Raw genomic sequence first — 72,089 nt, forward strand, 5'->3', positions numbered from 1 at the left:
CATTATTCACTATAGACACTTGGCTCATATTCCTTCTTAAAATATTGATGCCCAGCACCTCTTTGGGTTACTAAATGCCTTGTAGTTAGGTTGCTCTTGATAGTGGACTTTCAGCTGATGATCTCGGGTTAGTTAACCCAAGTCACCAAGTGTTGATGCACTCCAAAGAGCTTAATAATCCAAGCAGATCCTAGTACAAAGACACCACAGGCATATATTCTAAGGTTCAAGCTATTGGTGTCTAGCTTTGTTTCTTTTTGTTTTTCTTTTGTTCTGTTGCCCTTTTTGGCTTTTTCTTTTCTCTTTTTTTTTCTTTTTCTTTTTTAACCAAGGACTTTTATTTGATTGAGATTCATAGACAGTAGGCCACTTTCTACTTAAGAGGAGACATCCTAGTTCTCTTATTCATTAAAAGTGAGCTATTATACGATCACACATTCATACCACCACTTACTTTTATTGTACTTCTATCTAACAAAGAACTATCTCACTCCATATTCCAAACATTTCTTTTATTGAATTAAAGATGCAGGGGACAAAGCATGCTTTTTGTTCAGTGAAAGTAAACACACAAGCACACACATAGGCTAGCTTACTTATTTTAAGAGAAACAAACATAATGCAAAGACTACTAATTATAATAACTACTTAAGGATGCAAAGACAACTTAAAACAGATACAATGCATGCTTTTTCTTTGTAGTGATGAACAAGGAGCAAGTCCACCTTTCATTTGTCATGCTTTTTCTTTCTTCTTTCATACACCTGGTTGCTGGTGTTCCCTGTGTCCATGTCTGTTGTCTGTTGACCCCGCCAGAACCCAGCTTTATTCATCGCCTCCTCTACTCTATCTTCAAGTCTCATAGCATTGCTTACTTCTATCTCACTTCTCTTTTTGAAGAATTCATCGAAAGTTGGAAATGCTGGATCCATGTTGGGCAGATGTTCTCCAATATAGTTCAGTTTGATTTGTCCATTTATGTTGTAATCGGCTTGGACTTCATATCTTGCATCTTGGAGAGTTGTAAACTCTTTGAGAGCCCTCATGGTTTCGGCTTGAATTTGTGCTAACTTTCCAAATGATTCGTGAGATTGAAAAGCATGCTCTTCTTGCATCACAAGGAATTTTGACTCAAACTCACTTTGTTGGTTCATCATTTTCAGCTGCCTTTCCTCTTGCTCTTGTTGGTGTTTCATATACTGTGAATGGTATTCCTCTTGCCTTTCTTGAATTCTCATGTACTGTTGTGATAATCTTCCAATTGCTTCCTGCATTTGAGTCATATCCAGGTTGTTATGTGGGGGAATGTACTACTGTTCCTCCTCCTCTTGTGGCTCTTCTTTCTCTTGTAACTCTTCTTCCTCCATTGGTTCTTCTCTTTGCCTTCTTCCGTGTGGTCTTTGGCCTTGATGTGCTTCAGGAACCATCATCATTCTTTCAATGGTTATAGGCATGCCCTGGCTCAACCACGTTGGGTTCTCCTCCTCCATTGGTACTTTAGCTTTTGCACACAACCTCCAAATGGTACTTGGGTAGTATAACCAAGACCCGGCCGAGTTCTTCTCTGCAAGTTTTTGAATGTCTTTTGCAAGGATTTCATGAACCTTTACCTCTCCTCCCACAATGATGCAATGCAACATAACAGCTCTCTTCCTGTTGACTTCTGAGGTGTTTACTGTGCCCAGGATTGATCTTTTCAATATCTCATACCATCCCTTTGCTTCCGGGGTAAGGTTACCTCTCTTAAGATACTTGTATTTGTTCTTGGCATCTCCTTCCCATTCTGAGTTATCCATACAAATATCTCTAGAAATTCTATCATAATCCGGATCTCCATTTATCCTTTGGTGGTATCCCGGTTCACTAAAGCGGACTGATTTTAGTCCCAAGACTTTCTTGATGGCCTCCGAGCTAAAGTCTACTTCCACTCCCCACACATAGCTCTTGTATGTTGGAGCTTCACTCATGTCAAGCCTTGAGACATTGGCATAGAACTCTCTTATGATGTTAACATTGATCCGGGTGATTGGTGATATGAGTTCTTCCCACCTTCTCTTTCTAATCTTGTCCTTCATTTCTTGGCATCCATCATCCGGCAGCAAGAGTGGAACTTCTGGATATATCTTCTTCTCATTCATCCATTCAATTTGTAATTGATGGTACCAAGATTTGAATCTCCATTGGTCATATTCAGGGGTGCTCTCCTCCACCATGGGATCTTTCCCTTTTCTTCGTTTGGTTCTTGAGGAAGAGGCCATGATCACTTGGTTGTTTGATCTCTCTGGGGTTAAAGAGAGTGTGAAGAAAGTTGGAGATTTTGATGTGCGTTTGGAGCAAGAAGAGGTTTGAGGCTGAGCTTATTATGATGAGAAGTGATGAAGGGAATGGAGTTTAAATGGTTGGAGTGCAAGGATTCGGTCATATGCATGGCTTGAAGGTGGTGTGTTATTTAAATGAACAATGAAGGGCTATGATGCAATTAGATACTATGTGAATCAAAGGTGTGCATGTAAGGATGAATGAAGACAAAGCTTGCTTCTTCAATTGTCTTTGCCGTGATCCTCTCAAGGAGTGGCAGATTCTCCTTTTGAGGCATGTGATGAGATTTTGTCCTCATGCTATGCTTTCCTTTGTCTTGTCTTTTTCATTGAGTGTTCTTTGACCACCTAGTCATCACAACAAGACAACAAACATTAGTTTTATCAAACTGTGGCAAGAGTGCTTCTTTCATTAACACTATATGAATAATCATTCCTTATATCCATTTGAACCGTGACTTTTCTTGGAGGGCACCAAACATAATGTTTGGTCATATAGTTAAAAAAAATGTGTTTCTTCCTCCAACTAGTGAAATTGAAATCCCAATGTCACTCTTGGTTAAATGTTTATAAGAAATGTTTTCATCATAATTTTCCTTTTTCTCTTTTTTTTCATAAAGGATCAATTGTGTCCCTAAATCAGTGCATCAAGGTTTGATGAACACCAAACTTGTCTCTTGCTTAAGGGGTAAATGTGAGATGCTAGTAGTAAATCACAATTGATGCCTTCGTCACAGAATATGATTTCTTTTTAATTGAAAAGTCTCAGTAAGAGATAATGTATGATCATTGATGCATGATTTTTAATTTTCATGAGAAGAGAAACACCAAACTTAGTGTTTGGTCATATGCTAGGCATATAGTATGAAAATGTTTGTAACACTGGTTTGGTGTGCTTGAAGGCACACCAAACTTTAGAAGTCTTAGCATATGTAAAAAAATTTGCATGCATTCATTAAGTACATCCATGAAAAAAAAATTCATGCTCAGATGATCATAGCTTATTGAATTTAAAATGACATAAATCTTAAATCATGGGTTGCCTCCCATGGAGCGCTCTTTTATTGTCACTAGCTTGACATTGGAGCTTTTTTTTATGGTGGTTGAGGATTGTAGTGCCTCAACTTGTCTCCCCTGACTGTGATCCTCCTCTTTGTTCTTTGGTGTTCAATTTCAGCATGTTCCAACGAGAGTATGTTGCTGACAGTGTAATAGTCATCAGTCTGTTGGCTTGCTCCCAGTTGTTGATATATCAATTGCACTTTGTCACCTTTGGAAAGCCCCTCTGTTGGAATCTTCCTGTTCTTCCAACCCCTTTTTGTTTTGTTTCTGCGTTTCATCCCCTTTTTTGTTGATCTTTCTTTTCTGGCCATAGGCTTACCTTGAGGATCTCCCTCTTCAGTGGCTAATACTCCAATATCCTCTTGGACTTTTTCATCCTTCTGCACAATCTTCTGCCTTGGGATGTTGTTGTGAATCACCTTGTCAATTTCCATATAGTCCCTCCTCTCATTACTAAACTGGGCTTCTGGTAATACCTTCAGAGTGACACTCTTATCATGCATTCTGAGAGTTAGTTCTCCTTGCTCTATGTCTATGATAGCTCTAGCAGTGGCCAAGAATGGCCTTCCCAGTATAATAGAGTCACCATCATCCCCATCTGAATCTAGAACCACAAAATCTGCAGGGTATATGAAATTGTCCACCTTGACCAGAAGGTTTTCAATCATACCCCTGGGGTATACCGTTGACTTATCTATTAGCTCTAGAGATATTTGTACCGGTTTAACTTCCTCTATACGCAGATTTTTCACCAAGGAGGATGGTATTAAGTTAATACTTGCTCCTAGATCGCACATTGCTTTAGTGATGGTTAATTCCCCAATGGTGCAAGGCAGCAAGAAGCTCCCTGGGTCCTCAAGCTTCGGAGGAAGCCCTTTTTGAATCAAGGCCCTGCATTCCTCAGTAAGCAGTATGGTTTCTTTCTCATCCCAACTTCTTTTCTTATTGATAAGCTCCTTCAAAAACTTGGCATACAGAGGCATTTGCTCAAGTGCTTCAGCTAAGGGAATATTGATCTCTAGCTTCTTGAAAGTCTCAAGGAACTTATGAAAATGTTGGTCCTTAGCCTCTTTGTTGAACTTCTGGGGATATGGCAGTGGAGGTGTGATGCTCTTTCCTACTTGTTGCTTTTGATTCTTTGTTGGCTCTTCAATTGCTTCATTCCCCTTTTTTGGAATTTTTGATTGTTCCTCCTTTTCTTGAGTTTGCTTTGAAGCTTGCTTGCTTGCCATTGCATCATCATCATTGGCTTCCTCTGTGTGTGTTGGCTGTTCCTCTTCTAGTGGTCTTTTGCTGCTCTCCAATGTTCTCCCACTCCTTAATTGTATTGCCTTGCATTCTTCCTTAGGATTTGGGATTGTGTCACTCGGCAGTGAGCTTGAAGGTCTCTTAATAGAAATCTGTTTGGAGATCTGCCCAATCTGCCTCTCTAGGCTCTTCATGGAGGCTTCATGGTTCTTGGTTGTCATTTCCTGGTGTTTCAACGTTTTGTCTATCAAGGTCTCCAAGTTAGCGAGTCTTTGAGATTCAGGTGATGCTTGTGGTGGGTTGTGAGATGTGGGTGGTGGATGGTAGGCATTTTGGTTGGTGGACTGGTTATTGGATTGGTACTGGTTGGCGTTGGGGTAGTTGTTTTGAGGTTTTCTGTAGGGGTTCTGCTTAGTTTGCTACTGGTTGTGGTTTTGGTTGTTTCTTGACGTGTTTTGGTTTGAGTTCCTCTGCCATGGTTGTTGGTTTTGGGTGTGATTATCTCCCCATCTGAGGTTTGGGTGGTTCTTCCAGGATGGATTGTATGTATCACCATACACTTCATTTGGTCCTTGGTTGTGCATATACTGTACTTGCTCTTGTTGTTGTTCTTCTTGAGTTTCTTCATTTTACCCCCATGTGGATGATGGTTGGCTTGTGTTAACTGCTGCAACTTGGAGGCTATCAATCCTCTTGGTCATTTGCTCAAATTGTTGTTGAATTTGCTGCTGTATCATCTTGTTTTGAGCCAAGATTGAGTCCACCCCTTCTAGCTCCATTACTCCTCTCCTTTGTGATGGTTGGCGATTTCTTTGATGAGCAAAGAAATATTGATTGTTGGCCACCATGTCAATAAGATTTTGAGCTTCTTCTGCTGTTTTCATCAGTTGCAATGATCCTCCAGCTGAGTGGTCAGGTGATTCTTGAGCCTTTAGAGTGAGTCCTTCATAGAAGTTCTGTAGCTTGTCCTACTCAGTGAACATTTCTGGTGGACATTTCCTCAGCAGAGCCTTGTATCTCTCTCATGCTTCATACAGATTTTCAGCATCCAATTGCGTGAATGTTTGCACCTCAGTCTTCAGCCTGATGACTCTTTGAGGTGGATAGAATTTAGCTAGAAATTTAGTCACCAAGTCATCCCAGCTAGTGATGCTTCCTTGAGGAAAAGTTTCAAGCCATTGTGCGGCCTTGTCCCTTAATGAGAACGGGAACAGCAGAAGCTTGTAAGTTTCAGGATTCACGCCATTGGACTTGACAGTGTCACAAATCCTTAAGAAGGTAGATAGATGTTGATTTGGATCCTCCAATGGTCCTCCCCCAAACGAGCAGTTGTTTTGGACCAATGTAATGAGTTGTGGCTTCAATTCAAAGTTATTTGCATTGACATTAGGGGTGAGAATGCTGCTTCCACAATGTCTAGCATTTGCAAAGGTATAGGAGGCCAATACTCTCCTCTGCTGTGGGTTATTGTTAACCCCTCCTCCTGGATTAGATGGATCTCCTTCCATCTCGTGATATTCTTCCTCAGATTCTTCCTCTCCAACAATATTTTTCCCTCTTTCAATCAGGTGAACCAAAGGGAGGAAAGCCCACTGAAGTGAACAAGATTTATATAGTGAATAAAATGTGACAAACATTTAATCATTGATGTGTGGAAAACGATCCGACACAAAACTCACCGGCAAGTGCACCGGGTCGCATCAAGTAATAATAACTCACGGGAGTGAGGTCGATCCCACAGGGATTGAAGGATTGAGCAATTTTAGTTTAGTGGTTGATTTAGTCAAGCGAATCAAGATTTGGTTGAGAGATTTGTGATTTGCAGAATTTAAATTGCATGGAAAATAAAGGGAATGGGTAATTTGCATGAAATTAAAGAGAACTGAAATTTAAAGTGCTAAATCTTAAAGGGCAAGAAATTAAATGGCAGAAACTTAGAACGCAAGAAATGTAAATTGCAGAATCTTAAAGTGCAAGAATTGTAAATGGCTTGAATTGTAAAGGGAATTGGGAATTGGATTTGCAGAAATTAAACAAGGAAGAGTAAAATTCAACACACAGAAGAGTAGGAGATGCCTTGGGTTGAATTGGATCTAAAACAGAAATATAAAAGAGCTTGAAAAGCAGTAAACAGAGAAATTAAGAATGGGAATCCAGATCTCAGGACTCAAGAGACTAGATAACCAAGTCTAGATCTCAATGCCTTCTTAGATCCAACAAGAGCAATTGCAAAGGAAATGTAAATTGCAGAGAAAGTAGAAGAAGAAGCAATTAACAGAAACTGAAATTCAATTGTGCAGTAAGTAAATAGAGAGATCTCAGGATGAGATTGAAACAGAATTCCTTCAATTCTCCAACCCAAGATCAAAGCAAATGTAATTGAAATTGAAAGCAAGAAAACTAAGAGGAAGGGAATTCAATTCTCCTTCCCCGAGACTTAGAAACTCAAAATTACTCAACACCAAAAGCTCTCCGAAAACTACCTACAAAAACTAAAGGAAAGCTCTCCACACAACTACCCAATCAAAACCGAAAAGAAAAATTTCTCTAAAACTTAAATCTTAAGCTATTTATACACTTTCTTCAAATGGTCTTCAAGCCTTGAATTGGGCCTTTGCTTTTGATGGAATTGGGTTGATAGAGGCCTTGGTTGATTGCTCTTGGAGTTGGAGAGAGAACCGAAGTGAACCGGGTTGGGAATTATAAAAGCTTGAGTAAAAGTTTGAGTAAAAGTTTGAGGCAAACTTTTACTCAAACTTTTTACACCAGCTGCCCCATTCTTGCTGCTACCAACGTTTGAGCTAAAGTTTGGGGTCAAACTTTTGCTCAAACGTTGGCCCCCTTATGCACACTCATGGCGCCAACGTTTGCCAAAAAGTTTGAAGCAAACGTTGGCGCAAACTTTTTCTCTCCAGGGTGTGTTGCTGATGGCGCCAACGTTTGCCAAAAAGTTTGAGGCAAACGTTAGATCAAGCTTTTCTCCCAAAAGTTTGAGCTAAAGTTTGAGGCAAACTTTTGCTCAAGCTTTTTGTTCCCTGGTGTGTTTTCACTTATTCCAAAAGTTTGAGCTAAAGTTTGAGGCAAACTTTTGCTCAAACTTTTTGTTCTCTCTTGCTCCTAGCTATTCCTTCTTGCTTCAACCTTTCTCCAAGCTTTCTTCACCTATCATCAATCAACCAAACACATCAAAGCTTTGCTCAAAATCATGAGTTTGTCATTCTTTCATAATATGTGGCAATTATAGCATAAATCCTCATGAAATTGCATTAATTCATCTATGATTGATTAAATCACAGGAAACATGGAAATCTACCCAATTGGCTTGCTTATGTCTCAAGAAAGTGCATAAATCAATTGAGAACAAAAGAAAAAAAGCTAGTGAAACTAGGCTAAGATGACTTGTCATCAATCATCAAGAAAAATGTTTCTGAATGCACAAGTATTCAAATGAACACACTAATAATCAGGTGAACTAAAGGGAGCAAGCCCACGGAACCGAACAAGATTCATATGGTGAATAATACATGAAAAACATCTAATCATCAAGAAAAATATTTTTGAATGCACAAAGATTCAAATGAACACACTAACAATTGCAAGTAGGACAAATAAATTAGTTAGTAGAGTATTTTATAATCGTTTGAAACCAAATTTTAGTGGGAATTTTAGTAGAGTATTTACCAATGGTTCGGTTGCTTCCTTCGAAATTCGGTTGAGCATCATTTGCTTTGTCCAATGGGCCACCGACGGTGCCGGGGGAGCATCAGGTCCGAACGGGCGAGGGAACTTGGTTTCATGGAAGTATATAAGCATCAACACAAAAACACAGCCATCAACGGACTGTTTTGTTCCCTTTCTCTTGTTTTCAATTCCTTTCATCAAGAAGTTGAGCACATGTTTTGCCCAATCCCACTCCCGAATGTTGTCCACATGAAAGATCGGCAGCTTATGGATCGAGGAGGCCACACTTACTGTCGTCGGCAGTAAGAAGCACTTTTGTATGAAGACAACAAAAGTCCTCTTGTATTTTTGCTGGTTCTTCTCCCTTTCAACGCTCATTTCGAGTAGGGGTGTGCATGGCCTGGCCCGGCCCGAAGACCCGGCTCGGTCCCGAACACTTTAAGGGCTATTTTGGTGTGATTTCACCGGGTCTAGGGTCGGGTAAAGATCTCAAAAATAGACCCGGTCATTATTTCGGGTCGGGTCTGGGCCATGGCTCGGGTCACCCAAAGTTGGCCCTGTGGCCCGGTCATCATACACAATTAATATTTTGTATTATTAGTGATATATGATGGCTATTCTTATGTGAAATTTAAGTATTGTAAACCTTAATATTTTGTGTTATTAGTTATTATAAGACTATAAGTTAATGTTTTATATTTAAAATGCATAAGATTTTAGACTAATATATAATATTGTGTTATTTGTATTGATTTAAATATTTGGTGTTATTGGACAATATTAGTATTGATTATGGTTATGCTTTAATTTTAGAGAAGATTTGGTTCTTATTATATTTTTCTAAGTAAATTTTACTATGTCAAATAATGGTTGGAGTCTTGGAAATTTGGATATTTTCACATGCTAGCATATAAGAAGATATCAAGGTAATGTAATGTTAACGGCCCAGTTTTCACCCGATTTTTATCCGATATAATCGTGGCCCGAAAGTGTATAGGTTTCATCGGGTCTAGGGCCGGGTTCGGGTCTAATAAATAGACCCGGTATTTATTTCGGGTCGGGTCTGGGTCACATCAAGCCCGTTTTCACCCGACCCATGTACACCCCTAAATTATCGAGCACATTCCTTGTTAGAGTCGCTAACGAAATATTTTTGACGCTGTCAAATATTGCCTTGTCTTCCGGATTGAGTTTGATGTAATCAACCTTTTCATCAAAATAATTCCCTCTAATATTTTAATAGCAAAAATCAGCCAAAATTTAATTTTCTGTACACCAATGAACTGAAAATAAGCAGGAAGTAGAAAGTTTATTACCGTCGTTGTTTATGCCCAGCGCAGTTGCTATTTTCCGAGGAGTGATGTATAATTTCGCCTGGAGAGTTTTCAAGCATCCCTTAGTGTCATCATAGCAATCAATCAATTCTTTTAGGAGGGCGTGAGAGACATTCATTTCCGGGACATGTGCCAGGGCACCAAATCCCATTTCTTCCACTATATCTTTTTTCTCCTAACTCATATCCCTGAACACTATTGCTATTACCTTTGTTTGGCATCTACAATCATGAGTTTTCTGTAAGTTTTGAAACAAAATGAGAGGATATATTTATAATACAAAATAGATATTATTCAAATGAGAGCAGATAAATATATTTAATGTGCTTACGTTATAGTGCGGCTTCTCCTTCTTTGTCACCATTGTCTTGTTCTGTATTACTGTAATGAAAAAAATTGGTAAATACTTCACTCAATACACCGATAAGCACAAGCATGTATATCTTAATCAAGTCAATTAAAATGTCACAGGCCACTAAACCGAAACTCATTCATGCACAGAATCAAACATGATAAATAATGAAACAGCTAGGAAATGATTGCTGCATGCAATCACAGTAACCCTAAACCCTGAACAAAGTAAAAGAAGGTAACCAAACCGAACATTGTTTATGTGGTGAATAAATTGTGATAAACTTTTAGTCAATAAGAATAGTATTTCTCCATGCTAAAGAAGTACTAAACAGAGTAACAACCAAGTACAAAGCCCTAGTTACACTATCCACAAAAATGAATGAAAATAACAACAAATTTCATTCCAAGCCCTAGTTATACTGTAAAAATGCAATCACAATAACCCTAAACCCTGAACACATTAAATATCAAGTAAATCAAAATCACAAAGGCCACTGAACTGAACAATGTTCATGCGGTGAATAAATGGTGATCAACTTTCAATCAACAAGAATAGTATTTCTCCATACAAAAGAAGTACTAAACAGAGTAACAACCAATTTCAAAGCCCTAGTTAAACTATCCACTGAACTGAATGAAAATAACAACAAATTTTATTTAAAGTCCAAAGTCCTAATTATACCGTAAGAATGCAATCACAGCAACCCTAATCCCTGAACAAACTAAAAGAATGCCATCGAACCGAAAATTGTTTATGTGGTGAATAAATGGTGATCAACTTTCAGTTAAAAAGAATAGTTTTTCTCCATGCTAAAGAAGTACTGAATAGAGTAACAGCCAAGTACAAAGTCCTAGTTACACTATCCACTGAACTGAATGAAAATAACAACAAATTTCATTCCAAGCCCTAGTTATACTGTAAAAATGCAATCGCAATAACCCTAAACCCTGAAAACATTAAATATCAAGTAAATCAAAATCACAAAGGCCACCGAACTGAACCATGTTCATGTGGTGAATAAATGGTGATCAACTTTCAATCAACAAGAATAGAATTTCTCAACGCAAAAGATGTACTGAACAGAGTAACAACCAATTTCAGAGCCCTAGTTAAACTATCCACTGAACTGAATGAAAATAACAACAAATTTTATTCAAAGTCCTAGTTATACTGTAAGAATGCAATCACAGTAACCCTAAACCCTAAACAAAGAAAAAGAAGGCCACCGAACCGAACATTGTTTATGTGGTGAATAAATGGTGATCAACTTTCAATCAACAAGAATAGTATTTCTCCATGCTAAAGAAGTACTAAACAGAGTAATGGTATGCGAAATTATTACTCTGAGGTTGTAAAATTTGTTGTTCGTTCTCTCCCTGGCAATAGCGCCACAACTGGTACACAATACCATGGTCCAGACATAACTTCACAACTTCGCACAACTAACCAGCAAGTGCACTGGGTCGTCCAAGTAATAAAACCTTACGTGAGTAAGGGTCGATCCCACGGAGATTGTTGGTATGAAGCAAGCTATGGTCACCTTGTAAATTTCAGTCAGGCGGATATCAAATGGTTATGGGGTTTTTGAATAATAATAATAAATAAACAGAAAATAAAGATAGAAATACTTATGTAATTCATTGGTGAAAATTTCAGATAAGCGTATAGAGATGCTTGCGTTCCTCTGAATCTCTGCTTTCCCGCTGTCTTCATCCAATCAGTCTTACTCCTTTCCATGGCAAACTTTATGTAAGGGCATCACCGTCGTCAATGGCTACATCTCATCCTCTCTGTGAAAATGGTCCGATGCGCTGTCACTGCATGGCTAATCATCTGGAGGCATCACCGTTGTCAATGGCTACATCCCATCCTCTCTGTGAAAATGGTTCGATGCGCTGTCACTGCATGGCTAATCATCTGGAGGTTCTCGATCATACTGGAATAGGATTTACTATCCTTTTGCGTCTGTTACTACGCCCAGCACTCGCGAGTTTGAAGTTCGTCACAGTCATTCAATCCCTAAATCCTACTCGGAATACCACAGACAAGGTTTGGACTTTCCGGATTCTCATGAATGCTGCCATCAATCTAGCTTATACCACGAAGATTCTGATTAAGAGATCCAAGAGATAATCATCCAATCTAAGGTGGAACGGAAGTGGTTGTCAGGCACGTATTCGTATGGGAATGATGATGATTGTCACGTTCATCACATTCATATTGAAATGTGAATGAATCTCTTAGAAGTGGAATAAGTTGAATTGAATAGAGAAACAGGAGTACTTTGCATTAATTCGTGAGGAACAGCAGAGCTCCACACCTTAATCTATGGTGTGTAGAAACTTTACCGTTGAAAATACATAAGTGATAAGGTCCAGGCATGGCCGAATGGCCAGCCCCCAAATGTGATCAATATGATCCTAAAATGAACTAAAAATCCTCAGATGATCCGAAGATTCCGAAGATGTCTAATACAATAGTAAAAAGTCCTATTTATACTAAACTAGTTACTAGGGTTTACAGAAGTAAGTAATTGATGCATAAATCCACTTCCGAGGCCCACTTGGTGTGTGCATGGGCTGAGCTTGAATGTTACATGTGCAGAGGCTCTTTCTGGAGTTGAACGCCAGTTTGTAACGTGTTTTTGGCGTTCAACTCTGGTTTGTAACGTGTTTCTGGCGTTTAGCTCCAGACTGCAGCGTAGAACTGGCGTTCAACGCTTTTTTGCGTCATCTAAACTCGGCCAAAGTATGGACTATTATATATTTCTGGAAAGCCCTGGATGTCTACTTTCCAACGCAATTGGAAGCGCGCCATTTTGAGTTCTGTAGTTGCAGAAAATCCACTTTGAGTGCAGGAAGGTCAGAATCCAACAGCATCAGCAGTCCTTCTTCTACCTCTGAATCTGATTTTTGCTCAAGTTCCTCAATTTCAGCCAGAAAATACCTGAAATCACAGAAAAACACACAAACTCATAGTAAAGTCCAGAAATGTGAATTTAACATAAAAACTAATAAAAATATCCCTAAAAGTAACTAGATCCTACTAAAAATATACTAAAAACAATGCCAAAAAGCGTATAAATTATCCGCTCATCACAACACCAAACTTAAATTGTTGCTTGTCCCCAAGCAACTAAAAATCAAATAGGATAAAAAGAAGAGAATATACTATAAATTCCAAAATATCAATGAAACATAGCTCCAATCAGATGAGCGGGACTTGTAGCTTTTTGCCTCTTGAATAGTTTTGGCATCTCACTTTATCCATTGAGGTTCAGAATGATTGGCATCTATAGGAACTCAGAGTTCAGATAGTGTTATTGATTCTCCTATTTCAGTATGTTGATTCTTGAACACAGCTACTTTATGAGTCTTGGCCGTGGCCCTAAGCACTTTGTTTTTCAGTATTACCACCAGATACATAAATGCCACAGACACATAACTGGGTGAACCTTTTCAGATTGTGACTCAGCTTTGCTAAAGTCCCCAATTAGAGGTGTCCAGGGTTCTTAAGCACACTCTTTTTTTGCTTTGGACCTTGACTTTAACCGCTCAGTCTCAAGTTTTCACTTAACACCTTCACGCCACAAGCACATGGTTAGGGACAGCTTGGTTTAGCCGCTTAGGCCAGGATTTTATTCCTTTAGGCCCTCCTATCCACTGATGCTCAAAGCCTTGGGATCCTTTTTATTTACCCTTGCCTTTTGGTTTTAAGGGTTATTGGCTTTTTGCTCTTGCCTTTTGGTTTTAAGAGCTTTTGGCTTTTTCTGCTTGCTTTTTCTTTTTCTTTCTATTTTTTCCCCATTTTTTTTGTCTGCAAGCTTTGTATTCACTGCTTTTTCTTGCTTCAAGAATCAATTTTATGATTTTTCAGATTATCAAATAACATATCTCCTTGTCATCATTCTTTCAAGAGCTAACATATTTAACATTCATAAACAACAACTTCAAAAGACATATGCACTATTCAAGCATTCATTCAGAAAACAAAAAGTATTGTCACCACATCAATATAATTAAACTAAGTTCAAGGATAAATTTGAAACTCATGTACTTCTTGTTCTTTTGAATTAAAAACATTTTTCATTTAAGAGAGGTGATGGATTCATGGGACATTCATAACTTTAAGAGAAAGTTACTAAATACTAATGATCATGTAATAAGACACTATCATAGATAAGCATTTAACATAAAAAAATGAAAAACAGAAAATTTAAGAACAAGGAATGAGTCCATCTTAGTGATGGTGGCGTTTCCTTCTTGAGGAACCAATGATGTCCTTGAGCTCTTCTATGTCTCTTCCTTGTCTTTGTTGCTCCTCCCTCATTGCTCTTTGATCTTCTCTAATTTCATGCAGGATGATGGAGTGCTCTTGATGTTCCACCCTTAGTTGCTCCCAATAATTGTGTGGAGGAAAATGTATCCCCTGAGGTATCTCAAGGATCTCTTGATTTGCAGTCAAATGTTCTACCACTGAGCTATAGACCCTTGAGATGAATCTCTCCATCTCATATGACTTGAAGGTGGAAGCTTTTGTCTTCCCTTTCTTCTTTCTAGAGGTTTCTCTGGCCTTAGGTGCCATCAATGGTTATGGAAAAAAAAGCTATGCTTTTACCACACCAAACTTAGAATTTTGCTCGCCCTCGAGCAAGAGAAGAAAAAATAGATGAAGAAGAAGATGTGGAAGAATCTAGGATTATGAGGAGGGAAGGTGGGGATCCTGTGGGGTCCACAAATCCTGAGATGATCCTGTGAAGTCCACAGATCTTGAGGTGTCAAGGATTTACATCCCTGCACCAATTAGGCATGTAAAATGCCTTTGCATGCAATTCTGGCGTTTAAATGCCGAACTGATGCTTGTTCTGGGCGTTCAACGCCCAGATGCAGCATGTTTCTGGCATTGAACACCAGTTCTATGCTTGTTTCTGGCGTTCAGCGCCAGATCCATGCTCTGTTCTGGCGTTGAACGCCAGCCAGATGCTCCTTACTGGCGTTTAAACGCTAGTAAGTCCTTCCTCTAGGGTGTGATTTTTCTTCTGCTGTTTTTGATTTTTCTTCAATTTTTCCAGTTGTTTTTGTGACTCCACATGATCATGAACCTATGAAGACATATAACTAATAAAAAAATATAATTAAAAAATAAAAATTGGGTTGCCTCCCAACAAGCGCTTCTTTAATGTCAATAGCTTGACATTGGGCTCTCACAGAGCCACAAGGTGATTAGGTCAATTTTATAGACTCCCAACACCAAACTTAGAGTTTGGATATGGGAGTTCAACACCAAACTTAGAATTTGGCTGAGGCCTTTCAACACCAAACTTAGAGTTTGACTGTGGGGCTTTAGTTGACTCTGTACTGAGAGAAGCTTTTCATGCTTCCTCTCCATTGTTACAGAGGATGATCCTTGAGTTTTAAACACAAGGTTGTCCTCATTTAGTTGAAGGATCAATTCTTCTCTGTCCACATCAATCACAGCTCTTGCTGTGGCTAGGAAGGGTCTTCCAAGGATGATGGATTCATCCTCATCCCTCCCAGTATCCAGGATTATGAAATCAGCAGGGATGTAAAGGCCTTCAACCTTTACTAACATGTCCTCTACTTGTCCATAAGCCTGTTTTCTGGAATTGTCTGCCATTTCTAATGAGATTTTAGCAGCTTGCACCTCAAAGATTCCTAGTTTCTCCATTACAGAGAGTGGCATGAGGTTTATTCCTGACCCAAGGTCACATAGAGCCTTCTCAAAGGTCATGGTGCCTATGGTACAAGGTATTAGGAACTTTTCAGGATCCTGTTTCTTCTGAGGCAATCTCAGTTGATCCAATGCATTTAGTTCATTGGTGAACAGGGGAGGTTCATCTCCCCAAGTCTCATTACCAAATAAATTGGCATTCAGCTTCATGATTGCACCAAGGAACTTGGCAGCTTGCTCTTCAGTAACATCCTCATTCTCTTCTAAAGAGGAATACTCATCAGAGCTCATGAAGGGCATAAGGAGGTTTAATGGGATCTCTATGGTCTCTAGATGAGCCTCAGAGTCCTTTGGTTCCTCAGAGGGAAACTCCTTACTGATCACTGGACGTCCCAGGAGGTCTTCCTCCTTGGGATTCACGTCCTCCTCCTCTCTTGTGGGTTCGGCCATGATAGTCAATTCAATGGCCTTGCACTCTCCTTTTGGATTTTCTTCTGTATTGCTTGGGAGAGCACTAGGAGGGGTTTCAGTGATCTTCTCACTCAGCTGGCCCACTTGTGCCTCCAAATTTCTAATGGAGGACCTTGTTTCATTCATGAAACTCAGAGTGGCCTTAGATAGATCAGAGACTAAATTTGCTAAATTAGAGGTATTTTGTTCAGAGTTCTCTGTCTGTTGCTGAGTGGATGATGGAAAAGGCTTGCTATTGCTAAACCTGTTTCTTCCACCATTATTAAAGCCTTGTTGAGGCTTTTGTTGATCCTTCCATGAGAGATTTGGGTGATTTCTCCATGAGGGATTATAGGTGTTTCCATATGGTTCACCCATGTAATTCACCTCTGCTATTGCAGGGTTTTCAGGATCATAAGCTTCTTCTTCAGAAGATGCCTTTTGAGTACTGTTGGATGCAGCTTGCATTCCATTCAGACTCTGAGAAATCATATTGACTTGCTGAGTCAATATGGCATTCAGAGTATCAATTTCAAGAACTCCCTTCTTCTGAGGCGTCCTATTACTCACAAGATTCCTCTCAGAAGTGTACATGAACTGGTTATTAGCAACCATGTCAATGAGTTCTTGAGCTTCTGTAGGCATTTTCTTTAGGTGAATGGATCCACCTGCAGAAGTATCCAATGACATCTTAGCTAATTCAGACAGACCATCATAGAATATATCCAGGATGGTCCATTCTGAAAGCATGTCAAAAGGACACTTTTTGGTCAGTTGCTTGTATCTCTCCCAAGCTTCATAGAGGGATTCACCTTCCTTCTATCTGAAGGTTTAAACATCCACTCTAAGCTTACTCAGCTTTTGAGGAGGAAAGAACTTGGCTAAGAAAGCCGTGACCAGCTTATCCCAAGAGTTCAGGCTATCTTTGGGTTGAGAGTCCAACCACACTCTAGCTCTGTCTCTTACAGCAAACGAGAAAAGCATGATCCTGTAGACTTCAGGATCTATTCCATTAGTCTTAACAGTATCACAGATCTGCAAAAATTTAGTTAAGAACTAAAAATGATCTTCAGATGGAAGTCCATGAAACTTGCAGTTCTGCTGCATCAGAGAAACTAATTGAGGTTTCAGCTCAAAATTGTTTGCTCCAATGGTAGGAATTAAGATGCTTCTTCCATGTAAATTGGAATTAGGTGCAGTGAAGTCACCAAGCATCCTCCTTGCATTATTATTATTTTCGGCTGCCATCTCCTCTTCCTGTTCAAAAATTCCTGTAAGGTTGTCTCTAGATTGTTGTATTTTAGCTTCTCTTAGTTTCCTTTTCAGAGTCCTTTCAAGTTCAGGATCTGCTTCAACAAGAATGTTCTTGTCCTTGCTCCTGCTCATATGAAAAAGAAAGGAAAAAAATAATAATAGGGATCCTTTTTACCAGAGTATAGAGGTTCCCTTGTCGTTAGTAGAAGAAGAAAAAGGAATAAGAGTGAAGAAGAATGGATAATCCAAACACAAGGGTGAGGATAAGAGCAGTGATTTGAAATGAAGAGAAGTGTTAGTAAATGAATAAATAAATAGAAGAAGATGAGAGAGAGAAGTTTTCGAAAATAATTTTTGAAAAAAAAGTTAGTGATTTTCGAAAATTAAAGGGGGAAAAATTAAAATCAAAATTTGAAACAATTAGTTAATTAAAAGAATTTTGGAAAAGGAGGGAGATAATTTTCGAAAATTAGAGAGGGAAAATTAGTTAGGTGGTTTTGAAAAAGATAAGAAACAAATAAAAAGTCAATTAGTTCGTTGAAAAAGATTTGAAATTCAAATTTTAAAAGATAAGAAGATAAGAAGTTAGAAAATATATTTTAAAATCAAATTTTTGAAAAAGATATGATATGAAGAGATATGATTAAAAATATATCATTTTGAAAGAGGTAAGATAAAAAGATATTTTTGAAAAGATATGATTGAAATTAGTTTTGAAAAAGATTTGATTTTTAAAATCACAATTAATGACTTGATTCACAAGAGATCACAAGATATGATTCTAGAACTTAAAGTCTGAATCTTTCTCAACAAGTAAGTAACAAACTTGAAATTTTTGAATCAAAACATTAATTGTTGATGATATTTTCGAAAATATAATATAAAATTAAGAAAAATATTTTTGAAAAATATTTTTAAAATTTTCGAAAATAAATAAGAAAAATGAAAAAGATTTTATTTTTGAAAATAATTTTGAAAAAGATAAGATTTTCAAATTGAAAATTTGATTTGACTCATAAGAAATAACAAAATTTTAAAATTTTTTGAAAAAGTCAACTCAAATTTTCGAATTTATGAGAAGAAAAGGGAAAGATATTTTTTTTTATTTTTTAATTTTTAATGATGAGAGAGAAAAACATGAAAAAGACTCATAACATAAAAATTATGAATCAAAACACACAATGCATGCAAGAACACTATGAATGTCAAGATGAACACCAAGAACACTTTGAATGTCAAGATGAACATCAAGACTTATTTTTGAAAAATTTTCAAGAAAAAAGAAAACATGCAAGACACTAAACTTAGAAATTTTTCATGTATAGACACTATGAATGCAAAAATGCATATGAAAAACAAGAAAAGACACAAAACAAGAAAATATGAAGATCAAACAAGAAGACTGGCCAAGAACAACTTGAAGATCATGAAGAACACTATGAATGAATGAATTTTCGAAAAATGCATAAAAAATTTTAGAAAAAATGCAATTGATACCAAACTTAAAAAATGACTCAAGACTCAAACAAGAAACAAAAATATTTTTGATTTTATGATTTTATTAATTTTTTTGGATTTTTGTATATTTTTATTTTTTTGAAAATTATTTGAAGAAGAAAAATAAAGATTTCAAAATTTTTTAATATGAATTCCAGGAATCTTTCAATGTTGGCCTAAAGCTCCAATCCAAGGGTTGGGCATGGCTTAATAGCCAGCCAGCTTTAGGATATAAATCAGGCATGCAACAGCTGATATTCCAATTAACTTGCCTCTATGCTGATGGTTGGAAGCCCCTATCCAAAAGGATTAAACCTGGCTTTACAGCCAGCCAGGCTTCAACATGCTTCGTGAAACACCAGAATTCATTCTTAAAAATTCTGAAGAAAAATATAAAATTTTTTTGAAAAGATTTATTTTTTTTTGAATATTAAATGGGAAAAACGAAAAAGAAGGAAATATTTTTGAAAAATTTTTGAAAACTTTTTGAAAACAAAATAAGAAGAAAATTACCTAATCTGAGCAACAGGATGAACCGTCAGTTGTCCAAACTCGAACAATCCCCGGCAACGGCGCCAAAAACTTGGTATGCGAAATTGTTACTCTGAGGTTGTAAAATTTGTTGTTCGTTCTCTCCCTGGAAATGGCGCCACAACTGGTACACAATACCATGGTCTAGACATAACTTCACAACTTCGCACAACTAACCAGCAAGTGCACTGGGTCGTCCAAGTAATAAAACCTTACGTGAGTAAGGGTCGATGCCATGGAGATTGTTGGTATGAAGCAAGCTATGGTCACCTTGTAAATCTCAGTCAGGCGGATATCAAATGGTTATGGGGTTTTTGAATAATAATAATAAATAAACAGAAAATAAAGATAGAAATACTTATGTAATTCATTGGTTAGAATTTCAGATAAGCGTATAGAGATGCTTGCGTTCCTCTGAATCTCTGCTTTTCCGTTGTCTTCATCCAATCAGTCTTACTCCTTTCCATGGCAAACTTTATATAAGGGCATCACCGTCGTCAATGGCTACATCTCATCCTCTCTGTGAAAATGGTCCGATGCGCTGTCACTGCATGGCTAATCATCTGGAGGCATCACCGTTGTCAATGGCTACATCCCATCCTCTCTGTGAAAATGGTCCGATGCGCTGTCACTGCATGGCTAATCATCTGGAGGTTCTCGATCATACTGGAATAGGATTTACTATCCTTTTGCGTCTGTCACTACGCCCAGCACTCGCAAGTTTGAAGTTCGTCACAGTCATTCAATCCCTGAATCCTACTCGGAATACCACAGACAAGGTTTAGACTTTCTGGATTCTCATGAATGCCGCCATCAATCTAGCTTATACCACGAAGATTCTGATTAAGAGATCCAAGAGATAATCCTCCAATCTAAGGTGGAATGGAAGTGGTTGTCAGGCACGCATTCGTATGGGAATGATGATGATTGTCACGTTCATCACATTCATATTGAAATGCGAACGAATATCTTAGAAGTGGAATAAGTTGAATTGAATAGAGAAACAGGAGTACTTTGCATTAATTCGTGAGGAACAGCAGAGCTCCACACCTTAATCTATGGTGTGTAGAAACTTTACCGTTGAAAATACATAAGTCATAAGGTCCAAGCATGGCCGAATGGCCAGCCCCCAAATGTGATCAATATGATCCTAAGATGAACTAAAATTCCTCAGATGATCCGAAGATTCTGAAGATGTCTAATACAATAGTAAAAAGTCTTATTTATACTAAACTAGTTACTAGGGTTTACAGAAGTAAGTAATTGATGCATAAATCCACTTCCGGGGCCCACTTGGTGTGTGCTTGGGATGAGCTTGAATGTTACACGTGCAGAGGCTCTTTCTGGAGTTGAACGCCAGTTTGTAACGTGTTTCTGGCGTTCAACTCTGGTTTGTGACGTGTTTCTGGCGTTTAACTCCAGACTGCAGCGTAGAACTGGCGTTCAACGCCCTTTTGCGTCGTCTAAACTCGGCCAAAGTATGGACTATTATATATTGCTAGAAATCCCTGGATGTCTAATTTCCAACGCAATTGAAAGCGCGCCATTTTGAGTGCAGGGAGGTCAGAATCCAACAGCATCAGCAGTCCTTCTTCTACCTCTGAATCTGATTTTTGCTCAAGTCCCTCAATTTCAGCCAGAAAATACCTGAAATCACAGAAAAACACACAAACTCATAGTAAAGTCCAGAAATGTGAATTTAGCATAAAAACTAATAAAAATATCCCTAAAAGTAACTAGATCCTACTAAAAACATACTAAAAACAATGCCAAAAAACGTATAAATTATCCGCTCATCAAGTAACAACCAAGTACAAAGCCCTAGTTATTCTATCCACTGAACTGAATGAAAATAATAACAAATTTTATTCCAAGCCCTAGTTATACTGTAAAAATGCAATCACAATAGTTCGATCTACTAAACAAAGCAAATCAATCCAGTAAACCTAAAATGCAACTAGGAGAAACACAACATTGCATGATTTCAAATGAACAGTAATTTTTCTCATACCTTTGGTAGTTTCTGTTGCTTTTTTCGTTCGTTTCTGGTTGTTCCTTGCCAAATTTTCTCACGATTCTTTGGCAGTAGTGGTTTTCGCAGAGAACGTGATTGAAGTTTGAGTGATTTTGAGAGAGATTCGAAGAGAAGGAGCGGTTTCATGTAGTGGTTTCGTGTTGAGGAAGAAGTAATATTTTTTCATAATGAGCAACTCTAGTAGCAGCAGTAGTTTAGCATTTTCAATCGACGGCAATAATGCTCTGTCAATTTCCAGCACCCATTCTGTCCCTTTGGCAGCAACCATGGTGGTTCTGGGCAGCTGCAGTAATAGCAACAGGGGAAAATGGCCTCCTCTCCTTTCTGGTTTGTGATTCCAGTGGCAGAAGTGACATTCCTGAAACATATCAGAATTAGAATGAGTAGCAAAAATCTCTGAGCAGTTCCGGCGAGCTCCATCAATAACGGCTTGAACCAAGGCGACCCAGGTAGCGGCAACGACAACCATCGCGATGGCGTTGGCTACGAGGATGGTGACGACGATAGCCCTAGACGATGACGATGGCTTCGCGCAGCTCCAATGGTAGCGACGGTTGTAGCTTGAGGCGACAGCAACAACGCACAGTTTCTCACAATAGATCGTGCTCTTCCTCGCACCACTGGCTCACGTCATCCTCCCCCAAGCGTCGTGCTCTCCTTCACGTGCATCATTCTCCCTCGTTCGCGTGATGATGGCGGCAGCAAATGAGTTCGACGACGCTAGCAGCAACAACACAGGCTCCGGTGATGGGGTGCGGTGGTGGCACAAGGTAGCAGCTCCTCCCTGGTCGACGCCCTCTTCTCCCTCTCCTTCCCTTCTTCTGTCTTGCGGTGCTTACCTTCTTTCTCTCTTCTCTCTTCTCTCTGCATTTCCCAGAACGGGTGGGGGTTTTAGTGTTTTTAATTAAGAATTTAGGAATAATTAGGTTTTCAATTTGAGAATTACGATTTCTACTTTTAGGAATTTAGAATTAGGGTTAGATTTTTATAAAGAAACAAGGATAGAATAAGTATTTTAATAAAATTGAAGATAGAATAATAATTTAAAAATTAAATATACTTCATTAAAAATATTTAAAAAACAATTTATCAACATATTACTGAGTTCAAATAATTATTTTTAATTTAAATTATAAAATGAGCAGGTTAATTACACTTTATAAAATACAATTTAAATCTAAAATATGAATTATATAAATTAAATCATTTAACTACATTATTTCTTCATTACGAAAATTTTAATTTCAAATTATATAAAATGACCAATTATAATAAAATTACACAAAAAAATTAATTAATTTAAACTGAAAATATTTATAAGATCAATTTAATCATTCTTAATAGATTATTTTCTAAAAATAAAAAACTCGATATAAATCATAAATTATTCATAATGGAAGTTACTTAAATTAAATTATATAATTCTTCCATTACTAAATTTTAATCTCTATTATGCAAAATATTCAATTATAATAAAATTACATAAGATTCTTGATTGATTTAAAATCATCTTATCTCCTAATTTATTTAATTACTTTTAGTAAAAAAAAATTTCTTATAATAAAATCTTCATCAAATATAATAAATTATAGATAACTCATTATTTAATTTTACAAAAATTCTGATTGTTACATTTGGTGTCTTGCATGATTCGTGACATTCAATTAGAGAATTGCATGTGTGATCTAGGATCTTGGGTAAGCATTATGCCACTTTCGGATTACGATAGGTTGGATCTTTCACCTTTAAAGAGGTTGGCCGTTAAATTTGTGTTGGCAGACAAGAGTATCATCTTGGTTGTGGGCTTTGCGAAACATGTGCTGTTGATCATCAAAAATATAATAGCCTATATTTTGCTCTATAAATAAAGGCCCAAAACTGGCGTTCAGCGCCAGCTACCAACCCCATTCCTGGCATTGGACGCCCAAAAGGAAGTAGCTGGCACCCAACGCCCAAAAAGGAGTCCAAAGATGGCGTCCAATGCCCCATACAGAGTACCAACTCGTGGCTTCACCCCAAGCTCAGCCCAAACACTCAACTCAAGTGGGCCCAAAGATGGACTTCGCACCCCTAGTCTATTCTACCATATTTTTGTACTTGTTAGTAATTAGATTAGCATATATAGAACAAGGATCATCCTTGTTCAGGACCTTATGCCATATTTTCGAATACATTACTACTTTATGTAAGCTATGAGTCATGGACCTCCTAGGTTAGGGTTAGGATCTTTGCTGACTTTTATGGATTAATAATATCACTGCTCTATGTCAATCTATGCTTGATTCTATTGTAAGATATATCTTCGTTCTTCATCCTAATGAATTGGGAGTGTAACTTGACCGTCTTCCCTGTTTTACATGGGTTCTTGCAAGTCCTTGACGGGATAGTACTGAACCACAAGCTTGATTATACATCTCTTAGACGGCTAATCCACGACTTCGTTGGGGACTTGGAGACATCAGTTCAGCCGAGGTACGAGGCAATTAGGGCCTTTGTGGTATAGGCTAGAATCATGAAGCAGCATTCTCTGATATGGAAGATCCGACCTTGTCTATGGCACTTTGAGTAAGATCAGCAAGGGAATGGACCGTAGGAGCTTCACCCCTGTTCAGATTGGATAACCACTGACCTGGCGTTTGATCTGAAGCAGAGGAGATTAATGACCACTGACTTGGCGTTAATCACTTATAGCATGCCATGGAATGAATCATCAGAAGTTGAAGTACATAGTGAGAAAAGTTGATCCAGAAGGAGGAAGCATCTCCGAAGCCTCAATCGTTCTCTTATCAATTGATTTCACACCTATCCAGTAATACTTTATTTATTTTGTTTTTATGCATTTTTCCACAATAACTATATTTTCTATCTGCCTGACTAAGATCTACAAGTTAGCCATTGCTTGTTCAAAACAATAATCTCCATGGGATCAATCCTCACTCACTTGAGGTATTACTTGGACGACCCGGTGTACTTGCTGGTCTATCTGTGCGAATATTGCGGAGTCAATTTCATGCACCAAGTTTTTGGCGCCATTGCCAGGGATTGTTCGTGTTTGACAAACTACCAAACTATCTTGTTGCTTAAATTAGGTACTAAGCCGTAATTTTACTCTTTTAATTGTGTCTTTTGTTTTCTTTTTCAAAAACTTATTAAAAATCCATCTTTTCTTTGTCTTTTGTTTGAGTCTAGTGTTAGTTCTTAAGTTTGGTGTCCTATCTATTTTTATCTTTTTCTTTAAAATTTTTTGAAAATTGTTCTTGAGTGTTCTTCTTGGTATTCAAGTTGTTCTTGTTTCTCTTTTTGTTTGATCTTAAATTTTTTAAGTTTGGTGTCGTTTGGTATTTTTCTTTCTAATTTTCAAAAAACTAGTGTCTTTGATCTAAAAATTTTAAGTTTGGTGTCTTTTGGTTGTTTTTCTCTTCCTTCATTAATTCAAAAAAAATCAAAAAAATATTTCTTTTATCTTTATTCAAATTTTTGAAAATCTTGTTTCCTTTTTCTATCTTGATTTAAAAAATTTAAGTTTGGTGTTTTCTTGTTAGTAAAATTAAATTTTAAATTTTTAAATCCTATCTTTTAAAATCTTTTCAAATCTTATTATATCTTTTCAATTTAAATCTTTCCTATCTTATCTTCTTTTAAAATTATAATTTTAAATATTTTTAAATTTTTACTATCTTTTTCAAATTTGGTTTTCAAATCTTTTTAATTTAATTCCTATCTTTCTTAACTTCTCTTTAAAATCTTTATCTTATCTTTCTCTTTTCAATTTAAAAAATTTACCTAACTTATCTTCTTTTTATACTTTAAACTTTTTCAATTTCAAATCTTGTTAATTAATTTGTTATCTTAGGTTTTAATTTTCTTCTTGTTTTTTGAAATCTATAAATAAATAAAATAAAAACAAAAATATTTTGATTTTAATTTCCATTTTTATTCGAATTCTCCTAGGGCCCAAATAGGAATGAACAGTTCAGAAGACAACTTTGGGGTCCTATATGCCCCCTACTCCTGACTTCTATGGAAGAAGTATCAGTATACCTCCCATTAGGGCAAGTAATTTTGAGCTAAACCCTCAGCTCATTACTCTGATGCAGCAAAACTGCCAGTATTATGGACTTCCACAAGTAAAGCTTACTGAGTTCCTGGAAAATTTCTTGCAAATTGCTGACACATTACATAATGAGGGAGTGGATCAGGATGTCAACAGATTGCTGCTCTTTCCCTTTGCTGTAAGAGACCAAGCGTAGAGGTGGTTAGATAATCAACCCAAATCTAGCTTGAAAACATAGAAGCAGCTAATAGACAAATTTTTGAATCAATACTTTTCCCCCAATGAAGTTAACCCAGTTAAGGCTGGATATCCAAGGCATCAAACAAGAGAATGATGAATCTCTTCATGATGCTTGGGGGAGGTATAGAAGAATGTTACGGAAATGCCCCACTAAAATATTTTTAGAATGTGTGTAACTAGACATCTTCTATTATAGCCTCACAGACATGGCTAGAATGTCTCTAGACCACTCTGCTGGTGGTTCTATACATATGAGGAAAATAAATGAAGAGGCTCACGAACTTATTGACATAGTTGCCATAAACCAGCATCTGTACTTGGTTGATGAGACTTCCATGAAAGGAGAGGTTAATACAGTATCTACTGAATCTAACCCTCCAGAACAAAATGGCCCATTAACTCAGCAGTTACACGCCTTTGTCCAGCAATTGCTGGAACTGAAAGAATCTTTGTGAGAAACTCAGACTTCTAACAGCAATATAGAAGCACAGCCGAGTCAGACTAGGTAACAACTATCTAAACAGATAAAAGAAGAATGTCAAGCTATTCAACTGAGGAATGGAAAAATATTAAACACCCAACCTCAGTACAACAGGAAACCAGGAGAGGAACAACTGACAGAGGATAACCAAACTACAGCCCAAGATACCTCTGACGGCATTGAACACCCAAGGAGGAATGTCATTAGCATTCAATGCCAAGAAGGGGGCAGTACTCCTGGCGTTCAACGCCCAAAAGGGGACAGTATTTCTAGTGTTGAACGCCAAGAAAGGGTAACAAGGGCGTTGAAAGCACAAACACGGATGGTCAGACCCATACAAATTTTGATAAGACCCCTCCTAAGTAGGCCAATAAACCCTCTTCTAATTTTGTAGGCATTCAACCTACATCAACTAAGGTTGATGAGTATAGAGCCAAGATTCCATTTCCTCAGAAGCTCTGCCAAGTGGAAAATGATAAATAGTTTACCCACTTTACAGATTATCTCAAGACACTTGAAATCAATATCCCTTTTGCAAAGGCTCTTGAGCAGATACCTTCTTATGATAAGTTCATGAAAGACATCTTAAGTCATAAGAAGGATTGGAGAGAGGCAGAAACAGTCCTCCTCACTGAAAAATGCAGTGTAGTATTCCAAAAGAGCTTACGAGAGAAACTGCAAGACCCTAGGAGCTTTATGATACCATGCACCCTAGGAGATACCTGCACAAGGATAGCCCTATGTGATCTTGGAGCAAGTATTAACTTAATACCTGCATCATTAATAAAGAGGCGCTTTATTTAACTCACGAAGTTAAACCGAACCACATATGTCTTCAACTTGTTGATGACTCTGTTAAGCTTCCATCAGGCGTGATTGAGGACTTGATTGTTAGGGTTGGACCCTTTGCTTTTTCCACGAATTTTGTGGTACTGGAAATGGATGAGCAGAAGAGTGCGTCCCTTATCCAAGGAAGACCCTTGACGGACCCTCATTCACATTCAAAAAGGGGAAGCAACCCTGAGAGTCAATGAGGATGAGTTCGGGCTGAATGCTGTTAAAGCTATACAACATCCAGATACCCCAGAGGAGTGCATGAGTATTAATATTATTGATTCCTTGGTGGAAGAAGTGAACATGGTTGAGAGACTCGAAGAAGAGCTGAATGACATCTTTTATGATGCCCAGCCTAATTTAGAGGAGCCAGAAGAAATAAAGGAGCCTTTGAAAACTCCTATGAAAGAGGATAAGCCTCCTAATCTCGATCTCAAACCATTACCTTCATCCTTGAAATATGTATTTCTAGGAGATGGGGATACTTATCCTGTGATTATAAGCTCTGCCTTAGAACCACAGGAAGAAAAAGTACTAATCCAAGTGCTAAAGACACACAAGACAGCTCTTGGGTGGACAATAAGTGACCTTAAGGGCATTAGCCCAACCCGATGCATGCACAAGATCCTGTTGGAAGATGATGCCAAACTAGTGGTACAACCACAAAGGCAACTGAATCCAACCATGAAGGAAGTGGTGCAGAAGGAAGTCACAAAATTATGGGAGGCTGGGATTATTTATCCCATTTTTGACAGCCCCTGGGTGAGCCCTATCCATGTTGTTCCCAAAATTGGAGGCATGAAAGTGGTTCATAACGAAAAGAATGAACTAATTCCCACAAGAACAGTTACAGGGTGGCGTATGTGTATTGACTACAGAAGGCTCAATAACGCCACCAGAAAGGATCATTTTCCTTTGCCATTTATAGATCAAGTACTGGAGAGACTAGCGGGTCATGCATTCTACTACTTTTTGGATGGCTATTCAAGCTATAATCAAATTACAGTGGATTCTCAAGACCAAGAAAAGACAGTATTTACATGCCTATATGACGTGTTTGCTTATAGGAGGATGCCATTTGGCCTGTGCAATGGACATGTAACCTTTCAGAGGTGTATGCTCTCTATTTTCTCTAATATGGTGGAGAAATTCCTTGAGGTAGTCATGGATTACTTCTCCATCCTTGGGGACTCATTTGACTCCTGCCTTGACCATCTGGCCCTAGTTCTCAAACGATGCCAAGAGACAAACCTTGTTTTAAATTGGGAAAAATGCCACTTCATGGTGACTGAAGGAATTGTTCTTGGGCATCATATTTCGAATAAGGAAATAGAAGTAGATCAGGCTAAGGTGGAGGTAATTGAGCAACTACCATCACCCACTAATGTTAAGGCAATCAGAAGTTTTCTAGGACATGTAGGGTTCTACAGGAGGTTCATAAAGGATTTTTCCAAAATCGCAAAACCCTTGTGCAACTTACTAGCTACTGACACTCCATTTGTCTTTGACCAAGAGTATCTGCATGCCTTTGAAACTCTAAAGGTAAGCTTATCACTGTGCCTATCATTTCTACACCCAACTGGGACTTACCATTCGAACTAATGTGTGACGCCAGTGACCATGCCATTGGTGCAGTTCTAGGGCAGAGACAGGACAAGCTTCTGCATGTCATTTATTATGCCAGTCGTGTTCTAAATGATGCACAGAAGAACTACACTACCACAGAGAAGGAATAGCTTGCAGTGGTTTATGCCATTGACAAGTTCAGATCCTATTTAATAGGATCTAAGGTTATTATCTACACTGACCATGCTGCTTTCAAATATCTACTCACCAAGCAGGATTCTAAGTCATGGCTAATAAGATGGGTACTACTCCTGCAACAGTTTGATATAGAAATCAGAGACAGAAAGGGATCAGAAAATCAAGTGGCTGACCACTTTTCTCGGATTGAACCAGTAGCAGGGGCATCTCCTCCCTCTACTGAGGAGTCTGAAACCTTCTCGGATGAGAAACTCTTTGCCATTCGAATGATACCGTAGTTCACAGACATTGCGAATTACAAAGCTATAAGGTTCATCCCCAAAGAATACAGAAGGCACCAAGCTCGAAAACTCATTCAGGTGCAAGATACTACTTATGGGATGAACCATATCTCTTTAAGAGATGCTCAGATGGTATAATCCACCGCTGTGTGACTGAAGACGAGGCACATAAAATCCTATGACGTTGCCATGACTCTGATTATGGAGGACACTTTGGAGGTGAGTGATGACTTGCATCATCTACCTCTTTCTCTCATCAAAAAGGGCCATAGAAGTGATAAATTCTCATTGATTTAATGCATTGATAAGAGATATTTCATGAATTTATAGGACATTTCTTTGAAATGAGTTCTTGCATGCATTTCAGGTGAAAAGAGCAACAAAAGAGGAAGAAAACAAGCAAAGGTGACTGGGCACTTGCTGGGCGTGCCACTTCAAGCAAACGCCAGTGTCTTAAAGTAGGCGTGGCACGCCACTGCTGGGCGTGACACGCCAACTATGTTCTCTAGAAAAGGATGTCCAAGTTCGACTATGGGCGTGGCACGCCACTGTTGGGTGTGGCATGCCAGCTATGTCTTCCAGAAGAGAGTCCTTGAAGCTCCATTATGGGCGTGGCACGCCATTGTTGGGCGTGGCGCGCCAGCTATGTTTTCCAGAGGAAAGTCCTTGAAGTTTACTATGGGTATGTCATGCTAAGGCCAGGTGTGGCACGCCAGTTATCTGATCTAGAGAAGTATTCTTGGAGCTTTACAATGGGCGTGGCACGCCAGGCATATTATCCAGAAAGGAGTTCTTGAAGGTTACAATGAGCGTGACACGCCAAGAATGGGTGTGGCACGCCAAGAATGGGTGTGGCACGCCAAGAATGGGTGTGGCACGCCAAGTCTAGTTCCCAGAGAAGGATGATCAAAGCTCCACCAAGGGCGTGGTACGCCACTGCTGGGCATGGCACGCCAGTATCAACTTCTAGAAAATAATATTCAGCTCACCAAAAGGGGCGTGGCATGCCAAAGTCTGGGCGTGGCACGCCAAGTCTCAACCCCAGTGAAGAAAGGATGGTGCAACTTTATGGGCGTGGCATGCCAGGTTTTAGGCAAGGCACGCCAGTTCTATCTTCCAGGAAGGGCATGGCACGCCAGGTTTTGGGTGTGGCACGCCAACTCTGCTCGCACTATGGGCGTGGCACGCCAGGTCTAAGGCATGGCACGCCAGTTCACTTGACCAGAAAGGAAGGTTTGCCGCACTAACAAGGGCGTGGCACGCCAGACCTGGGCATGGCACGCCAGGCCAACTTTCCAGAGAAGAAGATTGAAGACTTCATCAAGGGCGTGGCACGCCAAACCTGGGCGTGGTACGCCAGGCCAACTTTCTAGAGAAAAAGATTGAAGACTTTACTAAGGGCGTGGCCCGTCAGACTTGGGCGTGGCACGCCAGTTCATTTGTCCAGAGGAAAAGGAAAGGAGCATCACTATGGGCGTGCCTCTTGGTACTTTGGGCGTGGCACGCCAAGCTTGTGAACCCAAACTCTCATCAATGGGCGTGCCACTTAGTTCTCTGTGCGTGGCTTGCCAAGCTTGTGAAGTCAAGATCTCAAAGAGGGCGTGCCACTTGGTGTCTTGGGCGTGGCACGCCAGGCCAATAGAGTGGGCGTGCACTCTCACGTGCCATGCCACTCACACGCCACCCAAGAAATATCATTTTATTTTGCTTTAAGTGTAAGTTCTTTTCTTTTATTTTGTAATTTCTTATTTCTAGTAATAGGAGTAGTATAAATACCCCTTGAAGAGTACTGAAAAAGGGGCTTGGAACTTTTACTTCACTTCACTTTTACTTTCACCTTCTTCTATCTCTTGTACTTTCTCTAAGCTATGAGTAGCTAAACTACCTTTCATTGGGGGAGGGAGCTCTGTTATACGTTATAGATTAATATTAGTAAATTCCTTCTTCTCTTCATTTCTCTTTGATTTTCTAGGAGGAATTTCATTCTTCATGCTTAGCATTCAATTATCTTGGAAAAGAGATTGAATGCAATTTGGGTTTTATGGGAACCTTGGAAGAGGAAACATAAAATCAGGCTTGAAATTCCTTCTCACATTGAGTAGATCTGGGTTTTGGGATTAGATAAATGTGATGCTAGATCTATCCATTACTTGGATCTATGAGGATGTGTGGTATAATCAGGGACCAAGTTTATCTCTCTTCATGAGCAATTAGATCAAGAAATTAGCTGTTGATCAAGATTTGGAAGATTGAATTACTAAAGAATTGGGATGCAATCAATCATGATTGCCAAGAAGTCAATGAGTTGCATGATTGAAGAATGGATGATCTGAAATTAATACGGAGAATGCAACATCTCCTAACCCTAATGAATCTTCCCCATTTTTATCTTCTTTCTTCTCTATAGCTTTGTTTAATTTATGTTCATCAACCCGTTCCCCTTTACAATTCAGTCATTTACATTTCTGTCATTTAAATTTCAACAATTTATCTTCATGCTCTTTACCTTCCAACACTTTACTGCTTTCTTTATTTTGAAGTCATTTACAATTCTGTCATTTAGATTTCTGCACTCAACACTTATTCTTAATTAGCTTAACTAAATTACCCTACTAACTAAAGCTGTTCAATCAATCAATCCTTGTGGGATCGACCTCATTCTTGTGAGTTTTTACTTCACAGTAATTTGGTATACTTGCCGAAGGATTTATTGTAATCATACAGTAATTTTCCACTCATCAAGTTTATGGCGCCGTTGTCGGGGATTGATTCTTAATTGACAATGATTAAGTTGATGGGTTCTTAGATTAAGCATTTTCTTTTGTTAATCAATTTAAATTCAGTTCTTCATTTTTCTTTATTTTTCCAGCACTTGAATTTACAATTATTCATTGTATATACTATCATTTTAACATTTTAACTAAGGCACACTAACTGTTTGATGCTTTGCATCACACAAGCTTGACTCATCCACCCCTTTTAATAAAAGGGTGTTCACTTTTGCTTTGGATTGTGTCTGTGTTGTGTATGCCAGGAGGCAAAAGAAGTGCTACAATCTCTTACAGTTCTGAACCGGAAAGGACATTCCTAAGGCTAAAAAATGAAGCAGTAGCAAGAGGAAAAAGGGTAATTGGTGAAGAAGAGGAAGAAGAGGATCTAAACCAAACCATGGAGGGTGAAGCACACAATCATCAAGAGGAAGTTGTTGGTAATCATCCTCCTCCACAAGAAAGAAGAGTGCTAGGCTTTTTTATCAATCCTAATCCTGGGAACTGTGGAAGCAGCATCTTGAGACCCACCATACGTGCCAACAACTTTGAGCTCAAACCACAGCTAATCACCCTTGTTCAGAATAACTGCTCATTTGGAGGAAATGCTCAAGAAGATCCAAATCAACACCTATCCACATTCCTGAGAATTTGTGACGCTGTGAAAGCTAATGACGTTCATCCTAACACTTATAGACTGCTTTTGTTCCCTTTTTCTCTTAGGGACAAAGCATACAGGTGGAGAGTTTGACAACTTTGGAAGAAGTGGTGAATAAGTTCCTGACAAAATTCTACCCTCCCCAAAGAGTTATCAAGTTGAGGATAGAGGTACAAACATTCAGGCAACAAGATGGAGAGACTCTCTATGAAGCTTGGAAGAGGTACAAATAGATGACAAGGAGATATCCTCCAGATATGTTTAATGAGTGGGTGCAGCTACATATTTTTTATGAAGGATTGTCTCACGAGGCAAAGAAGGCCTTGGATCATTCTTCAGGAGGTTCCCTCAACACCAAAAAGACCATTCAAGAGGAAATAGATATCATAGAAACTGTGGCCAATAATGAGTACTTTTATGCAACAGATAGGAACCCGAGGAGGGGGTGATGGAGCTAAACCAGATGGATGCTCTACTAGCTCAAAACAAAGTGATCACAGCCCAACTGGCAGCTCTCACCAAGCAAATGGAGAAAAATCAGGTCTTAGCAATCAACACTCAAGCACTAGTACAAGAAGGGACTGGTCCAGGAGATGAATATGACTAGGAGCAAGCTAATTATGTGAACAAATCACAAAAATAACCATACGACCCCCATGCTAAAACCTACAAATCAGGTTGGAAGAATCACCCAAACTTTGGGTGGAGAAACCAACAAAACCAAGTCCAAGATCACAAGGCATACAACTCTAACCAATGCAACAACCCCAACCATCAACCAAACAATCATAGATCTTACCATAACTCACACAGTGCCCCCTTCCAACCCAATCAACAATCACACAGCAACCATCTTCAAAACCCAACCAATCACAATATATCATATTCAACTTCACAACTATGTGATGATAGTGACAAATTTGCAAGGTTAGAGGCCATACTTGAAAGATGGTAGAAGACGCAATAGTAACAAAAGCACAAACTGATAAGAAGTTAGAGGCCTACCAAGAAGAAGTCAGATCCAACTTAAACAACTAAGGAGCAGCAATCACAAAATTGGAAGCACAATTTGGATATCTATCCAAGCAACTATCCATGTCTACAAATGCATTTCCCAGTGATACCATGACCAATCTAAGGGGGGAAGGTGGTGAAGGAGGCATCTTCAAGCCACAACTTACAAGAAGAAGAGGCTGACAAGAACTAAGAAATCAAGGAGAAAGAAAAGATACATACACCTACCCCACCAAAAGAGGTCTTGAAGCCCTATGTACCAAAAGCACCATACCCATAGAGGCTAAGAAAAGATGGGAAGGACAGCCAGTTTTCTAGGTTCTTGGAGATCTTCAAAAGGCTCCAAATCAACATTCCTTTGGTTGAAGCATTAGAGCAAATGCCACTCTATGCTAAGTTCCTAAAGGAGCTCATGACCCAGAAAAGGATCTGGGAATAAAAAGAAACTGTAGTGCTCATAGAGGAATGCAGTGCTATTATACAGAAAAAGCTTCCCCAAAAGATGAAAGATCCTGGAAGCTTTCAAATACCATGCATCGTAGGAGACATTAGCATTGAGAAAGCATTGTGTGATCTGGGAGCTAGCATCAACCTTATGTCCTTGTCCATGATGAAGAGAATGAGGATTGAAGAGGCTAAACTAACAAGAATGGCACTTCAACTAGCAGATAGAACATTCAAGTTCCCCCATGGAGTAGTGGAAGACTGTTAGTCAAGGTAGGTGACTTCATCTTCCCAGCAGATTTTGTAGTGCTTTCCATGGAAGAAGAAGCCATTACATCAATCATACTAGGGAGACCATTTTTGGTAACAGCTAGAGCTATAATTGATGTACAAAAAGGAGAATTGGTCCTCAGGCTTCATGAAGAAAAGATGGTATTCAATGTGTTCACTACTATGAGCTACCCAAAGGAGTCCATTGGAGAGTGTATGATGGTGGATACAATGAAAGTACTGGTCCAAGGAGTTCTAGATGAGGACAAGCTTGAAGAAGTAATGGAGAAAGAGTAACAAACATGTAGTGAATTACCACAAGAAAGCATGGACAGCCCAATCATGTTGGACAAGGCAAAAAAGGAGAAAGTAGAAGCACCCAAGCTGGAACTAAACACTCTACCTCCAAGCTTGAAGTATGCTTACTTGGAGAGCGATGACACTTAGCCAGTAATCATCAATTCAACCCTGAGTAAGGAACAAGAGGAGGAGCTCATTTAGGTGTTGAAACAATACAAGGATGCCATTGGGTGGACAATGTCTGACTTAAAGGGAATAAGCCCTTCAATGCGTATGCATAAAATCCTTCTTGAGGAGGATGCCAAGCCATCATTCCAGCCACAAAGAAGATTGAACCCATCAATAAAGGAAGTGGTGCAAAAGGAAGTGCTAAAGCTATGGCAAGCAGGGGTGATTTACCCCATCTCAGATAGTCCTTGGGTGAGCCCTGTTTAAGTAGTTCCCAAGAAGGGGAGAATCACAGTTGTGTCAAATGAAAGAAATGAGATGATACCAACAAGAATAGTCACCGGATGGTGTATGTGTATAGACTATAGAAAACTCAATGAAGCCACAAGGAAGGATTACCTCCCTCTACCCTTCATGGATCAAATGTTGGAGAGGCTTGCTGGGCATGAGTACTATTACTTCTTGGATGGATATTCAGACTACAACCAGATTGTAGTGGATCCTAAGGACCAAGAAAAGATAACTTTCACTTGCGCTTATGGCATTTTCGTATAGAGACGTATGCCCTTTGGTTTATGTAATGCACCTGCCACATTCTAAAGGTGCATGCTGTCCATTTTTTCTGACATGATTGAAAAATTTATTGAGGTTTTCATGGATGATTTCTCAGTGTTTGGTGACTCCTTTCCTAATTTCTTACACCATCTTGCCTTGTGCTCAAGAGATGCCAAGAGACTAACCTGGTTTTGAACTAGGAAAAGTGTCATTTTATGGTTACCGAAGGGGTAGTCCTTGGCCACAAAATCTCTAAGAAAGCATAGAGGTAGACAGAGTCAAGGTGGAAGTGATTGAAAAATTACCTCCGCCTTGCAATGTCAAAGCAGTTAGGAGCTTCTTGGGACATGCTGGCTTCTACAGAAGGTTCATTAAAGACATCTCAAAAATTGCTAAACCATTAAGTAACTTGCTTGTCTCAAATGTACCCTTCATATTTGATAGAGAATGCATGCAAGCTTTTGAAGAGCTCAAAAGTAAGATCTCCTCTGCACCTATTATAGCACCACCAAGCTAGGAGTTGCCTTTTGAATTGATGTGTGATGCATCAGATTTTGCTATTGGTACTGTATTAGGACAGAGGAAAGACAAGCTAGTGCATGTCATATATTATGCTAGCAAGGTCTTTAATGAAGCCCAAAGGAACTACACCACCACAGAAAAAGAACTCCTTGTTATAGTGTTTGCTTTTGACAAATTCAGGTCTTACCATATTGGTTCTAAAGTAGTTGTGTTTATTAATCATGCAGCACTCAAATACTTGCTAACCAAACAAGAGTCCAAGCCCAGATTGATCAGATGGATCCTATTGCTCCAGGAGTTCAACATTGAAATAAAGGACAGAAGTGGAGCAGAAAATAAGGTGGCAGACCACCTATCAAGGATCCTATATATGGTCAATGAAGCTCACAGCCCTAGTGTAAATGAAGGCTTTCTAGATGAGCAATTGATGATGCTTCAAGAGGCTCTATGGTTCGCAGACATAGCCAACTTCAAGGCCATTGGAGAGCTACCTTCCAACATGAACAAGCACTTAAGAAGGAAGCTCATCAATGATGCCATGCATTTCATATGGGATGAACCATACCTCTTTAAGAGGTGTGCTAATGGAATTTTAAGAAGATACATTTCTCATGAGGATGGATAAGAGGTCATCTGGAATTGCCATGGATCTACTTATGGTGGACACTTTAGTGGAGAAAGAACTATAGCCAAGGTTTTGTAGTGTGGATTTTTCTGGCCTACCATCTTCAAAGATGCAAAGGAGTTTGTGACAAGATGTAATGAGTGTCAAAGAGCTAGTGACCTACCCAAGAAAAATGAGATGCCATAGAAGTTCATCATGGAATTAGAGCTGTTTGATGTTTGGGGGATTGACTTCACGGGACCCTTCCCACCCTCATACTCAAACAATTACATATTGGTAACTGTGGACTATGTGTCCAAGTGGGTAGAAGCTATAGCAACATCAACTAATGACAATAAAGTAGTGATCAACTTCTTGAGGAAGAACATATTTAGCCAGTTTGGGGTTCCAAGAGCTCTTGTAAATGATGGGGAAAGTCACTTTTGCAACAAGCAACTAGAGACCCTCCTCCTCAAATATGGTGTTAAGCACAGAGTAGTCACCCCATACCACCCACAAACCAATGGTCAAGCAGAAATTTCAAACAGGGAGCTCAAGAGAATCTTTGAGAAGACTGTTGGGACCTCAAGGAAAGATTAGTCCAAGAAGTTAGATGATACTTTATGGGCTTATAGAATAGCTTTTAAGACACCAATCGATATGTCTCCATACCAATTGATGTATGAAAAAGCTTGACATTTGCCTGTGGAGCTTGAACATAGAGCATTTTGGGCTCTAAAGATGCTAAACTTTGACAATCAAGCTGCTGGGGAAAGGAGGTTGTTACAGCTGAATGAATTGGATGAATTCAGAACTCAAGCTTATGAAAATGCAAAGATTTATAAAGAGAAGACAAAGAAATGGCATTATCAAAGGCTGGTAAAAAGGGAATTTGAAGAAGGCCAAATGGTTCTCCTATACAACTCAAGACTCAAATTCTTCCCAGGAAAGCTGAAATCAAGATGGTCATGACCCTTCACAATCATCAAAGTTTTCCCTTATGGTCATGTGGAACTCATGGATGAGAAAACACGGAGAACCTTCACTGTCAATGGCCACAGGCTCAAGCATTACTTGGGGGAATCACTGGAAGAGCAAAGAGTAAACTACAACCTCAACTGAAGAGGAAGAACCGTCAAGCTAGTGACGTTAAAGAAGCGCTAGTTGGGAAGCACCCCAACATTCATATCCTTTCAGTTTATTGCTTTCTAGATTTGTTTTATGTCAATTACTTTAGTTTATTGCTTTCTATCTTCTAGTGTTAATTACTTAATTTGGTAGCTTTAGATTTCTTTAGAGTACTCTTAGTTTCTCTGGAAGCTAAACTGTGAATATTTCATTATGTGGTATTCTTGATTGGTTCGAGAAACTTGCTGAAGAACTAAGTTTGGTGTGGCCACCAGCCCACTTAATTTTTAAACTTACATGACAACATTTTAAAAGATCTTATGAGTAAGCAAAAAATTAAGTTTGGTGTGGCCACTAACATAAGAAACTTTTTCTGACTTGTGCATTCAAAGAAAGTAAGCCCAATGAATTGGTATCTCAATGCACCCAGTAACATCATGAGATAAATGAAAAGGGACTTAATTGCATACACATAGAGTGGAAGTGGAATGGTATGACGAATTAAATACCTTCCACTCATGATGTATATAATAAAGTCTAATCATGAGTACGAGTTACCAGATGCAATGATCTTAAGTTTGGTGTCCGAAAGACACAAAATAAATACCAATTAAGTGGAAAGAAATGAAACAACTCCTTGATCACTAATATGAACGTTTGCAACTGAAATTTTAGGAAGGAAGTGGGGCCCACAATGCATTGATATCTCATAATTTCAGGAAGGGAGTAAGTCACAGGAGTCAAAGTGTGAAGTACACTTTGGAACTCACAATTTGAAGAAAAAGCTGAACCACTTTTAAGAGTGGCGCTTCTCCTACGCTGGGCGCCAAACCCCATCTTGAAAATATTCAATTATGCCATCAATTACACACCATTCTAGATTCTTCCCTCCCTTATAAATTGTACTCCCCCACCCCTCTTCATCACACTACACATAAACCCTTCTCTCTTCCGTATCCCAAGCTCTCTCTTCTTTACTTCTTGCTCTCTTTTCTTGCTTAGGACAAGCAAGTTCCAAGTTTGGTGTTGGTGAGTAAAATCTTTTCACTATCTTCTTCTCCTTCTTTCTTCTACCATCACAAACTCACACTTCACCAATGGCACCACCAAGAGTCTCGAGCTCAAAGAAGAGAAAGACAAAGGAAACCTCTAGCTCATCAAGCAACAATGAGCATAAGTTCCTTTCATTCTTCCACCAAAACCAATTCTTTGGGTGGGTGAGTGAGAGGAAAATTATTCCAGAGGTAGGCTTCTAGTTGGGAAGGGATGAACACAGGGAGATCAACATTGAAATCAACAGCAGGGGATGGATAGCACTATGCAATCCACCAAAGAAGGTGGTAGTGAGCCTAGTGAGGGAGTTTTATTCTAACGCTGTTCCACCACCAAGCAAACAACTCACCTACCTAAGCTTTGTGAGTGGGAAAACTATTGATTACAGCCTTGCAAACTTAGAAAGAATTTTGGAAGTGAGGAACACAAGATCCACTCGGAGCTATGAAGAAAGAGTGAAGCAAATTGATCCTGGCTTTGAAGACATTGTGAATGAAATATGTGTCCTCAACACTGAGTGGATCAAGGATAAAGATGGGAGACCAAGTCAATTGACGAGGAGAGACTTATGTCCCCAAGTAAGAGGCTGGCTAGACTTTATGAGGAGATCACCCAACCCTACTTCCAACACCTCAGCGGTAACTATAGAGAGAGCAGTGCTAATTTACAGCATCATGAAGGGGGAGAGGGTGAATGTGATGACATGTCACCATGTCATATTTTTTATGCTTTTTCATACAATAAATTGATGATTTATGCTTAAATATTGAATCCTTTTGTGCTTAACTGGTATATTTCTTTGATATTTTAATTTTATAAATCTTGTAGGAAATAAGAAGAAAAAGAAGCAAAGAAGCACAAAATAAGCTAAAAAGGAGAAAAAAAAGAGCTTTGGGACACACTTTGAAGTTGGAGCACACTTTGGAGGCTTAGGCCACGCTTTTAAAAGCATGGCCCATGACCACATTAAAGGAGATTGGCAATCAGCACACAAAGCTCCGCTCTTGCCAAGAGCAGAGCATTATCGTGATGAAAAATGAGCTTGGAAGCAAAATTTTCTCTAAGTTAAAATCTGGGCGCTCACAGCATGACCATGCCTCCTTCAAAGGGCTATAACTTGAGCTACAGATGTTTGATTGATGTGCTTCCAGTTGTGTTGAAAATCTGACATTCAGAGCTTTCCAACGATATATGGCAATCCATATTTGGCATGAAATTGAGGCATTAGTAAAATGCATCTTTAAGGGCCAAAAACAAGCAAAAAAATCAGCCAATGCTTCCACCAAGGTTCGAAGCTGGAGCCTCACTCCAAAGCAAAGTAGCGCTCTCAAGGAGAGCACAGCGCTCTCTTGGAGAGCATTGTCATGCTCTCTTGGGCAAGAGTGCAATCTCCAAGGCTTGAACACGGATACCTCACCAAGGAAGCAAGGATGCTATGCTCTTGGGGAGAGCTGAGCGCTACATTGACACAGCCAGGGAGCATTGTTGCGTGCACCAAAAGGGCCAAGGAAACAAGCACCAATGCTGCATCAATTATCACTCACCAATGTTAGCTTGACTAAACTAATCACCCACTAAAGTTGCTTGATCCATCAATCCCTATGGGATCGACCTCACTCTAAGTGAGTTTTACTACTTGATGCGACCCGGTACACTTGGCGGTGAGTTTTAGGTGATTGGAATTCATTTTCCAAAATATCCATCAAGTTTTTGGCGCCGTTGCCAGGGATTGATTTAGATCAACAATGATTAGGTGGGTGAGAATTCTAGATCAAGCATTTTCTTTGTTTTTGTTCTTTGTTTTATGTTGATAGCAAGGTGTTTGAGCTATTGCTTCACTAAGAAATTCTTTCTCTGTGACATGAATTTCAATTTTCATCGATGTTGCATTTTACAAAATACAAATGGAGTTCAACTCATCTTATGGTTAAACAAAATTTTATGGGATATCACCCACCATCATCAATCTCTAATGGTGGCTAGGAATATCACCAAGAGAATATACATTCTGAGCACTCCAATTCATGGAGATTTGCTTCAGAGACACAAGATGAGCAAGAGAATCATATCAGATACTTCCCACCACCATAAAATGATTCAAGTCATTATTCTAATGGTGGTTGGGAGTATCACCAAGGAATGAAAGAGCATCCATCCTCACGTCCCAGTTTCTCATTTGAAAGTTCTCCATCACTTGATTATGCCTCAACACAAAGTTTCCTCCAAATTCCATACAAGTCATCTGATGTGTGGAAAACGATCCAACACGAAACTCACCGGCAAGTGTACCGGGTCGCATCAAGTAATAATAACTCACATGAGTGAGGTCGATCCCACAGGGATTGAAGGATTGAGCAATTTTAGTTTAGTGGTTGATTTAGTCAAGCGAATCAAGTATTGGTTGAGTTGTATGCAATTGACAGAAACTAAATTGCTTGAAATGTAAAGGGAGAGGGGTAAAGTGCAGTAAATTAAAGAGCAGGAAAGTAAAGTGCTGAATCTTAAAGAACAAGTAATTTAAATTGCAGAAACATAGATTGCAAGAAATGTAAATGGCTGAATCTTAAAGTGCAAGAAATGTAAATTGCTTGAATTATAAAAGGAATTGGAAATTGGGATTGCAGAATTTAAACGAGAACAAGTGAATTGCAATTAAACAGAAGAGTAGAAGGTCAATTGAAGTAAAGTAGATCTAAACAGAAAAGTAAAAATGCTTGAGAAATTAAAATAGAAAGTGATGCTTAATTTGCAGCAATTAAAAAGATGTTGAAGATCTCAGGAGTGGAAGAGACTAGAAAACAAGTCTAGATCTCAAATCCTTCCTTGATCCAACAAGAGCAATTGCAAAAGGAAATGAAAAGTAAATTGCAGAAGTAAATTGCAGAAGAGTAGAAGATGAAGCAATAAACAGAAATTGAAATTCAATTATGCAGAGAAAGTAAACAAGAGATCTCTAGGTGATATTGAAACAGAAGTTCTTCAATTCTCCACCCAAGATCCAAAGGCAAGAAAATAAAAGAGTGCTCCAGCAAGAACAAGGAAGAAGAGAGATCAATTCCCCTTCCCAATTCTCTAAGATCTAATATCACAAGTAAAAGCTCCAAATGAAAATTAAAAGGAAAAATTCAAAGTAAAGTCTAGAGAGGTTTCAAAAAGAGGTCCCTAATTACATCAAACTAGATCCTATTTATACATTTTCTATTCTTGGATTTTAGAATTTGGATGGGCTTTTAATATGGTGAAGAAATGAATTAAGTTGGATTTTTAATTGAATTTTCAGCCCGTGGAGAATTTGCTTCCAGGAGGATGCTCAGCTCAAGTGGGGAGCTGAGCATTGAAGCTTTGTGTGGGGATCCTTTGTAGCGTGCAGTGTTGGGGAAGGCACCAGGGGAATGCTCAGCTCACAAGGTGAGCTGAGCATTGGGGCCTTGTGCGCATGTCTTGCTCCCTGGCCGTGTCACATGTTGCGCGCTCCTTCCTTGGTCATTGTCAAATGTTGCGCCTTGCTTCCTGGACCGTGTCAAGCATGCTCATGAGTAGCGCTCTGCTCTCCAAGTGAGCTGAGCATTGGTGCTTCCAAGGGAGGTCCTTGGTTCGAAACTTGAGGGAAGCATGCGCTGGTGGCATTTTCTTGGATTCCTTGTAGCTCCTTGCTCCTTGCTTCTTCAAGGTGATGAGTTCGAACCTTGGGGGATGCATTTGGCCAATTTTTGGCTTGTATTCCTTGTGAGTAGCGCTCCCCCACTCCCCTTGGTCCTTAGTTCGAACCTTGGAGCAAGCATTTGGCAAACAATTTCCTTGAATTTCTTGTGATGAATGCCCGATAACGCTCCCTTGGTGAGGTGAGCATTATTTTTCCTTTCCTTGTTTCTTGGCTTCAAATTGTGCTTAGCTCACAAGGTGAGCAAAGCATTGAAACATTGCTTCCTTGGATTTTTGTTTGTGCTCCTTTGGAGAGTGCTGAGCTCTTGGGGAGAGCATTGTGGCTTCTCTCTTTCCATTCCACTCTTTTTCTTCCTTAGGCCACACTTCCTAAGCAACGCTTTCTTATTTTCTTCTTTTTTTCACTTATAATTAATCAAAACAACCAATCAAAGTATCACCAAATTCACAAGGTTTATAAATCATTAAAAATCAATTAAATTTAGCCTAAATCTCATGATTTAGCATCAATTAAATGGTGGTTGTTTGATTCAAAGAAGTCATGCATTTCCATTCCAAATTACATACTTAGAATGCAAGAAAGTGTATAAAACCTAATAAAAACAAAGAAAAAGGCTTGTGAAACTAGGCTAAGATGACTTGTCATCACAACACCAAACTTAAAACTTGCTTGTCCCCAAGCAAGAAAAGAATTATGTTCAAATGTTCTTTCAATCAGGATGGATTGAAGAATAACTTGTAATTTCCTGTGAGTGAAGTGATTAAGTGATAGTGGGGTGAACTCTAAATTATATGCTCATGCAAGGGCTCCAGTGCTTACTAGTCCCTACATCTTGGAAGTCTTAGGTCTTAGAACTTTCATCCAAATGATATCATGGAGATCTCTCTATAGGTAATCACCTTGAAGCAGCTTATGATTTGTGTTTTGGCTTTGACTCTAAGTGTCATGTCTCAAAGCGGCTCTTTAGATAAGCTTTCAATCAATACTCCTAAACCAGTTGGTTTTAAGGTATTAGGTGTTGAAGCACCCCTTAGGATTTACTTGCTCAAGCCTCTCTCTTTGACACAATTCGACCACAAGCATTTACTAGGATAATAACTCTTTGAGTTCTTGTTTCTTTCTTCTTTTCTGCCTAGTAATTGATGCTCAGAGCCTTGGGCCATGTTCTCTTTGTTTTTATATCTTCTTTATTTTCTTTTGTATGCTGCTTCTTGGATCAATAAATGTTTGAGAATTTCCACAATATTTCTTTGAACTCTATGTCCAACCTATGAGCTCCCATGCAAGTTTTCATAAGTATGCAACCTCAATACATAATTATACAACTAGAATCACCACTTCTCCTAATCTTTTGCTTGCCTCAAAATTGTTTAATTTCTCAATCCTTCTTTTCAAAGAACTGTTATGTGGTGAATTTTTGGGACATTGAGTGCAAGCAAGTTTGGGGAGTATAGGGTTGTGACTATTCAAGCATCTCAATTATTGAATTACAGAAAAACTATACCATGCAGACAGACTGGGATACTATATCACTCTCAATCATAACAGTGTCTAATGTAAAATAATCACTTAACAACACAACCTTTTGGAGTTTACTTGCTTTCCTCCTTCTCATCATCATCATTGCTGGTTTTAGTATTCCTCTTTCATTTCTTTGGGTGATGATGCTTAATCCTTCTAAAAGCTTGTATGACATTCTGCAATGATATTGAAAGTTGCTTGTTCCCAAGCACTTGAAAAATGGTCAGCGTGCATGAATTATTTGTGAGCTTTTGAACTTACTTTGGTGTGAGAACACCAAACTTAGTACCTTGCCAATGGTTCTCATGCATCAAATTAACCATGTGTGAAACTCTTTTTCTTTTTTAAAAGCAATAAAACTGAAAACTAAGAAATAGCAAAATAGTTAATTGGTTTATCTAAATGCTTGAAGCTAGCATTATACAGAAGGTGAGAATATCTTTTATGATGGGATTTCGGTGGAACACCAAACTTAGAATCCTTTATTCTCCCTTAAATTGTTTTGGTGTGCAACACCAAACTTAGCTTCTTGCAATATAGATAAAACTAATTAACCTTTTTATTGAAATAACTATGAAAAGAAAGTTACCTCAGGTTGGGTTGCCTCCCAACAAGCGCTTCTTTATTGTCATTAGCTTGACATCCTCCATTCTGTTGATCATGGGAGTTGAAAATCCTGTTGCCTTTGGTTTCCTCCTCTCACTATGGGCTTCCTTTCCTCTGTTTCTTCTTGTGGAATTTTTCTGTGAAGCTTTTCTTGGATGATTGATTCCTTAAATGGCTTCTCACTTTCCTCCATGACTGCTTTCCCTTTTTTCAACCTAACAGCTTTTTCGCTGTTCTTTGGGTCATCTTCAGTGGCCCTGAGGGACATATTTGCCCTCCTCTCGCCCATTTCTGTAAGGTGCTTAGCTAGTTGTTCCATTTGCCTCTCAATTCTTCTGAGTGAGGCTTCTTGGTTTCTGCTTATCATCTCTTGATTTTTTCTTCCTTCTTCTTACTCTATTATTGCCATATCTTGAGCTTTCACGAACCTCTCCATCATCATTTCTAGAACATAGATTCTTTGAAATTTTAGAATTGGTCGTGGTTGTGTCAACTGTGATGGTTGATGAAAGTCGTTTTGGGCGAGTTGTGAGGTAGGATGGGGTTGGAAGTGTGTGCATTGGGGTGGTGCGTGATGGTTGTTGTTGTGAGGGTGGTTTTTATGCTGGTTTTTGAAGATGGGGTTGTTGCAGTTGAAGTCCCTTGGTCTTTGATTTTGGTGTTCGACCCCCCTCCAATTGGAATGAGTTCTCCAGGGTGGGTTGTACACATCATTCTGAGACCTGTGTTGGAACATGCTAGAGGAACTGTTTGGAGAGTGTGATTGCTCATAACTTTGTTGCTCATGGTTAATTGCTCCAAAACCTTGTTTAGGTTGATTCCAACCGTATGAGTTTTGAGTTAGGTTGTATGCATGTACTACAGCAGTTCGCAGCTCATTGATTTTTCTGACCATCATATCTAGTTGTTGTAGAGTCTGCTGATGCATCTGCTTGTTTTGGTTCATGACTGCACGGACACCTTCAATTTCCTTCTCTTGTGTGAATGGTTGCACTTCTGCCTCTGGTTTAACAATTCCCTGAGGTGGTTTCAACTTGGCCAGGAGTTCACTCATAGTTCTTACCATCCGATGATGCTTCCTTGTGGGAAAGCTTCAAACCATTGAGCAACATCGTTCATGGTGATGAGTGGCTGCTTCAAATTATGGGTTGCATTGTCATATGGGGTTAGGACACTGCTCCCATGCTGACTGGGATTCGTTGGGTTCTTCTCCATGATCTGCACAATCACAAACAGTCCAAATGAAGATTGAATATATTCATGCCCAAAATGTGGTCAGAAGATTAGTTGACACAATGTGTCAAATAGTTGATAGACTTGAAAGATTAATAGAGGAAAATTTCTTCTCTCGTATATTCAACAAGCAAAGGCATAAGAATCACACAAAGCTAGAGAAACCAGGAAAACTTCACTCTATTGCTAAAGTGAAGTTTTAGTTAGCTTAAGCAATAATTCAAATAGTTAGTGGGTTAATGAAAAATTAAAGAAATAGAAAAGAAAAAGTACTTGATCTAGATCTCCACTTTACTTAATCATTGTCAATCTAATCAATCCCCGGCAACGGCACCAAAAACTTGATGTGTGGAAAATGATCCAACACGAAACTCACTGGCAAGTGTACCGGGTTGCATCAAGTAATAATAACTCACATGAGTGAGGTCGATCCCACAGGGATTGAAGGATTGAGCAATTTTAGTTTAGTGGTTTATTTAGTCAAGCGAATCAAGTATCAGTTGAGTTGTTTGCAATTGACAGAAACTAAATTGCTTGAAATGTAAAGGGAGAGGGGTAAAATGCAGTAAATTAAAGAGTAGGAAAGTAAAGTGCTGAATCTTAAAGAACAAGTAATGTAAATTGCAGAAACTTAGATTGCAAGAAATGTAAATGGCTGAATCTTAAAGTGCAAGAAATGTAAATTGCTTGAATTATAAAAGGAATTGGGAATTGGGATTCCAGAATTTAAATGAGAACAAGTGAATTGCAATTAAACAGAAGAGTAGAAGGTCAATTGAAGTAAAGTAGATCTAAACAGAAAAGTAAAAATGCTTGGGAAATTAAAATAGAAAGTGATGCTTAATTTGCAGCAATTAAAAAGATGTTGAAGATCTCAGGAGTGGAAGAGACTAGAAAACAAGTCTAGATCTCAAATCCTTCCTTGATCCAACAAGAGCAATTGCAAAAGGAAATGAAAAGTAAGTTGCAGAAGTAAATTGTAGAAGAGTAGAAGATGAAGCAATAAACAGAAATTGAAATTCAATTATGCAGAGAAAGTAAACAAGAGATCTCTAGGTGAGATTGAAACAGAAGTTCTTCAATTCTCCACCCAAGATCCAAAGCAAGAAAATAAAAGAGTGCTCCAGCAAGAACAAGGAAGAAGAGAGATCAATTTCCCTTCCCGATTCTCTAAGATCTAAATTCACAAGTAAAAGCTCTAAATGAAAATTAAAAGGAAAAATTCAAAGTAAAGTCTAGAGAGGTTTCAAAAAGAGGTCCCTAATTACATCAAACTAGCTCCTATTTATACACTTTCTATTCTTGGATTTTAGAATTTGGATAGGCTTTTAATTTGGTGAAGAAATGAATTAAGTTGGATTTTTAATTGAATTTTCAGCCCATGGAGAATTTTCTTCCAGGAGGATGCTCAGCTCAAGTGGGGAGCTGAGCATTGAAGCTTTGTGTGGGGATCCTTTGTAGCGTGCAGTGTTGGGGAAGGCACCAGGGGAATGCTCAGCTCACAAGGTGAGCTGAGCATTGGGTTCTTATGCGCATGTCTTGCTCCCTGGCCGTGTCACATGTTGCGCTCTCCTTCCTTGGTCCGTGTCAAATGTTGCGCCTTGTTTCCTGGACCGTGTCAAGCATGCTCATGAGAAGCACTCTGCTCTCCATGTGAGCTGAGCATTGGTGCTTTCAAGGGAGGTCCTTGGTTTGAAACTTGAGGGAAGGATGCGCTGGTGGCATTTTCTTGGATTCCTTGTAGCTCCTTGCTCCTTGCTTCTTCAAGGTGTTGAGTTCGAAGCTTGGGGGATGCATTTGGCCAATTTTTGGCTTGTTTTCCTTGTGAGTAGCGCTCCCCCACTCCCCTTGGGTCCTTGGTTCGAACCCTTGGAGCAAGAATTTGGCAAACAATTTCCTTGAATTTCTTGTGATGAATGCCCGATAATGCTCCCTTGGTGAGCTGAGCATTATTTTTCCTTTCCTTGTTTCTTGGCTTCAAATTGTGCTCAGCTCACAAGGTGAGCAGAGCATTGAAACATTGCTTCCTTGGATTTTTGGTTGTGCTCCTTTGGAGAGCGCTGAGCTCTTGGGGAGAGCATTGTGGCTTCTCTCTTTCCATGTGCCACTCTTTTTCTTCCTTAGGCCACACTTCTTAAGCAACGCTTTCTTATTTTCTTCTTTTTTTCACCTGCAATTAATCAAAACAACCAATCAAAGTATCACCAAATTCACAAGGTTTATAAATCATTAAAAATCAATTAAATTTAGCCTAAACCTCATGATTTAGCATCAATTAAATGGTGGTTGTTTGATTCAAAGAAGTCATGCATTTCCATTCCAAATTACTTACTTAGAATGCAAGAAAGTGTATAAAACCTAATAAAAACAAAGAAAAAGGCTAGTGAAACTAGGCTAAGATGACTTGTCATCATCATCCCATCAATCACACAACTCATTCCACACCCCTTAACACAACTTCACCACAACACATCCATGTCATCAAAATTACTCTCAACCTTCATCTCTTGAACCAGCAGATAAGGATTACCTTCAATGGTCCAAAGAATCTTTAGAAAGCCGATGCCAAGCCATTGAAATACACAGAAAACTCGTGGAAAGATACACACAATCCTAATCCTGGAAAGAAATCATCTTCAAGAAGATGAATAGGCCCTTAGAGCAAACAAGGAGGAACTTAGAACCATCAAACAGTGAGGATGAAGACAAATTTGTGGGTGAGAAAGCGGAAAAACGAGAACAAAAGATCCCTGTGTCAAGTGAAATTGCAATGAAGGATGAGGGACATGAGCCAGGGATTTTACATTCACAAAAGCTACTTGAGGTGATAATGAAACATAAAAACTCCCTCCCAAAGGAATTAATGGAAAATCAGGAAGAAGAAATGGAGGAAGATACTCAAGAGAAATCACACTCAAGTGAGGTTGAGAAGTACATGAAGGAAGAGCTCATTGAGCTACCAATTCAAAAGGCTTTGGATGAAGACAAAACTCCAATAATCACACAGCAACCAAGTCTTGAATCTAAAGAAGTGAAGGCAACTAGCAATAGCACCAATTCTGTCCCTAATCCAGCAAGCAAGCTCAATCAAGCTATTTACAAAATGAAGCTTGCTGAGGAAAGGCCAAGACAAGGGACACTAGCTGAATCTTCTCCCCAATTTAGGTCATTCCTCTTAACAAATTGGAAGAAGAGGAAGAAAGTGAACAACATGTCAACCGTAGGTATAATTTCTCTTCTCTGCTTTGTTTTCATTGTTTGCTTTGTTTAAATTCAATAAATTGGCATATGGTTACATTCTAAGTTTGGTGTTGCCTTGCAACAAATTGTTTTCAATCTTTTTGAATGAATGCATCAAATCAAAAATGAAAGCGACACACCAAGATTCTAAGTTTGGTGTGCCACTTATTTTCTATGCAATTCATTCAAGCAACACTACTTGTCTGCATAATCATAATGCCTCTACAGTTTTATTTTTCTCTTTTAATTTGACACTTTTTTATTCTACTTGCTTTAGTCATTTTTCTGTTTTTTAAATGCTTTCCTCTAGTTTGCTTATTAACTGTCTTTGTTAGTACATCACCAAGAGATCCTTATTCATGACAGATTCTTGGCTTGGTGATTATACTTAACAAATAACAGTTTTATTTGCTTAGTTTTAATTTAAATAAATTGACATACGATTGCATTCATAGTTTGGTGTTGCTATGCAACAAAAATTTGGTTCCAATATCTACTAGATACTTGCATCAATTCAAGTTAAAGTGTCACGCTAAGTTTGGTGTGCCACTTATTATTTATGCAAAGTATTGTGCACACCTTCTTATGCTTACAATCACAATGTTTCTGTTTCTCTGTGCCTTAATGGTTAATCTTTAATTTTGCTTGCTCAAAACACATGTATTACTAACATTTCATTGTGTAAGACATTCATGATCCATCTTAGCCCATAGCCATTGTTCTAAATTGTTGCTTGAGGATGAGCAAGCATTCTGAGTTTGGCAAGGGAAAGAGGAAGAATAGAGGAAAAAGGACAACAATAGAGAAGATGAATTACAAGGTTGTAAAGTTCCTTTTCCTCTCCTATGTTTCCAGCACTTTAAATTGCATGATTGTCTTTATATTCTCTGTATGCATGTGTGGTATGAATAAGCATAGCTTGAATTTTGATTTGTAACATCTTGCTGTGGCATTATGACTACAAACTTGAATTCTGTGAGTTCAAAGCAATAAAGCATCATGATCATAAACAAACAAGGCATTAAAGAAGAACTTAGCATGTGCATATAAGTATTGGAAAGCTAGTATGATTAATTGTTGCTCAATTGCATTGGATTTTATTTAATTGAAATTTTCATCTAGGACATTTTGTGAAATCTTTTGAAAATCATGAAAACCTTGAAGAAGCAAATACAATTAAAGCAAGAAAAGAAAAAGGGAAAGAATGAGAAAGCTGAAGGCTCTGAGTACCAATGGCAAATTATTTGCTAAGTACTTGTGGTGTTTATGTATCAAGCAAAAAGTTTGAAAACAAAACATTTAGAGGTCAAGGTTAGGCTTAAAGTGCAAAAAGCACTCCCTCAAAGTTCAAGGCTTTGAGCATCAATGATTAGAGAGTTAAGAAAAGAAACAAATGAGCTTAATGAAGTCCTCTAATTAAATGCTTGTGGTGCTTATGTATCAAGTGGTAATACTTGAAAACAAAGCATTTAGAAGTCGTAGCTTTGTTATTAACTCATGGGGCAAAGCACCTAAAAGGAGAATCTAATAAGAAAATCAAAAGCTTGTTTCAAGGAAGAAATATAAGAGAAAGATTTCATAAATTGAGCTAGATAGAAGCATCAATCATTTACATCTCTTTTGTGATTGTAGCATGCTTAGAAAACTAGCTTACCATGAACATTGAGTTGCTATTCTTCTTACCTTTGATTGTCAATCTTTATTGCATGATTCTTTTCTTGCTTGGGGACAAGCAAGGTTTAAGTTTGGTGTTGTGATGACATGTCACCATGTCATGTTTTTCTATGCTTTTTCATACAAGAAATTGATGATTTGTGCTTAAATATTGAATGCTTTTGTGATTAATTGGTATATTTCTTTGATCTTTTAATTTTATAAATCTTGTAGGAAATAAGAAGAAAAAAGAAGCAAAGAAGCACAAAATAAGCTAAAAAGGAGAAAAAAAGAGCTTTGGGACACACTTTGAAGTTGGAGCACACTTTGGAGGCTTAGGCCACGCTTTTAAAAGCGTGGCCCATGACCAAATTAAAGGAGATTGGCAATCATCACACAAAGCTCCGCTCTTGCCAAGTGCAGAGCATTATCGTGATGAAAAAATGAGCTTGGAAGCAAAATTTTCGCTAAGTTAAAATATGGGCGCTCACAGTATGACCATACCTCCTTCAAAGGGCTATAACTTGAGCTACAAATGTTAGATTGATGTGCTTTCAGTTATGTTGCAAAGCTGACATTCAGAGCTTTTCAACGATAGATGGCAATCCATATTTGGCATGAAATTGAGGCACGAGTGAAATGCATCTTTAAGGGCCAAAAACAAGCAAAAAAATCAGCCAATGCTTCCACCAAGGTTCGAAGCTGGAGCCTCACTCCAAAGCAAAGTAGCACTCTCAAGGAGAGCACAGCGCTCTCTTGGAGAGCATTGTTGTGCTCTCTCCCAAAGAAAATGCAAGAAAATTGGGCAAGAGTGCAATCTCCAAGGCTTGAACACGGATACCTCCCCAAGGAAGCAAGGATGCTACGCTCTTGGGGAGAGCTGAGCGCTACATTGACATAGCCAGGGAGCATTGTTGCGCGCACCAAAAGGGCCAAGGAAACAAGCACCAATGCTGCGCTCTTAGTGAGAGCCGTGCATTGCCCTGGGAGTGTCACCCATGGGCCAAAATTCAACCGAAATTCCATTTAAATTTAATTTCCTCACCAAATTGAATCAAGGCTAACCAAACCCATCTCTCTTCAAATCCAAAGCAAGCAAAGCCCACATAATCACTCAAAGGCACAAGAACAAGCTAGAATTAGGATTTTCATTTAATTTGTTCTTCATTTCAATTTCATTTTATTTTCATTTTGTAAAAAGCCTATATAAAGGCATCATTCTCATTTTCCTAAGGAGGTCAGCTCCATTAGAGAGCATGGAGGGGGGCTCTAATAGAGAGCATTAGAGAAGACTGGATCCAAGAGGGAGCATTAGGACTAGAGAGCTCTCTCTTAATTTTCTTTGGAGTCTTGGATTGAGAATTGAAGGAATTCTGTTTCATTCTTCATCTAAGACTTCTCTTTGTTTACTTTCTGCATAATTCAAGGAATTGTGATTTGGATCTAAGTTTCTCTACTGATTTCATCTTTACTTCTTCTGCAATTGTTCTTGGTTGGATCAAGGAAGGAATTAAGATCTAGACTTATTTTCTAGTCCCTTTACCCCTGATAAACCACTATTTTATGGTTTATCTTGTGCTCAATTGAGTGGTTTCTATCTACTCTTTACCCACTTATTCATACTATTTGCATGGTTTTACATTTGCCTTCCTAATTATGTGCTTTGATTGAAAACATGCTTCTTTGATCTTATATTTGCTTATTATTAATCCTCTCTTATAACCATTAGATGCCTTGATATGTGTGTTAAGTGTTTTCAGATATTATAAGGCAGGAATGGCTTGGAGGATGGGAAGAAAGCATGCAAAAGTGGAAGGAATGCAAGAAGTTGGAGAAATTGCTAAGCTGTCCAGCCTGACCTCTCTGCACTCAAACAGCTATAACTTTAGCTACAGAGGTCCAAACGATGCAGTTCCAGTTGCGTTGGAAAGCTAACGTCCGGGGCTTCGACGCGTGATCCATGCGGCCGCGTCGCAGTGACAAAAAACCAGCGTGGCAAAATTCGAAACCAGCGAATTCTGGACTGTTTCTGACCCAGTTTGCGGCTCAGAAAACCCAGATTAGAGGCTATAAAGTGGGGGACTGCATCCATTCATGAGGAGGCTCTCGTATTCACAATTTTAGGAGTAGATGTAGTTTTTAGAGAGAGAGGTTCTCTCCTCTCTCTTAGGATTAGGATTTAGGATCTCTCTTAGTTTTAGAGTGACTCTCAATCCCAGGTTCTTTATTTTTATTTATTTTCTCACTTTTGTTTATGACTCTCTATGTTTAGATTGATATTCTATTTAATTTATCTTGAGGTATTTCAGACTTATGATTGCTCCTTTTTATTATATAAATAATTTGGATTTTTCCTTTTTGGCTTTGGTTGATTTATTGGTAATGCTTAAGCTGTCAAATAAAGCAGTGGTTGAAATTGGGAGTTGCTCCAATAACTTTAGTCTTTCCATAGGAATTGACTAGGACCTGAGGATTAAGCTAATTAATCCACTTGATTTACCTTCATAGTTAGAGGTTAACGAAGTGGGATTAAAACCCAATTCTCATCGCAATTGACAAGAATAGGACTTCCAGTTCTTATACCTTGCCAAAAGTTTTATTATTTATTTAATTTAATACAATATTACTTTCTTGCCATTTACTATTCTTGCTTTTTATCTTATACATTAAAACCCCCCAATTTACAAACTCATAACCAATAATAAGAACACCTCCCTGCAATTCCTTGAGAAGACGACCCGAGGTTTGAATACTCGGTTATCAATTTTAAAGGGGTTTGTTACTTGTGACAACCAAAACGTTTGTACGAAGGGATTTTTGTCGGTTTAGAGACTATATCTATAACGCGACTGTTTTTATGACATTCTTTACTGGCAAAAATTCTAACGTCAAAATGGCGCCGTTGCTGGGGAATTGCAAACGTGTGCCTTATTATTGGTTATTGTAAATATTTTATTTTTGCTTGTTTATTTGTTTTTATTTTTGTTTTTATTTTTTCTTTTTCTTAAGTTAAGAGGTTATTGGTTTTTATTTTAAAATTTTTATTTTATCTTATCATATTTCAAAAATTAAATTTCAAAATTCAAATTTGAAAATTTTCAAAATTCAAATTTCAAAATTTTAAAATTCAAATTTCAAAATTTCAAAATTTTAAATTTCAAAATTTAATTTTCAAACTCAAAATTTAAATAACCTTTTAATTTAAATTTATTTTTATTTTTATTTTTTAATTTTTATTTGCTACTATGAACTCTCACCCCTTTGGCTATGAGTCTGGTTACAATTATGTTGCAGGAAGAAGAAATTACAATGAGAACAGGCATCAAGGTTGGAACAATCAAAGATGGGAGGAACCACAAGGATTTAATCAACCCTCATGGCAACAACCACCTCCAATGAACTATCAACAACCACCATCATATGCCTATGAACTTCCTCAACACAACTTGGGACCACCATACTCACAAGCCCCTTTCCACCATTCACCTCCATATGACCCTAACCCACATCCACCATACCAACCACCTTATGAACCAAATGAACCATACATAGATCCACCCCAAACCTCCATGGAGAAAGCACTTGCCGATCTAAACTCTACTATACAAGCTCTCTTCACCCAAATCAGACCACCGAGTACCTTCAACAATCAACCCTCAAGCTCTAGTGCACTTCCTTGTCAACCACAGAATAATCTCTCCATCCCATCACCACCATCCATGGAAGAGCACCCACATCCATCAATCCAAGAGCAAGATGATCCCAATTATGCTATTGATATGGAACAGGAAAGAAGGAATCATCTTCGCAAATCCATACTTCATAAAGAGCTAGAGGAGGCCCTAAAGGTGAAGGTAGTAAATACCCTTGAAGATGAAAGAACAATTGAAAGGAGTTGTCATGGAAAGCAAATCATCAAGGATGAGTACGATTTTATATTAAAACTACTGGACAAAGAAGTAATTATTAAAGAGGAAAAAGTGGTTGAAGACTTAGGAGATGTTGAACCTCCATGGGAAAGTCAAGACATAGAGACTCCTTCCAAGACGGTTGAAATTGATGCTGAGGAGGGTGTACAACCTCCAAGGCATATCACAGTTGAAGACTTGGAAGAGGTTGATCAAGAGATGGAGATTCAAGAAGAAGAAGCACAACCTCTCATGCCCTTGGAAAGCAATGAAGAGGAGATTGAATTGAAAGGGAGCTACCAAGAGGAAGAGGTTGAAATTGAAGAAGCTTGCAAAGAGGTGGTAATTATCAGAGAAGAGCACAAGGGAGTGGAACTTGCAATTTTATTAAAAATACCTCCCCCTAAGTTGCCATCATCCTTCACAACATTCAAGTGGGTAAAATTCATATCCCATAGCTTTCTAATTCCACTTGAATATGGGCTACTGGAGACGGATGGTCAACTTAGAGCTTTTTGTGACATTAAGAGTAAGAGGAAGATGGTCAGTGGTAAGAATTGTCCTGCAAGGTTCATTATGGTTGGAAGCTTTAAGTTTAAACGCAAAGGTTGGTATAAAGCTCAACTGAATGGGTCTAGGAAGTTGTTTGGACACTTCAGTGAGAATTCAGATTGCTTGCCACCCAGATGGAATCATAATGATCAACACAAAGACGGGTGTAAAAGCAAGATTTGGGATCCTGGAATCTGCTATGACATTTGTCACCCCGGGAGCCTAAGAATCTGTTTGAAGCTTCTTAAGGGCTTTACATGCTTAGTTTGGGACCCCGGAGGTTACTGGAGATACAAACATTGGTGGAGATTCCTGGATGAGTTCAAGCACAAGCCACCATAATAGGAAGCTCACCAAATGTCCAACTTGAGGACTCTAACTAAAAGTGCTAGGTGGGAGACAACCCACCATGGTATGATCGTTCATTTTTCATTTTTATTTAGTTTTATTTGTTTTCAAGTTTTATTTTATTTTATTGAACCTGGAGTTTTGCATCACACTCATATTAACACTTCATTCTGCATCTTTTCAGATAAAAAAAAATAAAAAAAAAAGCGAGCACGCGACCCGACCGCATCAGCGACGCGTCCGCGTCGCAAGGGGATGGGAGATAATATTAATATGAACAGAGAGTTTCGCAGGAGCAGCGCTGGAGGCGTGCCAATGGCACAAATCACCCCACGCGACCGCGTCGCCAACGCGTCCGCGTCATATGGGAATAATGGCCTCCCACGCGACCCGTCACCCACGCGACCGCATGCCCTGAAAATCGACATAAAAAGGGTGCTTGGCCGAAAGTTGTGCTGGAGTTGGACTGGACTCGTGCTGGAAGCCAAAGCCTCCCATGCGAACGCGTGCCCCACGCGTCCGCGTCATATTGAAGATAAGGCCACTCACGCGATCGCATGCCCCATGCGATCGCGTCACCCAGAATTTTGGCAAAAGAAGTTTTGAACAGAGAGTTGTTCGACCGCGAGGCTGCACTCGTGCCACTAGCACAAATCAAGTCACGCGATCGCGTGCCTCACGCGTCCGCGTCACCCATGCGACCGCGTCGCTTGCACCGCACAACATATCCAGATCAGCCAATTTTCTTATCTCTTCTTCTCTAATCCTTATTTTTCTTATCTTTTCTTATTTCTTTCTTCTTCTCATCCTTTTTCCCTCTCATTCTATTTTATTTATTTGCATACTTGCATTCATTGCATATTTTTATTTTTCTAAATTTATTATTTTACCATTGGTGTTCAAATGTTCTTATTCAACTATTATTTCTTTTCTGGTATTATCTTGGTGCTAACGACTTGTTTTATTCTGGTTAGGTAATATTATTTAAATCAATGCCAATCTTTTATACCTCTATTACTTTTGTATTGATTTTTAATTTATATTATCTTTCCTTCCCCACTCTCTTCTCCATTGTTGCATATTCTGCACCACTGGTATGCCACGGCTTTTATTATTTTCTCACTTACATGTTGTAGCTACCATGTACATGAGACCCTTTTCATTTGGCATTAACCCAACCATACTTCATTTATTTTCTTATCTCTATTATTGGGTTACCTTTCTTCCCTTTTTCTTTGAGGATGGCCACCAGGAAGAGAACCGGAAGACATTTACATGGGGAGACAGACAAGTCCATCTGCACAATCCTTAGAGAAAAGCAACAATTGAAACAACCCGTCTACCTGCACATCTCAGCATGCACCGAGGACGGTGCAATCTTTAAGTGTGGGGAGATCAATACCGATCTCCGTGGGTTAGTACATCCCTGTCTCAACACCAATGTTTTAATTTTCTTCGTTAAATTAGTTGTTGCATTTGCATATTTATTTGATTTTATGCATTTAGTTACTGCTTGGTTAAAATAATAAATTTCTTTTTAAGACCCTATCTTTGAAAAATTTCACTAATTTAAATTGAAAAAAAAAATTATATTAAAACTTGTTTGAAATTGTATTTGGAACATGGTTTTTGAGTTAAAGAACACACAACCTGTGAGATTTGAGCTTATTTATATGGTTACATTATTTAACCATAAATATATTATTCCTGTGTGTTTTCTTCTCTATGATTGTAATCTATATTTTGTTCCAATCTATATGTCCAATATTTAGTGTATTTACATGCTTGCATATGATTGAGGCCATTGTTTGATTTTAGCTCACTTATCCCAAAATTAGCCTACCTTTTGCATCACCCTTGTTAGCCCCCTTGAGCTTTTAAATCCCTTCTGTTTTATAACCACATTACCAGCCTTAAGCAGAAAAACAAAATAAGAATCCCAAGTTGAATCCTTGGTTAGCTTAAGATAGATATTGTGTAAAATTTAAGTGTGGGGAATTTTATGGGAACATGGGATGATATGAAAAAGTAGGGAATTAAATTGAATAAGTCATTTGAAAATTTGGGAAGCATGCTCATGTGAAATCAAAATAATTAAATTACCATGTGCATTGAAGAAAAATATATTAAGTAATTAAATAAGGGAATACAAAAAAAAATAAAATAATAATAAAAAAAGAGAAAAATGAAAAAAAAATTATATATATTACCCCAAATAAAAAGAATCAATGCACATGAGACAAAATTCAAAAATAAGTTTGATACATGAGCATGTAATACAAGTGGGAAAATTTTGGGTAGTTAGGTAAAGTATTTTAAAATTGTATAAAGTATGTATATGTTAGGTGAGATCTTAGACTAGTCAAGGATTCAATTTTTTTGCTCACTTAGCCTTATATATATGTATATATATCCTTACCCTTACCTTAGCCCCATTACAACCTTGAAAAGACCTCATGATGTTTGCATTGGTATACTAAATTTTGTTGATTGGTTAGATGAAGAACAAAGTTTTAGAAAGCATGATTAGAGAAGACTAGAGTGAATTACCCTATACACTTGAGAGATTAGAGTAATATACACTTCCAGTGAGGGTTCAATGCTTAAATTCTATGTTCCCTGCTTTCATGACTTGTCTTCTTACAAGTTCACTTGCTTTTTATTGTATGATTTGAATTAGTAGAAATTGGTTTGTATTTGTCTTGAAGAACTTATTTACTCTTAACCAAGTAAGTAAAAGCATTTAGCATGTAGTTGCATTCATAGGTTGCATTTCATACCATTCCTCTTCATTCCTTTATAGTTTCTCTTGAGCTTAGCATGAGGACATGCTAATGTTTAAGTGTGGGGGAGGTTGATAAACCACTATTTATGGTTTATCTTGTGCTCAATTGAGTGGTTTCTATCTACTCTTTACCCACTTATTCATACTATTTGCATGGTTTTACATTTGCCTTCCTAATTATGTGCTTTGATTGAAAACATGCTTCTTTGATCTTATATTTGCTTATTATTAATCCTCTCTTATTACCATTAGATGCTTTGATATGTGTGTTAAGTGTTTTCAGATATTATAAGGCAGGAATGGCTTGGAGGATGGGAAGAAAGCATGCAAAAGTAGAAGGAATGCAAGAAGTTGGAGAAATTGCTAAGCTGTCCAGCCTGACCTCTCTGCACTCAAACAGCTATAACTTTAGCTACAAAGATCCAAACGACGCGGTTCCAGTTGCGTTGTAAAGCTAACGTCCGGGGCTTCGATTTGATATATAATATGTTATAATTCCTCTGACGCTACGTGATGCGACCGCGTGATCCATGCGGCCGCGTCGCAGTGACAAAAAACCAGCGTGGCAAAATTCGAAACCAGCGAATTCTGGACTGTTTCTGACCCAGTTTGCGGCCCAAAAAATACAGATTAGAGGCTATAAAGTAGGGGACTGCATCCATTCATGAGGAGGCTCTCATATTCCCAATTTTAGGAGTAGATGTAGTTTTTAGAGAGAGAGGTTCTCTCCTCTCTCTTAGGATTAGGATTTAGGATTTCTCTTAGTTTTAGAGTGACTCTCAATCCCAGGTTCTTTATTTTTATTTATTTTCTCACTTTTGTTTATGAATCTCTATGTTTAGATTGATTTTCTATTTAATTTATCTTGAGGTATTTCAGACTTATGATTGCTCCTTTTTATTATATAAATAATTTGGATTTTTCCCTTTTGGCTTTGGTTGATTTATTGGTAACGCTTAAGCTGTCAAATAAAGCAGTGGTTGAAATTGGAAGTTGCTCCAATAACTTTAGTCTTTCCATAGGAATTGACTAGGACCTGAGGATTAAGCTAATTAATCCACTTGATTTACCTTCATAGTTAGAGGTTAACGAAGTGGGATTAAAACCCAATTCTCATCGCAATTGACAAGAATATGACTTCCAGTTCTTATACCTTGCCAAAAGTTTTATTATTTAATTAATTTAATACAATATTACTTTCTTGCCATTTACTATTCTTGCTTTTTATCTTATACATTAAAACCCCCCAATTTACAAACTCATAACCAATAATAAGAACACCTCCCTGCAATTCCTTGAAAAGACGACCCGAGGTTTGAATACTCGGTTATCAATTTTAAAGGGGTTTGTTACTTGTGACAACCAAAACATTTGTACGAAGGGATTTTCGTCGGTTTAGAGACTATATCTACAACGCGACTGTTTTTATGACATTCTTTACTGGCAAAAATGCTAACGTCAACCCCTGAGATCTTTACTCCCTTAGTGAGAGTCTGTAATTTAATTTTGGTTCATTTGCTATTTTCTTCTTCTGCAATATTTACTTTTCTGTTTAGGAATTGGAGAGTTGGATTTAAGTTTCATTTACTGTCTTCCTTTTTATTTCTTTTGCAATTACTTTTCTACTCTTTTACATTTTGCCTAAGCTGAGTCTGCTTTCTATGCAATTTAAATTCTCTGCCTCTTTCTTTGCTAATTTTCTTTCTGAAATTTTACATGAGTTTGCTGTGAGCTTGATTTACGTTTCTATTGATGCAATTTACTTTCCTTATTATTTAAGATTCTGTCACTTGTTCTAAGCTTTGATTTACTGCCTCCTTAATTTTCAGCACCCAATTCCCTTTACATTTCATGCGATTTACCTTTCTTGTCATTTAAGATTTTGCCAATTTACTTTTCTTGCTCTTTAAGTTTCTGCCAATTTAAGTTTTCTGCAATTTTACTTTCTGTAATTTAAATTCCTTGTCATTTACTTTCTGCTGCATCAATTATCACTCACCAATGTTAGCTTGACTAAACTAATCAGCCACTAAAGTTGCTTGATCCATAAATCCCTGGGGGATCGACCTCACTCTAAGTGAGTTTTACTACTTGATGCAACCTGGTACACTTGCCGGTGAGTTTTAGGTGATTGGAATTTGTTTTCCAAAATATCTATCAGAATGTAGGAGAGATGATCACCAGCAACATTCATAAGGTGCTAACAAGCATGATGCACGAAAATCTGTATCTCTACAAATTCTCTTCGGCAAGTATACCGAATTTTCGTCCAATAAAAGCTCACAATAGAGTGAGGTCGAATCCCACAGGGATTGATTGGGTGAGCAACTTTAATCAAAGGAGTTTTCTAGTTGATCTAAGCAAAATTGGGTTGAGAATTGCAAATGGGGGAAAACGTAAATAACAAGAAATGTAAATGGCCGAAAGTAAATGGCAGAAGGTAAAGTGCAGAAAGTAAAATTGCAAAAACGTAAATGGGAATGGAGATGATGAACATTAAAGTAAACAGCAGAATATAAAGAATGGAGAAGATCAGAAGTGGGGAAGCTCATTGGGCTTAGGAGATGTTGCATTCTCCGGATCAAGTTCATTATCATCTCTTCCTCAATCCATGCAACTCAATGATCTCTTGGCAATCTTAGGTGATTGAATCCCAATTCCTTGGCAATTCAATCTCTCTAAGCTTCAACAATTACCCAATTCATTGATCTAATTGCTCATAGGAAGAGATGAAGTACGATTACTGATTATACCACATATTTTTCTAGATCAAAGTATTGGTAGGATTATATGTCACTATATCCATTCAACCCCCAACCCAATCCAGCATGAGAAAGCATTTCTAGCATGATTTCCTTATTTCTCTTCCATGGTTCAAAGGAAATCTAAGTATGAGCAATTTCTCTTCTGAGACAATTGCTCAATTGGATGAAGAGCAAAAGCTTTCAAGCAAATCAAAGAGAGTGGAAAGAAGAAGAAGAATAAGAATTATGATTGATCCATTGAATTACAACAGAGCTCCCTAACCCAATGAAGTGGGGTTTAGTTGTTCATAGCTCTGCGAATGGAAATTGAAAATGTAAAGTGCATTGAAAGTAAAACAGAATTACAGAGAAAAGTAAAATATAAAGTGTTTACAATCCTGGATCCCCAGGTCCCAATCCCCTTCTAGTTCAAATCTACCCCTATATATACTACTTCTCTGATCTTCATTTAAGTGTGCAAGTCTCTGGATGTGGGCCTTTGAGCTCAGTTGAAGCAGTTACAATCTCAGTGGGCTTTGCTCAGCTTGCTGGGAGAGTTTGAGTCAGGTGGCTTTCACGTTAGTCAGGCCGTTAGTGTGGTTAATGTCAAGTGTAAATTCCTGGTTCGAAGACGTTAGTGACACTAACTTGGTCACTAACGTCCCCAACTCTTTTTATTCACGTTAACCCCACTGTTAGTGGCACTAACGTGGCCACTAATGTAGCCTTCCTAACCTTTGATCACGTTAATGGTGTTAACTTCACCATTAACGTCCAGAACACTTCCTCCTCCACGTTAATGGCCCACGTTAGTGGCATTAATGTGGCCATTAATGTGGGCAGACCTTGGCTCGAGCACGTTAGTGGTGCTAACTTCACCATTAATGTTGCAAACCCCTTTTCCTCCACGTTAATGGCCCACGTTAGTGGCATTGACGTAGCCATTAACGTGGGCATGCCTTAGCTTCGAACACGTTAGTGGTGCTAACTTCACCACTAACATTGTAAGCTATCCCTTCTTTCACATTAATGGCCACGTTAGTGGCACTAACGTGGCTCTTCTCTGCTCCTTCTTACCTGAAATCAACTAAACATGGTGCATCAAAGTCTTGCTCTTAACCATGAGATGATGCATCATTCATTCTATCATTCTATCCTTGCATTATTCTCATGAAATTGTTCAAAATTCACAATGTTTACTTGAATCAAGGTGTGAATGCATATTCAACCTAATACTTGCTTATTGACTAAGAAAATGCATGAAACTACCCTAAAACATACTAAAAATGGCTAGTGAAACTACCTTAATCCATGAAGGGAAGTGGGAAGTGGTCATTTCTTGTGGCCTCATTGAGCTTTCTATAATCAACACACATTCTCCATCCCGTGACAGTTCTTGTAGGGATGAGTTCATTCCTTTCATTAGGCACCACAGTGATGCCTCCTTTCTTGGGGACTACTTGGACGAGGCTTACCCATGGGCTATCCGAGATTGGGTAGATCACCCCTGCCTACCATAACTTCATTAGCTCCTTTTGTACCACTTATTTCATGACTGGATTCAACCTTCTTTGGGGTTGAATGGAGGGCTTGGCATCATCTTCCAATAGGATCTTATGCATACGCATGGAGAGGCTTATCCCTTTTAAATTAGCAAGGGTCCATCCAATGGTATCCTGATACTTTTGTAGCACTGTAATTAATTCCTTCTCTTTTTCTTGACTTAGAGCAGAATTGATGATCACCGGGTAACTCATCACTTTCCAAGAATGCATACTTGAGAGTGGGAGGCAATGCTTTTAGTTCAAGTTTGGGTGCTTCTTTCTCTTCCTTCTTTTCCTCTAATGTGCTTGGAAAGAGTACCTCGGTTGATTGAACTACTGCAGCCTCACTGTTTGATGTGGGATCTTCTTCTGATACCTCCTCAAGTTCTTCCTCTTCAAAGGTTTCTTGTACTAAGATCTCCACTACATCCAACCTCAGGCATTCTCCTAATGATTCCCGTGGATAACTCATGGCTTTGAGCACATTGAATACCATTTTTTCATCATGTAGCCTAAGGGTAAGTTCTCCTTTTTGGACATCGATGATGGCTCCAGCTGTTGCTAGAAACGGCCTTCCCAGAATGATTGAAGCCTTGGCTTCTTCCTCTATATCCAATACCACAAAATCTACTGGGAAGATAAAGTTTCCCACCTTCTCCAACAAGTCTTCTACTACTCCATGGGGGAATTTGAATGATCGGTCTGCTAATTGAAGCACCATTCTTGTTGGTTTGGCTTCCTCAATCTTCATTCTCTTCATCATTGCTAAGGACATCAAATTTATGCTAGCTCCCGAATCACAAAAGGCTTTTTCCACTGTGATTTCTCCTATAATACAAGGGATTTGAAAGCTCCCCAGGTCCTTCAATTTCTGAGGTAGTTTGTGTTTAATGATAGCACTACGTTCCTCCGTTAATACTACAGTTTCATCATTTCTCCAGCTCCTCTTCTTGGTCATTAACTCCTTCAAAAACTTGGCGTAAAGTAGCATTTGCTCTAGTGCTTCAGCAAAGGGAATATTGATTTGGAGTCTCTTGAAAACTTCCAAAAAGCTGGAGAAATGGTTGTCCTTTTCATTATTCTTCAATCGTTGAGGGTAAGAGGCCCTTGGAACATATGGTCTCGGGACTTCTTTCTCTTGAGGTGGGTTAGAGGCAGGTATTTGTGCTTCTTCTTTATCATTTATGCTTTTATCCACCTTCTTCCCTTGTGTTTCCCTTGAAGTTTCCTTCAGTTTCTTCCCACTCCTGAGTGTGATGGCCTTGCATTCCTTCCTTTGGTTTGCCCTGGTATCACTACAAGAACTATGGTTAGGGACTTGCTTGGATAGGTACCAATCTGTACTTCAAGCTTCTTGATGGCAGCATCTTGGTTTTGCATATTGGATCTCACCTACTCCTTGAAAGCTCTTATGTCCTTGGACTCCTTGCAAAGTTCTCCAAGCAAGGCTTCAATCTGGGATAGTCTATCCTCAGATGGTGACGGTAGGTTGGAATTTGGAGGTTGAGGATGGCTATTTTGTGCTTGATATGGATCTTGGAAAGAGTTATTGTATGGGGGTTGGTATGGTTTTGATTGGAGTGTTGGTAAGTGGAATTGTTGTATTGGTTGGAGTTTTGGGACCTATAATCTTGGTTCTGGTTTTGCTGGTTTCCCCACCCAAAGTTTGGGTGGTTCTTCCAACAAGGATTATAGGTTTTAGAGTGCGGATCATAGGGTGGTCTTGATGAGTTTCCAACATAATTGGCTTGTTCCCAATCACCTCCTTCCTCTGTATTCACCCCTTCTTGAGCTGGTGGTTGAGTAGTGACTGCTGCAACTTGGTTTCTTTCCCTCTGCCTAGTGAAGTCTGCTAATTACTTGGTAATCAACTTGTTTTGGGCTAGCAATGCATCCATGTGACTCAACTCCATTACCCCTCTGTTGGTGCTCCTCTCTGAGGCATAGAAGTACTCATTATTGGCCACTGTTTCAATGATGTTAGTGGCCGCTTCTGAGGTCTTTTTGGTATTGAGAGAGCCTCCTGAAGAGTGGTCCAGGGCCTTCTTTGCCTCTCTAGAAAGACCTTCATAAAAAATGTGCAGCTGCACCCATTCATTGAACATATCAGGTGGACATCTCCTTGTTAGCTCTTTGTATCTTTCCCAGGCTTCATACAAAGTTTCTCCATCCAGCTGCCTGAAGGTTTGCACCTCAGTTCTAAGCTTGATTATCCTCTATGGAAGGTAAAATTTTGTTAGAAACTTGTTAATAACATCCTCCCAAGTAGTAAGGCTCTCCTTCGGAAAGGATTCTAGCCACTTAGATGCCTTGTCCCTAAGGGAAAAGGGGAACAAAAGCAATCTATAGGTGTCAAGATGAACACCATTGGCCTTCACAGTGTCACATATTCTCAAGAATGTAGTTAGATGTTGGTTGGGATCTTCCTGAGCACTTCCTCCAAATGAGCAATTATTTTTAACAAGGGTGATGAGTTGTGATTTTAGCTCAAAGTTATTGGCATGAATAGTTGGTTTTAGGATGCTACTTCCACAATTCACTGGGTTTGGGTTGATGAAAGAGCCTAAAACTCTTATCTACTGTCCAACATGATTGGCTACACCCTCTCTAACATGATTACACACCTCTTCCTCATGATGGTTCTCCATATCATCCTCCATATTTATATCCAGGTCCTCCTCTTCTTCTTCTGCACCAATGACCTTCTTTCCTCTTGCTTTCTACCTTAGTCTAAGAAAGGTCCTCTCAGGTTCAGATTCGAAAGTGGTTAAAGCTCCTCTTCTTCTACCTGTCATACAATCAACAAAATACACAAGAAAAACAAGTGAAAGAATCACTCTTGTTAAGATTGTGGTTAGGGTGAGTGGTGCAATTTATCAAATAGTTAGTGGATTAGTCTATGAAAATGTAAATAAGCAATGAAAACAAGTAAAAATTGCTGAGAATAAACGTAAGATAGCTGAAACAAAACACATCAATAAGGTAAAAGAAAATGCTCAATCTAGTTATCCTCCAATTTAATCATTGTCAATGCAACGGTGCCATAAACTTAATGCACAAAAATCTGTATCTCTACAAATTCCCTTCGGCAAGTATACCGAATTGTCGTCAAGTAAAAACTCACAATAGAGTGAGGTCAAATCCCATAGGGATTGATTGGTTAAGCAACTTTAATCAAAGAAGTGTTCTAGTTGAACTAAGTAAAATTGGGTTGAGAATTGCAGAAAGTTAAATGGTGGGAAACATAAATAACAAGAAATATAAATGACCGAAAGTAAATGGCAGAATGTAAAGTGTAGAAAGTAAAATTGCAGAAACTTAAATGGGAATCGGGATGATGAACATTAAAGTAAACAGCATAATATAAAGAATGGGGAAGATCAGAAGTGGGGAAGCTCATTGGGCTTAGGAGATGTTGCATTCTCTGGATCAAGTTCATTCTCATCTCTTTCTCAATCCATGCAACTCATTGATCTCTTGGCAATCTTAGGTAATTGAATCCTAATTTCTTGGCAATTCAATCTCTCTAAGCTTGAAAAACTGTCCAATTCCTTGATCTAATTGCTCATTGGAAGAGATGAAGTACGATCACTGATTATACCACATATTTTTCTAGATCAAAGTATTGGTAAGATTATATCTCACTATGTCCATCCAATCCCCAACCCGGTCCAACATGAGAAAGGATTTCTAGCATGATTTCCTCATTCCTCTTCCATGGTTTAGAAGAAATCCACATATGAGCAATTTCTCTTCTATGACAATTGTTCAATTGGATGAAGACCGAAAGATTTCAAACAAATCAAAGAGAGTGGAAAGAAGAAGAAGAATAAAAATTATGATTGATCCATTGAATTACAACAGAGCTCCCTAACCCAATGAAGTAGGGTTTAGTTGTTTATAGCTCTGGGAGTGGAAATTGAAAATGTAAAGTGCATTGAAAGTAAAACTGAATTATAGAGAAAAGTAAAATACAGAGTGTTTACAATCCTGGATTCCCAGGTCCCAATCCCCTTCTAGTTCAAATCTACACCTATATATACTGCTTCTCTGATCTTCAGTTAAGTTTGCAAGTCTCTGGATGTGGGCCTTTGAGCTCAGTTGAAGCAGTTACAATCTCAGTGGGCTTTGCTCAGCTTGATGGGAGAGTTTGAGTCATGTAGCTTTCGCGTTAGTCAGGCCGTTAGTGTGGTTAACGTCAAGTGTAAATTCCTGGTTCGAAGATGTTAGTGACACTAACTTGGTCACTAACGTCCCTAACTCCTTTGATTCACGTTAACCCTACCGTTAGTGGCACTAATGTGGCCATTAACGTGGGCATGCCTTAGCTTCGAACACGTTAGTGGTGCTAACTTCACCGCTAATGTTGCAAACTCCCCTTTCCTCTAAGTTAATGCCCACATTAGTGGCACTAACGTGGCCACTAACGTGGGCTTATATGGCCTTTCCTCACGTTAGTGGTGCTAACTCCACCACTAACGTTGCACACTTTTTCTTCTTCTACATTAGTGGCACTGACGTAGGCTTCTCTAGCCATTCCTCACGTTAGTGGTGCTAACTTCACCACTAACGTTGCAAGCTATCCCTTCTTCCATGTTAATGGCCGCGTTAGTGGCACTAACGTGGCTCTTCTCTGCTCTTTCTTACCTGAAATTAACCTAACAAGGTGCATCAAAGTCTTGCTTTTAACCATAAGATGATGCATCATTCATTCTATCATTCAGTCCTTGCATTATTCTCATAAAATTGTTCAAAATTCACAATATTTGCTTGAATCAAGGTGTGAATGCATATTCAACCAAATACTTGCTTATTGCCTAAGAAAATGTATGAAATTACCTTAAAACATACTAAAAATGGCTAGTTTTCACTAGCCAAGATGCCCTGGCATCAAAGCAATAAGGACAGTACAAGGCTGGCCTTCCCGAGCATCATTCAGCGCCTATGTAATGAAGCTGGTGTGGAAACCAATGATGATGAAACATTGTTGGAGCAGGAGAAGCCAATCATAGCCAAAAAGATGGAAAAAGTGGTGGCTCCTAATCCACTACAGAGGGCAAGAGAGCATAGAGCTCATGTGCAAATACCACAAGAGCCACCACACCAAGAAGAGCCACAAGCCCAAGCACCAATTCTAGAAGGTTTTGATTGGGAGCAAATGCACGAAAATATCAATCAGATGTAGGGAGACATCAACCAACTCATGGAATAACAAAAACACTGGGAACAAATGCAAGAGAGCATCAATCAGATGAAAGGAAACATGGATCAAATCAGGGAGCAGCAAGGGCAGTTCAATTGGGGAGAGATGCAAGGAAACCTCAACAAGATTATGGAGTAACAAATGGTTCAACAAAGGAACCTTGCTGAATTTAGGTCACTATATGAAGCTAGAACTACTTCAAGAAGGCAATATGATATAAATACACAAGCGAAGCTCAATCACTTGTGCAATGCAGTCGCCACTCTGAACCCAAACTATTCAACATTTGTGCAAGGGATGGAGGAACTAAGTGCCAGACAGGAGGAAATTCTAGCAAAGCACAAGGAGGACGATAGGACATTCATGTGAAGGTTGGGCTTTTAGAAGTAAAAGGATACTCAAGCACAAGAAGGAACCTCAACAAAGAAGAATGATGGTGATGCCTTCAAGGAAAAGGATAAAGGAAAGGGACCAATGCACTGATCAAGGGAAGAAGCATGATGATAAGCAAAGGTGGTTGAGTCCCATTTGGAAAGCTCTTGTCTGATTATACTGCCACTACAAGAAAAATGGTCTATCGGCACACTTTTTTCTTGCCACGCTTTTAAAGCGTGCCCAAAAGTGGTCAATGGCCATGCTTTTGCAAGGGTGGCCACTAATTTGAGATTTGGTCATGCTTTTTTTGCCACGCTTAAAAAGCATGGCCAAAGAGGAAAATCGGCACGCTTTTGCGAGGGTGGCTACTTATTTGAAATTTGGCCACGCTTTTTTACTGCTGACGAACGGATTTTTGCTAGTAAAGAATTTCACAATTAAATTCCCATTGAAAGTATAGTTTCTAAACCAACAAAGAACCCCTTCGTACAAAAACTTGTTTGTCACTAAAGCAAACCCAATAAAATTTATAACCGAAGTATTTAAACCTCGGGTCGTCTCTCAAGGAATTGCGGGGAGGTATGATTTATTATTGGTTATGAGATTGTATCTTTTTGGGTTTTTGAATAAGGAACAGGAAAATTAAATGTCAAGAAAGTAAATTAATAACTAGAAAAGCTCTTGGCAAGGTATGAGAACTGGAAATCCCATCCTAGTAATCCTTATCAATTGTGATGAGAATTGTTTATTGCTCCCACTTAGTTAACCCTTACTAAATAAAGGAAAGTCAAGTGGACCAATCAATTTGATTCCTCAAGTCCTAGTCAACTCTTAAGGAAAGACTAGCTTTAGAGGGATCCAAATCAACCAGCAAATTCCAATTATCTATCAATAAAGGAGTTTGATAACTCAAGTGTCACCAATTACTCAACCAAGGCCAAAAGGGGAGAGATCTAAATTAAATTGAAAGCATCAATAACATAAATCGAAGAAAGCAATCATAAATCTGAAATACCTCAAATTGCATTAAATAAAGAAATCAAATCTAACATGGAGTTCATAAACTAAATTATCAGCATAAAGCAATCAACAAAGGAAATAAATAAACTAGAATGCTAAGATAAATAAGAGTAGAAGAGAAACTAAATTAAAGTAACATTGAACCTAGAATTGGGAAGAAATAAACCTAAAACTAAGAGAAATCCTAAAACCTAGAGAGAGGAGAGAGCCTCTCTCTCTGGAAACAACATCTAAAGCCTAAAATTGTGAATAATGAATCAATGACTTGATTCCTTCATTCTCTAGCCTCTATTCTATGTTTTCGGGCTTGGATTTGGGAGGAGAAGAAGCCCAGAAATTGCCCCCAGCACTTTCTGCAACTTTCTGCACATGGCGTCTGTCACGCGTACGCGTAGGTTACGCGTGCGCGTCATTTGGCGAGTTTCCTTGTCACGCGTACGCGTCAGTCACGCGTACGCGTCAGTCACGCATATGCGTCACTCGTGTTCTGCGCTAGGCACACGTCTGCGTTGTCCATGCGTGCGCGTGCCTGTCAGTTTCTCAAAACTTTATTTTCTCGCGTTCCTTCCACTTTTGCATGTTTCCTTTCTATCCTCCAAGCCGTTCCTGCCCTATAAAGCCTGAAAATACTTAACTCACAAATCACGACATCGAATGGTAATAAAGGATAATTAAAATTCGTAGTTTTAAGGCCTAGGAAACATGTTTTCACCTATATCACAGAATTAGGAAGGGATTATAAAAATCATGCAAATTATATGAATAAGTGAGTGAAGAATTGATAAAAAACCACTCAAATTAACACAAGATAAACCATAAAATAGTGGTTTATCAATCTTCCCACACTTAAAATTAGCATGTCCTCATGCTAAATTCAAGAGAAACTGAAAAAGAGTGAAGACAGAATGATGGAATCTATGCAATGCAATCTATCTGAATGCAAGCTACCTAAATGAATCATGCAATTCTAATTACTATCCACCTATATATATAAAGCTTACATGTGGTTAGATTGAGTCAAATTTTCAAGGAATCATATATGCACAACCAAGGGCTAAATCATATTAAAACACATTCACAGTTGAGTTGAGTTAATCAAAAGAGTTCACAAACTTGCAAGACAAGCAATGATCAAACATGGACATATGGAAGTGAGCTATTGAACCCTCACTGGATTTGTATATGCACTCTAATCACTCAGTGTTTGGGGTTAATCACTCCACTCTTCTCTAGTCATGCTTTCTAAGACTTTGTTCTTCATCTAACCAATTAACAAATATTTAATGTACAAATGCAAACATCATGAGGTCTTTTCAAGGTTATAATGGGGTTAAAGCAAGGGTGAGGATATATGTATGGCCAAGTGAGCTATAAATTGAATCCTTGACTAGTCTAAGTTCTCACCTAACATATACATATTCTATGTACTTCTAAGATCATGCCTAGCTACCCCTAATTCTCACTTTTGCATCATAAACTCATGCACCAAATTGTCTTTAATTTTATCACATGTGCATTGATCTTTTGCTAAACTCATTATTCGGGTAATTTTGTCCCCTAAGCTTATTTATTTAATTACAGGAATTTTTTTTTCTATATATAAACATAAATATAACATATCAATGCACATGAGTTTTTAATTATTTTGGTCTCACATGAGTAGGTGCCCAAATTCCAAATATCTTGTCAATTCAACACCTTCCTATCAACCCAAGTTCCCACGGTTCCCCACACTTAGTTGATACACAATATCTATCTTAAGCTAACCAAAGATTCAATTTGGGGTATTTAATTTGTTTTTCTTTTTAAGGCTAGTGATGTGGCAAAATATAGAACAATTGGGAATTGAAAGGCTCAAGGTGGCTGATGAGCGGATAATTTATACGCTTTTTAACATTGTTTTTAGTATGTTTTTAGTAGGATCTAGTTACTTTTACGGATGTTTTTAATAGATTTTGTGTTAAATTCACATTTCTGGACTTTACTATGAGTTTGTGTGTTTTTCTGTGACTTCAGGTATTTTCTGGCTGAAATTGAGGGACTTGAGCAGAAATCAGATTCAGAGGTTGAAAAAGGACTGCTGATGCTGTTGGATTCTGACCTCCCTGCACTCAAAATGGATTTTCTGGAGCTACAGAACTCGAAATGGCGCGCTTCCAATTGAGTTGAAAAGTAGACATCCCGGGCTTTCCAGCAATATATAATAGTCCATACTTTGGCCAAGAATTGACGACGTAAAGTGGTGTTCAACGCCAGCCTTCTGCCCAAATCTGGCGTCCAGCGCCAGATAAGGATCCAAAACCAGAGTTGAACGCCCAAACTGGCACAGAAACTGGCGTTCAACTCCACAAATGGCCTCTGCACGTGCAACACTTAAGCTCAGCCCAAACACACATCAAGTGGGCCCCGGAAGTGGATTTATGCATCAATTACTTACTCATGTAAACCCTAGTGACTAGTTTATTATAAATAGGACCTCTTACAATTGTATTAGACATCTTTTGAACGCATTGTTCTTAGACCATGGGGGCTGGCCACACGGCCATGCCTGGACCTTCACTTATGTATTTTCATACGGTAGAGTTTCTACACTCCATAGATTAAGGTGTGGAGCTCTGCTGTTCCTCAAAGATTAATGCAAAGTACTACTGTTTTCTATTCAATTCTTCTTATTTCTCTTCTAAGATATCCATTCGCACCCAAGAACGTGATGAAGGTGATGATTATGTGTGACGCTCATCATCCTTCTCCCTTATGAACGCGTGCCTGACAAACACTTCTGTTCTACATGAATTAAGCTAGAATGAGTATCTCTTAGATCTCCTAACCAGAATCTTCGTGGCGTAAGCTAGAATGATGGCGGCATTCAAGAGAATCCGGAAGGTCTAAACCTTGTCTGTGGTATTCTGAGTAGGATTCAATGATTGAATGACTGTGACGAGCTTCAAACTCGCGAGTGTTGGGCGTTAGTGACAGACGCAAAAGGAGGGTGAATCCTATTCCAACATGATCGAGAACCGACAGATGAATAGCCGTGCCGTGACAGGGTGCGTGAGCATATGATTCACTGAAAGGAAGGGATGTAGCCACTGACAACGG

At 38.6% G+C, this 72,089-nt stretch overlaps 1 protein-coding gene and 2 non-coding genes across 3 annotated transcripts; all 3 read left to right on the forward strand.

Annotated features, from left to right (window-relative positions):
* Positions 1-16,883: 16,883 nt before the first annotated feature.
* LOC112752145 (small nucleolar RNA R71) lies at positions 16,884-16,991 on the forward strand. Its single transcript, XR_003176590.1, has one exon. It is a non-coding gene; the product is annotated as a small nucleolar RNA R71 (small nucleolar RNA).
* Positions 16,992-36,629: 19,638 nt separating this feature from the next.
* On the forward strand, positions 36,630-37,013 carry LOC140179213 (uncharacterized). Its single transcript, XM_072217878.1, has one exon. The coding sequence runs from the start codon at positions 36,630-36,632 to the stop codon at positions 37,011-37,013; it is 384 nt and encodes a 127-aa protein (XP_072073979.1).
* A 27,479-nt stretch (positions 37,014-64,492) lies between these two features.
* On the forward strand, positions 64,493-64,599 carry LOC112753553 (small nucleolar RNA R71). The gene has a single exon (XR_003177936.1). It is a non-coding gene; the product is annotated as a small nucleolar RNA R71 (small nucleolar RNA).
* Positions 64,600-72,089: the final 7,490 nt, after the last annotated feature.

The sequence above is a fragment of the Arachis hypogaea genome, chromosome 15 (genome assembly GCF_003086295.3).
Source record: "Arachis hypogaea cultivar Tifrunner chromosome 15, arahy.Tifrunner.gnm2.J5K5, whole genome shotgun sequence".
Classification (NCBI taxonomy): domain Eukaryota; kingdom Viridiplantae; phylum Streptophyta; class Magnoliopsida; order Fabales; family Fabaceae; genus Arachis; species Arachis hypogaea.

Bases quoted from the DNA above. Each gene is read 5' to 3' on its own strand.
- LOC140179213 (XM_072217878.1), top strand. From the start codon at position 36,630: ATGGAATTAGAGCTGTTTGATGTTTGGGGGATTGACTTCACGGGACCC.